General features: G+C 43.4%; 3 protein-coding genes and 1 pseudogene across 3 annotated transcripts; 2 read left to right on the forward strand and 2 right to left on the reverse strand.

Annotated features, from left to right (window-relative positions):
* Nucleotides 1-2,656: 2,656 nt before the first annotated feature.
* LOC118498458 (synaptonemal complex protein 3-like) lies at nt 2,657-16,601 on the reverse strand. The gene is made up of 9 exons (XM_036016560.1): nt 16,527-16,601; nt 12,615-12,790; nt 12,074-12,143; nt 11,377-11,411; nt 9,882-9,999; nt 8,679-8,778; nt 6,592-6,690; nt 3,217-3,321; nt 2,657-3,102 (listed from the first exon to the last, which is right to left on the reverse strand). The coding sequence occupies exons 1-9, from the start codon at nt 16,544-16,546 to the stop codon at nt 3,049-3,051; spliced, it is 777 nt and encodes a 258-aa protein (XP_035872453.1). The 5' UTR covers nt 16,547-16,601; the 3' UTR covers nt 2,657-3,048.
* On the forward strand, nt 4,981-5,494 carry LOC114504529 (annotated as a pseudogene).
* Nucleotides 16,602-17,623: 1,022 nt separating the features above from the next.
* LOC114504555 (PWWP domain-containing DNA repair factor 3B-like) lies at nt 17,624-38,824 on the forward strand. The gene is made up of 3 exons (XM_036016346.1): nt 17,624-17,645; nt 21,309-21,361; nt 36,560-38,824. The coding sequence occupies exons 1-3, from the start codon at nt 17,624-17,626 to the stop codon at nt 38,657-38,659; spliced, it is 2,175 nt and encodes a 724-aa protein (XP_035872239.1). The 3' UTR covers nt 38,660-38,824.
* Nucleotides 38,825-39,875: 1,051 nt separating this feature from the next.
* On the reverse strand, nt 39,876-41,189 carry LOC114505241 (POU domain, class 5, transcription factor 1-like). The gene is given in 2 exon segments (XM_028523144.2): nt 39,876-40,792; nt 40,794-41,189. Coding segments are annotated over 2 exon segments (1,080 nt in total). The 3' UTR covers nt 39,876-40,108.
* Nucleotides 41,190-60,623: the final 19,434 nt, after the last annotated feature.

Raw genomic sequence — 60,623 nt, forward strand, 5'->3', positions numbered from 1 at the left:
GAGCGGACACCGTTGTCCACAGTGCATCTTACATATTAGGCAATCATATTGCTGCTAATACTATTCCAATTGTTGTTTTGAAATATTATATACACGCATAAATATAGTGAGAAAGAGCAGGGAATAAGTAAATATGTGAATGCCTTAAACCACGGTGTCTAGTATAAAAGAAAATAGACAGGAATGAGTTCATCGGTCTTAAGTTTGAATGGAAATAGCAGGACCTCATGAAATAGCAGCATAAACTCGAGTATGAACTCAAATATCGGTAATGAGTCTCAGAAAAGTGTGTATTCCAGCTCTGTCCACTGCAAAGGCCTTGAAGCAAGGAACATATCAGTTGTGATAAGTATCCCTAGTGGCCACATTATGGGCTCTAAAACAAACCAGAGCCCCTTGGAGAAATAGATGGTTCCAGATCTGGGGTGCAATATGGCAAAGATGTGTCTGGAACATCTTGTAGTACCCCAAAGCTAGGCTATATGTTGAAGTTATGGACTCAAGAGAGCAGTGTGAAAGGGCTCACAAATGTAGCACAATGAATATTAATGGGATAATGAGCACAAGGATTTGAATTGCCAATGCAGTAACACCCTTGAGTATACTCTCTCTATCTCCCTCCCTTCCCTCTCTAAAAAGAAATAAATAAAATCTTAAAAAAAAAAAAGAGTATACTAAATACTAAAAAAAAAAAAAATCGCAAAAGGGTCCTTGGTCACTGTAAGTGACTGAAAATGGGTCAGCAACCGAGCACCCTGAAAAGGAAAGAATAAAGCATTGATTCTAAGTTTTGTGTCTAAACCACATTTCAGGAAAACGAAGTAGTCCACGGCTATTCTTTATGGAAGAATTCCAAGCAATAAATGTAGAAAAATGTAAAAGTAGAAAAATCACCATTTGCAACACCTAATGAATTAATGAATCCAGGCAACAACCCTCACTGGCGGCTAAAACTATTATGTGAAGACTGATCTGTCTGGTGAACATGCACTATGACTCTCCTGGGACAAGACCTGGGTTACATCTGTTGTGTTATCAGCATTACTAATCCTACATCTTCCTGCACTCCCTCTTCATTTGTAATGAGTGTGGAAGGCTAATAACACCTGAAACAGCTGCTCAGTCTTCACAGCACAATGAAAAAGACACAGAGACATCCGTGTCTCCTGATGGACTATGGATGCAATAAGAAGTATGAAGCAGCACCTATGACATGTTATTGCCGCCAAGTCAAGCCTGAATTGGTGAAGCCTCAGGCTCTATCAGCCCAGAGTCAACACCAGCAACAAGAATGTGTTAAGAAACACAGCAGGGGTGTGATCTGCCAGATCCAGGATTTCTGAAATTCAGTGACACAATGACCTAGTGTCTTCAACAAATCAACGAAAGAGAAAAGGGAAGGGAGAACTGATATGCAGTTTTTAAAAATATATAAAACATGTCAAAGAAACACAGCCTGGACATCTTTCTTGCATTCGGATTTGCATAAAGCTGATAGTGAAAAGGCATTTAAAAATACAGGATACATACATTGCAAAAATGACCTCTGCATCGCTAATATATGGGAATATGAAATGTGCTGCCGCTCTCCTCAGTTGTTAAAATAACGTTTTCCCAGTAAATGGGATTTACTTTAATTTTTTCCTCTTTCTTTTTAATATATTTGTTTCAGGCAGGCTCTCAAAGGAAAGATGATGGGAGGAGTCCCTGTACCAGCTTGGTACCTGGTTGAAGTGTCGCCGGGTGCTTTTGAAGAAAGGCGGCTCACGAGAAGACATGGCACATTGTTGGGGAGGTTTGTCTTTAGTACGCAGTCCTGGCCCAGTCCTTTTCCCCAACGTCTGGCTAACTGTGGACCTCCTCATCTGACCCTCAATCTTGCAGGACCCTCCCACCTCCATCCATCCTCACACAGCTGCTTCCTCCATTTTCTCCCTCCTCCCTTCCCACATTCAGAAAACACACACGCAAACACATTTTCAAACTCGTTGATTTTGTTTTAATCACCACCCTGCCTGTAAATGGTGGAGTATGGATTGGCCTCTAAGCAGTTAAAATAAAACATCAAACATATTTTCAGTAACTAGCAATAAGAGTAAAGCTAACTAATTCCAAATATATTCTGAATTTCATATTCATTAAATCACGTTTCCAAATGAAGATTTTAAATGTTGTCTTACACAAAAAAATGTGCCCACTACAAAAAGTGTAAGAATTAATCAAGCTTCTAGATGAACATACAATGAAATAAATACCCATATACTCACCGAAACTCAAACTTGAAATAATTTTGTGGTTAATTTATCTATAGAGGTAGGTGTTGAAATATTTAAACAATAAGAAGTTAAGTGTATGTATATGTTAATGAAACATTTTTAATCAATGCTAAGGGGAGGGGTCATTTAATAGTAAAACAACAGTATTTAAATGACATGTTGATGTCTTTGGGGAAATGACAGATTCACAAACTCATGTGTCAGCACTGATAGTTATGCCTTTTTCAGTTGTATTAATGCTGTCAGCCATTTTAATTCATTCGAGAATGCAAAGTCAAGTTGTTGTTAGTAACTTTTATAAGGCACTAGCATAGATTTTCTTCTGAAGTCTTATTTTAATGGGCTCTGTAACCTAGTGAGAAAACAAAAGGATACACGTATAAAGAAGATTTTGTATTCTTTATTCTTTTTTCCCATGAGGAAGAACAATGCAACATTCCATACTTGTGCTTTCCACCTTTGGGGATTATTGATACAGACTTGCTGGGGCCAAAACCTAAAATTAAATCGACTTAATGCTAAAGGTTAGTTGACAGTGTTAGGGAGAAAAAGTCTCCATTGCTACCAGAGGGTTGAAAGCTTGATACACATAACTGTGGAATTGCTGCTACCCACATAACTGTTTAGGATTCATTAACAGAAAAATGTTCTCGCACTTAACGGACAAGCTGATGGTAAACAAGATGTACTGATTTCAACTAGAAATGTGTAAACCACTGCAATGTAGCTAATGTTATACTCATATCACATAACTTTGGTTCAAGTTCTTTCTTCATAATAGCAGGCATTGAAGAGACTTTCGAATATTTGCCAGTTCTTGCCGTTGCTGTTTCAGGAAAGGAAATATTATTTAGGCAACTGTTGTATACATTCCAGCAAACAAAATCCCCCAATGCTCACATCCCTCCTCAGTTCTTAATATGAAGTACACACTACTTACAACATCCGCCACGATTTTCCTTCGCAATTTGGCCATTTCTTGTCTAAATTCTTTTCCTTCATTGGTAGCAAGACAGCTCTGATTCTCCTCAAAGGACTGCACATCCTAAAACAAAAGGCCAAGTTCAGGTATGAACCACCACTTTTCATCTCACATTCTAAACATGTGCAATTAAATCTCAAAACAAACAACTCTTGTTTGTTTGTTTTTAGATTTGAAGAGTGAGTTGATTAATTTATTTATTTAGAGAGAGGGGGAGGGAGGGAGAAAGAGAGGGAGATGTGCCAGAGATACATCGATAGGTTGCCTCTCGCACACCCCCAACCGGTAGCCTGGCCCACAACCCAGGCACGTACCCTGACCGGGAATCCAACCAGCGATCTTTTGGTTTGCAGGCCGGCGCTCGGTCCACTGAGCCACACCAGCCAGGGCAACTAACAACTCTTAATATTCACAGGATGCTCATTATTTATTCCAAATAAAAATACTATAACAAATGCATGTAGATCAAAATAGCCACTTAATTTTTTTTTTAATTTCATAGTTACCATTGGAGAAGTGCAATGGTAGTGCATTTTATTGGAAACAATGGGATAATGAACAGTTAAAGTCAAAGTGGGGCAATGAAAGGCAAAAAAAAAAGAAAAAAGAAAAAAGAAAAAACAACGAGACAAAGACTGATAGTCCCACATCATGAAATACCCTAATTTGAAAAGTTCCTAATAAGCTTTCTAAACACTAGGTAACAATGTTCTCCTAAGTGGCTGATAATCAATATAACACGGTTCCATTGGAGAGAATAAAACGATCTGTAATAGCACCTCTGAAAGTTATGAAAAAGAAACATCTTCTAAATCTTTCCTCTTCATTTAACAAATAGTCATCTAGTGCATCCTATACAAAAAGTACTCTGTTAAGTGCTGTGGGGGAACTTAAAGGAATACACTATCTCTTCCTTATTCCAGTGAGCATAAAAAACACGTAAATAAAAATAATAAAAATAACACCAAAAATTAAAATTGTGTTTAAGTAACAATTAAGGCAACCACATCTTACTGTGACTATGTAGTGAAAAACAAGATTGATTATTATATAGTTGGCATGAGAATGAGATTTCAGGAAGTAAAGGAAAGAAGGAATTAAAAGTGTTCGAGGGAAGCCCTGGCCGGCATGGCTCAGTTGGTTGGAGCATTGTCCCGTAGACCAAAGGGTCGTGGATTTGATTCTCAGTCAGGGCACATACCCAGGTTGTGGGTTTGATCCTCATTCAAGGCACCTACAAGAACGCAACCAATGGATATTCTCTTACTCTCTCTCACATCGATGTTTCCTTCTCATCCTCTGTCTTTCTCTCCATCTCCCCCTTCCTCTCTCTTCTAAAGCAATGAAAAAAATAATCTCCTCGGGTGAGGATAAAAAAAAAAACATTCTTGGGGAGGAGTATAAGCAAGGGAAGTAATGGTGAGTTATTTCAGAGAAAACATCTAATCCGGAGGGGTGGGAGAAAAGAAAGAATGTAAGTATGAAATTACAAAGGGAGTCTTGTTATGGGGCAGATGATGAATACCTGAGAATTTAAAATGGGAAGCTAATGACGGGTTTTCAGGATGGAAGACATACGTTTTGGAGGATGACGTTGCAGAACTGCGAAGAATGGACTGGAGAAGACAGAAATCAAGGTAGGAATTTAACAGTACAAGCCAGGAATGATGAGGTCCTGAACTCGGGCAGCAGCAGTGGGAATTTAAAGAAAGAAATTAAAGTACAATTGCAGCGACATCTCCTCAGGCAGCAGTGACAGCAGCCACTCCTTGAGTTTCGCTATGCTGCGTAAGGATGACAAGAAGAAGAAAGATACTGGAAAGTTGGCCAAGAAAGACAAAGACTCAGTGAACAAATCTGGGGGCCAGGCCAAAAAGAAGCGGCCTGAAGCCAAAGTTCAGGACAAGCTCAATAACCTAGTTTTGTTTGGCCTAGTCTAGGTTATTGTTACATGTGACAAACTCTGGAAGGAACTTCCCAACTAAAAGCTTATCACCCCAGCTTGTTGTCTCTGAGCAACTGAAGCTCCACAGTTCCATGGCCAGGGCAGCCCTTCACGGGCTCCTTGGTGAAGGACTTACTCAGCTAGTTTCAGAGCACAGAGCTCAAGGAATTTACACCAGAAATAGCGAAGGTGCAGATGCCCCAGCTGTTGGTGAAGATGCGTGAACAACAGGTCCCACTGGCTATACATTTTGAAAAATAAAACTTTATTAAATCAGTAAAAAAAAAAAAAGGTACAATCACAGAGGTAAAGATTTCAGGGCCTAGTAGTAACTGGATAGGAAGGATGAGGGACTCTGGAAGAGTCAGAGACAACACTAAAGTTCCACCTCCGAGTGCTGACACTTAGTGATAATCTGTAGAAGAAGTCTCCCTTAGCACTCTATCCAATCTTCACACCAATTAATAACTGGTTCCCAGGGAACATTAGAGCAACGTGTTGTCTACCTGGAAATACTTGCAAGATAGCTGTTTCACAGATATACTTCTAAAGCACTAAGAGAATATTTATTTTAAAACCCCTTACCACTTTACTTAAACCATCTCAAGTAGTTTAGAAGACTGACATAGTAACATGTATGTGAACAAGTTTAATATAAAGAACATCCCATCCAAAAAAGAAGGGGGTATATCCAGGATTCTAAATAACTACGTATCTGTATAAAGCAGAGGATAATGTCATGAGGACAATCTGCTCCTGTGAGAATGAGACAGTAAATGATTCTCAATTCCTAAACTCTTTGCCCTCCTGCGGCTTTTTCATACTGTCATGCATCCAGGCCTTCTCCTGTGATTGGAAGTTTGCATGTAAAGCCATTCTTAGTCACGATAGGAATTCTAACAGCAAATCTGCCATAAGACACTCATATAGTGTACTTGAAAATAAAAGAGGTATTCAGTCATTACAATTGCTACTTCCTATTTTACATAGACCGGTGAGGCAACAGAAGTGAAAGGCATTGGAACCTAATCATAGACTTTTTATGATCCACAATATAGCCATCGCTAATCTCCTGAAGAAATGACCACTGAATACAAAATTATGATTAAAGCATCACCTGAAATCACAGTGTCTCTATTTCTAGGCAATATTCCCATTTTATCACTTCTTGTTTAATAATATCACAAACCTCTTAATAAATCCTACAGAGAAAAATAAAGTTAGCACTCACGTTAAACCGAGAACAGTAAATCCAAATGGAAAATAGCTAAGAATTTAAAATGCATAACCAAAATTTTGTTCCCATAAATTACGAAACAATTTAACTGCTACTTAAAAACAGACATTATGTTTTATGAGAATGTATTGTGTTACCAAATCCAACAGACCTTTAAGAACTGGTCATATACGTTTTTAATTTTTCTCAGTCTCTGGCTCTGAACAGTCCTAGCTTTTTGAAAAAGATCTCGTTGCTTGTGGAACAAAATCTGCAAGTGGAAAAGAAAAAAAGCTGAGGTAAAATGTGGTTAATGTAATAGCTAGCAAAACATAATTCTGCATTCAGTTAAAAGGATTGTTCTTTTAAGTCAGCACTTTCAACAGATTCTGTGTTACCTTTTCTAACACAGTCCAGACATTTGTGCTCACCAGTAAAATACAAAAAACACAATAATAGTATACATCAGTCCTCGAGAAGAAAATTTCCCTCCTTACCCATATTCAAAACACACGTCTTACCAGGACATAGTCATGTCCTGGTAAGGACATACATAGTTATTAAATAATTATACATAGTTATGTATAGTTATTAAATAATTATACATAGTTATTAAATACAATAATTCCTGGTAGCTTCAAAGTCCTCTTATGGCCCTTACAATCAACTCTTCAGCAAAACTAAGTGAAAACTATGCAACGGTCTCACTTAGAATTTAGGTGGAAAAAATTCTTTCCTAACAATATTCAAAGCATATAATAATTATTGGTCATTCAACATCCACACAGATGACTCTTCCAATAACGCAGAACTTTGAGTTCTTTGACCTAATCTCCAGAAACAATTTTGTCTTCTTCCCTAGTTTGGCCATTCACTGACATGTCTGTACCCTAGACTCTGTCATCCCCAACAACTGTAATACCTACATAGTGTGAAGGAGAGCAGCCTTACATAGGAACTGTGTGTCAGGTCATGTCCGGAAAAAATTTAAATGAACTTATTATATATAGGACCTCATTTATCCTCAAAACAAACCTATGATGTAGGGACTCTTATTATGCCCCTTCATAGACGAGGACACTGAGACACGAAGATACGTAATCTGCCCGTGGCGCCACAGCTAGTCACTAATTAGTCAGCCAATCAGAATTGGATCCCAAACATTATTATGGTTCCACGGCCCAGGGTCTTGACCGCTCTATACTATATGCTTTTTCGCTATTTCCTCCAACATTCACCCTCTACTTCCCTATGTTTCTTGCTCATTCCCTTTCCCACTACAGCTCTGTACTTATCAAGAACTAACACCGATTGAATCCAACTCTTTTCAGTGCCTCCTATTGCATCCTATGTCTTCACTTTCCTCCTTCCCGGCTAAATTCCATGGTCGACCATAAACCTACACCCTTGCATGTATTCCTTGTCCCCTTCTCACTCTGTCCATGTGCGTGTATAAACCCCACCCTGAAAAATTCAACCCTCCAGCTGCTCTGCCCCAGCACTGCACGCTAGTCTCAGGATGGACTCGAATCATGATGACACTAGCCCAAGTTGGGCCCATAATGAGGCTTGGCGATGATATTTCCCAAGTCCATTCACTGGCCCCCTCCTAGGAAACATTTCCACTTCTTGTCCTCTGCCCTCAAAAAGCAACACTTCCTCCACTATCCTTCCTCCTCAGTGTGATCAGGTGAGCCCATTAAGAGCGACCCATGCCCCGACCACAGTGACTGGTTCAGGAATGAGCAAACGATCCAAACTGGGTGAGTGATACTCCTCTGGAGGACTTTCTTGCCAAAGATCGTGTCAGTCCACTGGGGCCAGTAACCTGCTGGTGAATCTAGGATTGGAAGTCGAGATTCTGACCCCATGGGGAGAGCCTGAAAGGAGCTGGAGACAGAGCCCACATGACACTGCCCGAGCAACCTTTTCCCAGACACATCCAGATATACCTGGAGCTGAACTCACCTTGCCTTCTTGAAATAACACAAGGCATTTATCTCTTGCACTTTGGCAAATTTCTGTTACTTGGAACTGCAAGAATCTCAACCAAGAGAGGAAATAAAGACCAAGGCCTTTTGAGGGCATGGTGGATGCCTGCACTGCTCTGATTTTCTGTGATCAGGGCCCAACCACATAGCCAGCAATGGGAACAGGACCCTGGCTCAAGTCTACGGGTCTAAGACATGGCCAGGCTCTCTACTGCTGCTTGAGACTTGCTTACAACAAGCTAATTATAAAGCTAAGCCTGATACCGACAATCAGTTTTTCTTCTTCTTTCTTGGTTTTCTGCACATCTCTATTCCACTCCCAAAACAAAGTCAGAAACTGCTCGTAATATCCATGATAAAACTTCAGCCTGTAAAACATAATAATGAGCACTGTCATACTTCATATCGCTAAAAAAGAAGTAAATGCATTCAAAACAAAGGTGATTTGACAAAAATTATACCATACAGGGAGAAGGGAGTAAGAGGAGCCGGAATCTTCTGATGGGAAACAGGAAAATGAAATGCATGATTTACTGCCCTTCGAAGACTATCTGTCCCTAACTGGCTAAGAGGGAAGCTATCTCACATGCCTTTGCTCTTGAAAATGAAGGAAGATTTATTTGTCTTATAAGTTTTCCAGGAAACTGCACTGTTATCTACAAGGGGTTTGGACAGTTTTGTCTTACTAAATAACAGATAGGTTGTGCTATGATAAATAGACTCATTGCAGATGTTATATTCATTTGTCATATAACACTTCCAAACTGGAACATTTCACTTTTTTACCCACTTTGGCACAATAAAGATTTTTGTACACGTGGAGAATAAACCCATCTCAGGTGAATTATTTGCTATATATGATTATTTTTTTTCCCTTCAGTGAACATAGTTAAATAGCGTGATACATTTATCTTTTATGCAGTTAGCACATTCCTGGAATGACTATATATATATATTTTTTTTTCTTTAATAGCAAAAAGACATGATTGTAATGTGAAAGGGGAAAAAGGTCATCTTTTGGGGGGAAAAATCTATTTATTTATTTTTTAGAGAGAAGGGAAGGGAGGGAGAAAGAGAGGGAGAGAAATATTGATTGGTTGCCTCTTGTACATGCCCCGACCGGACCGGACCCGCAACCCAGGCACGTGCCCTGACCAGGAATCCAACTGGCGACCTTTTGGTTTGGGGGAGGACACCCAACCAACAGAGCCACACCAGTCAGGGTGGGAAAAAGGTCATCTTTATTGACCTCTAGATGATACATCTCAAATTCAATTAAGGTGTGTGTGTCTATAGGAATAATGGATTTCTTTTTTGCTTTGAGAAAAAATCGAGCCAAATATATTTTTCAACAGAGACTGCAATGAATAAAAACAATAGAATAAAAACAATAGTATTATTAAGCAATTTGTACCCACGAATACCAAGAAGTGATACAAAGGTTCTGCCTCTGAAAAACCAACATCCTTACCTTTGCTCTTGCTGTTTTTTCACAGCATTCCCAATTTTCTGGTTAATGGCTCTGAGGGCAGCATTGGTTTCTGTTACGAACTGTTTTCTCTTTGAACGAAGAACCTTTTTCAAGTCTCCTGCATTAAACATATATATTTATTTATTTATTAACACGTAATGTTGAAATTATTTTTCCTGCTTGTTCAAGACAGTATGAGCAACAAGATTATTTGCTTCCTTTTTTGCGCTGGGCAAACTTTCCATTACCGGTACCCCAGTTCTAAATTCTATCGCTGTGTAAGCTTTTGTTAGGGTGCCGAAAGACCCAAGGAGCAAAAGTTTCTATTTACCAAAATGCATAAAAAGGGTCTCAAAGACAGCCTTTTATCTCCTCCGGAGGGAACTGCTATAAAGGCTAATTCTTGATACATTCATAACATAGCGCCCAACTCAAAGGGCCCTCTTAGATGGACACTGTTAGATCTTGTTATATAAAATGCACAAAATTACTCCATTTAAAAAGTCTCCAGAAGAGATCAAAATAATTTTTAAATCTGAGAAAATTATTTTTAAAGGTATTCAGAGAAGCTTTTAAATATATTTGACTTAAAGGGGAGGACCATGCCTAGTTTGAGGAAATCAGTAAGTTATCCAAGAACACATTCTAAACATCTGCATGAAGGTTTCATGTAGTTTTCATAAAAAAAAAAAGTGCTCCATTGTGTAAAATTTTTAAGACCTGAAATAATGCTTTCATACGCACATGATTTTATGTTATGGATCTACCATCAATAATTGTTTTCAGTAATCGGAAAGGAGCTACAAGATTACACAAGTAATTTATACACTCAGATTACCATGTATAACTATCAATTTATGAGACAGCTCACCAAACAAGCACCTCGGCACCACCAAATAGAGCAAAGATTTAAAAAAAAAAAATACCTGCTTGCAGGAAAGATCCACATAGAGGACTCAAAAATTAATTCGGACTCTTCATTAAGAGTCTTGTCCTGTAAGCCAGTTGACATAACTGATATCTGACAGAACAATTTAAAACTTTTATGTTTATGGTTCTGATCATACGTCGCTAGCATGCTAGCAAATGTGTCCACTTCAGGGTTTATTCATGTAAATAGAACAATAAAGACCTGTTCTACAGGCTTCAACTTAAACTTCTGCATGGTATATCACTTACTGTGCCACACCAAGTGGAATAGAAATTATTTCACACAAATTCTTCCAAAATCACACAGCTCATCAAATGTACCCATGTAAAACATAAAAGCATCACTCTTACCTCACCACTGGTAGCATAGCACGATTCTCTCCACATCCACAATAAAAAGGGAAACTAAGGAAATCCATGAAGCCAAATCACACTAAATACTTATTGTACCTAAGAACAAGGCATTAAATGACAGTCTCGCGGACCACTGACTAACATTTCCCATTGTAAATGGTATACGATTTGAAACAATTTACTTTCATTACACTATCTCCTCTTATCATACCTTGAAATCTTTCCAGCATACTCCGTAATTCATTCCTGTAAAGAGATTACATTAAGTTTTAGTGATGGGTACCTAAAATGCCATGCTTGTTTTGGAGATAAAAATGCAATTTTTTTTCTTTTTCGGCATCCCCAATTTTCTAGTTAATGACTTTGAGGGCAGCACTGATTTCTGTTACGAATTGTTTTCTCTTTGAACGAAGAACCTTTTTCAAGTCTCCTGCATTAAACATATATATTTATTAACACGTAATGTTGAAATTATTTTTCCTGCTTGTTCAAGACAGTATGAGCAACAAGGTTATTTGCTTCCTTTTTTGCGCTGGGCAAACTTTCCATTACCGGTACCCCAGTTCTAAATTCTATCGCTGTGTAAGCTTTTGTTAGGGTGCCGAAAGACCCAAGGAGCAAAAGTTTCTATTTACCAAAATGCATAAAAAGGGTCTCAAAGACAGCCTTTTATCTCCTCCGGAGGGAACTGCTATAAAGGCTAATTCTTGATACATTCATAACATAGCGCCCAACTCAAAGGACCCTCTTAGATGGACACTGTTAGATCTTGTTATACAAAACACACCGAATTACTCTGTTTAAAAGTCTCCAAAATGCCAGGCCAAGTGTTTCACATACAATTCTTGTTACCTGAGCAGACCTTGGTTTTTCTATGGGGCGAGCAAAAATGTCTGTAAACACATTACCCCATTCCTCTCCCAAAGAATCCTGGATCAAGACTGTCTTCTCCATCATTGTCAATTACTTGACTGCTTTCTGCATCGAAACAGAAAATGGGGAAAATCATTAAATCAATTTAGTAATTTCTTTGGGTAAATTGTTCACGGAGAAATCTCTTCACTGTGGAGCATTTTAGGTTTTTTTGCCACCAAAAGTTTTTAAGGCAGGCCTATGAAAGCAACAGTGAGTGTGCAAGTTAGATGGAAATAGGTCAGGGACCAGGACCATGCTATGAAAACACTGTTGCAAGCCTTTCAGGGTTAATGTCAGAGCCAACCCTGTAGCGCACATCAGCTGTTTTGGACAGGAGGAGCTGCTGTGTCAGCTTCTGTCATCCCGCTTGGCGGTATGAGGTTCAAGTGGGCAACCTGCAGGATGTAAAACTGCCTCCCACACACGTGGGTTTTACTGATTACAACGTCAAGGACTCAGAAGCAGGGACCTGGGGGACACATTCCCAGCCCCCCTCCCTGCGCAGTATCTGCAAAGGCTTCAGAGAGACGGTACCTTTGGGAACCTCCGCCGACTCTCTTCTTCCTTGTCTCCCAGAGTCATAGGTTGCCCTAGCCTGATCCTCCAACAGGGCTTTCAACTCTCTCTTCAGGCTCCTCCTCCCAGATGGTACCATCCCAGCATCTTCTGACAGTGACACCTCTCCTGCACCTGGTGCACGACAACGCACTCTAAAGGAACAAGGACACAGTCAGTGCACGATGCCGAGCAAGAGACCTCCGCGCAGACCAGAGTGTGCGCGTGTCAGTGTGCCTCTTGTCCGACCAGGAGGGAACAGAGCAGGTGGGGACACCCGACCCTCCCCACCCAGGGCTGTGATGGGGAGGGCTGGCATGTGCCCTGGGACATCTGACGTCAGCCCCCTCTGCCAGACTCTTCCCCTATGCCGGGACAGCGGCCATCTCTACCCCTCGGTCCTCACGGGGCAAAGTGCTGGTCGAGGGGCTTGGCCCTGGGCGCAACGAAATTGTCCCTCCCCATGGACAGAGAATAAGCCTTTCTACACCTGTCCTGGGGCAGTCACTTGTCATGGAAAGCCCACCTTCTGAACCCTAGGACCACCTCCGAGGACACAACTATCCTGCCAGGCAGAGGGCCCTGAGGGACGGATTTGGATTCCCACGGCCCCTGTGCACACGCTGGGACCCTCCCAGGACCTGGAGATCCTCACACCTTCTCCTTGTCCTGCCGACCCTGCCCTCAGGGATCTGTCCTTCTGCTCCACCCTGCCAGCCACAGGAGACCCTCGGCAACATCACCTATCACCCAGCACCTGGTTTCTGACCTGTGGATTCTGGTCCCTGAGAGAACATCACTTCAGAGGTTAGCCTCCTTGCCACAGCCCAGACCTCTGGCGTCCCCTGGAAGAAGACCCTGAGAACTTAGCCTCATTGTCCCAGTTCTGGCCACAGGGGTCCCCGAAACAAGGCCCCCAGAGGGTAACCTCATCGCCCGTGCCCAGGCATCTGCCATGCCCACGAACAACCCCCCAGAGCTTAACCTTATTGCTGTAGCCCCGACCTCTGTGTCCCAGGAACAAGCCCCCCAGAGTTTAGCTTCATTGCCCCGGCCCAGGCCTCTGCTATCTCCTGAACCACCCCCAGACCTCAGCCTCATCACCTCAGCCCATCCTTTTGTGTCCCCAGAATGAGACCCTCAGAGGTTAGCCTCATTACCCCTGCCCAGGGCTCTGGGTTCCCCAGGAACAGCCTCCCAGATGCTAACCTCATCACCCCTGCCCTGGCCTCTGGCATCCCAGGAACAAGTCCCCCAGATGTTAGCCTCATAGCCCTGACTCAGGACTCTGACGTGCCCCAGAACAGCCCTCCAGAGATTAGCCTCATCACCCAGGCCCAGACTATTGGCTTCCCCCTAATAATGCGCCCAGAAGTTAACCTCATTTCCCCAGCCCACGCCTCTGGCATCCCAGGAACAAGCCCACCAGAGGTTACCCTCATCGCCCTGGTTCAGACCTCTGGTGTCCCCTGAAACAAGCTCCCTGGGGTTAGTCTCATCATCGTGTCTCAGGCTGCTTGAGCCCCCTGGAACAAGCCCACCAGAGGTTAGCCTCATCATCCCCGGGCCTAGCCTCTGGTGACCCAGGAACAAGTCCACCTGACGTTAGCCTCATCCCCTGGGCCAGAACTCTGCCATGCCCCAGAACAGAACTCAGAGATTAGCCTCAATGCCCTGGCCCAGGCCTATGGCGTCCATGGTACAAGTGCCCCAGAGATTAGCCACATCGTCCCAACTCAGGCCCCTGGTGTCACTGGGAACAGTCCCCCAGAGGTTAGCCACGCTGCCCCTGTACAGGCCTCTACTATGCCTTGGAAGAGCCCCCCAGAGTTTAGCCTCATAACCCTTACCAGGCCTCTGGCATCCTCAGAAACAGCCCCCCAGAGTTTAGCCTCATCACCCCGGCCCAGGCCTCAAGGATCCCTGGAAAAAGTCCCCCACCCCCAGTATTTAGCCTCATCGCCTCGGACCAGAACTCTGGCATCCCCGGGAACAGTCCCCTGAGACGTTACCATGGTCCTGGCCCAGGCCTATGGAGTCTCAGGAACGGGCCCCCCATAGGTTAGACTCATCACCCCAGATCAGGCCTTTGGTGCTTCCGGAACAAACAAAATACAAGCTAACCTCATCACCCCAGACTAGGCCTTTGGCATCCCCAGAACAAGCCCCCAGGAACTTAGCCTCATCACCCTGACCAGACCTCTGGCATTCCCGGGAATAGCCCCCAGAGTTTAGCCCCACTGCCCTGGCCAAGGGCTCTGGCATTCACAGGAAGAGCCCTCCAGAATTTATCCTCATTCCTCAAAGTCAGGCGTCAGGCGCCCCGGGAACAAGCTCCCTCATCCTCCAGGCATTCCCAGGAACAGACCCTCCCCCCCCCCCACCCCCCTCGAGATCAGCCTCATCACGACAGTCCAGGCCTCTTGCGTCCCAAGGAACAAGCCTCCCACCAGTTAGTCTCATCGCCCTGGCCCTAGTCTGTGGTGTCCCCAGTATAAGTCCCCCAGAGGTCAGCCTCATTGTCCCGGCCCAGGACTATGGAGTTTTGGGAACAAGCCTCCCACAGGTTAGACTCATCACCCAAGACCAGGCCTTTGGCGTCCACGGAACAAGCCTCCAAGAAGTTAGCTTCACCGCCCTGGACCAGACCTCTGGCTTCCCTGGGACCAACCACCAGAGGTTACCATCACCCTGGCCCAGGCCTCTGGCATCGCTGGAAACAACCCACCAGGGGTTAGCCCCATTGTCCCGGCCCAGGCCTCTAATGTCCCCCAAAATAAGATCCCCAGAGGGTATCCTCATTGCTCTAGACCAGGTCTCTGGCATCCCCAGAAACAGCCCCCCAGAGGTTAGCCTCATCACGCAACCCAGGACTCCTGCTTCCCCTGGAACAAGACCCCAGAGGTTTGCCTCTTTGACCCAGCCCATGCCTCTGGCCTCCCCCAAAGGAAATATCCCCCAAAGGGTTAGACTCATCAACGCGGTCCAGGCCTCCAGCATCACCCGGAATGGGCCCCCCCTCCACCCTGGGATTGGCCTCATCGCCATGGCTCAGGAAGCTGGTGTGCCTGGGAACAGCCCCCTGGAGATTACCCTCATCACCCCAGCCCAGGCCTCTGGCATCCCCGGAACAAACCTCCAGAGGTTAGCCACATTGCGCAGGTCCAGGCCTCCTGCGACCCAGGGAAAAGGCCCCCCAAAAGTTTGCCTCACCGCCCCAGCCCAGGACTCGGGCCTCCCAGGAAGAAGTCCCCCAGATTTTGCCTCATCTCCCCTGTCCAGACTTCTGGTGTCCCCAGGAACACCACCCACAGGTTAGCCGCATCTTCCCAGCCCCAACCTCCGGCTTCTCCGGGAACAGGCCCCAAGAGGTTGCCCTAAATGCCGTGGTCCATGGAACAAGCCCCCCAGAGGCCAGCCCTCTGCTATCCCCAGGAACAGCCCCCGGGAAATTAGCCCCCACCCCACGGCCCAAGCTTCTGGCGTCCCAAGAACAAGCCCCATCCCACCCCGGGCCCGGCCCAGGCCCCCCGCGGGAACATCACCTCAAATTTAGCCTCATAGCCCTGGTCCCTTGCTTCTGGCACCTGGGAGAACATCGTCTCACAATTGAGACCCATCACCAGGGCTCGGCCTCCGACCTATGCCGAGCCCCGCTCGGAAATACTACCTCACAGGTAGCGGTCGTCGCCCGCGCCCCCCCCGCCCCCCCTCCCCCGCCACGTCTCTCCCCCATTCCCTTTTTCCCTCGAGTCTGAAGAGAACCAGATGGCTGCGCGGCGTCGACAGGCCCGTCTCCCCACTCGCCCGTCCTTCCTGGGAGTCCCTCCGTGAGTCCCCCAACCCACGCACGAGGTCCCTCTGTCTCTCCGTTCCTCTCCCCACGCATACCGTGACCACCCCTCCGCCATCTCCACGAAGGTTCTCTCAGCGCTTTTGGATGGCGGGTAGCCTGTGTGGGAGTGTCACTGATTGGCTGGCACAGTGCGCATGCGGGAGGCGGGGCCTCCGCCGACCCACGCACCCGGAAGGTCTGACCTCGAGCTGCTGGAGCCAGGCTTGGGGACTTCTTGTGCCTCCATCCAAGGACCTGTCACAGGTCTTTTTCCTGGCAAGTCGCAAAAGGATACGGGAGTGTGAAACAACTGCTCAAGCCTCCACCTTCCTGGTGAAGGAGAATTTACCAATTCCTAGTCAGTCTACCTCCTGGTGTCCTTGCCGCCCACCACCTTCTCCTTGCAGAGGAATAGCCCTTCCTCTGAGCGTTCTGTGTAAATCACCCCTTTCCTTTTGCTAGGTGTTAAAAAGTGAAAAACATGTGTATGTGTCCTTAAACGTCGCTGCTGACTATTGTGTCTGGGTATTACAAGAAATTGTATCGCATTATGTGTGGTATTCTGCCACCTCCTTTTTTACTCAACATTGTGTCACCGAAAGTACTTACATTATTACATGTAGCCATCCTGCTATCTCAGTTCATTTATCCATTTTCTAGTCTATGGACATCTCGATCCATACTTTCCACTTGACAGCCTTTACAAGCAGTGATGCTAGGGAATAGGCTAATGCCCGTCACAGGTGCTATACATTTTGCAGAGTTTCGAGGAGTGAGATTGCTGGCTCATAGGCTAGGTAGGAATTGTTTCCAGCTGATGACTCCACCCACAGTTTGAGCTCTGATTGGGCCCATATACCCGCCCAAACAAGGGATAATCAGATTTCTTAACCTTTCCATTTTGGTGAGTGTTAAATTACATTTGGGCGGGGTCTTCTTTTGTGCTTCTCCGATCACTAGTAAGACAGGTCTTTCGAAGAAACTCCTTGTCAGCCATTGTAATCTGCTTTTCCGTTACAGGTCCTGACTTTTTTTCAATCGCATAAGGATGCATCTCTTGCCGTTTGGTGGAAGCGCTTCATCTATCCCAGATATCAATCATCATGATTGATGATTGGTGGAAGCACTTCATCTATCCCACATATCAATCATCATGACCGTGTTTGCGTTTAACGGTAATCAAAAATAAATAATGCCAATTTTACCATTTTTTTAGGTGTACAGTTCAGTGAGTAGCATTGAGTGCATCCTCATTGTTGTACAACCATCACCGCCATCCACCTTCGGAAATGTCTCATCTTTCCAAACTGAAACTCGGTACGCACTAAACACTTACTCCCTGCTCCTTCCTCCTCCCAAACCCTGGCACTCGCCCTTTCACTCTTGGTCTCTATGAATTTGACTACTTCTGGGTACCTCATATCTACACCATTTGTGCTCTTGTGACTAGCAAAATGAATCTTGTAGCGTGTGTCAGAACTTCGTTCCCGTTTAAGGGCAAATAATAATCCATTAGAATGAAATATCGCCATTCGTGACAACATGGATGGGCCTAGAGGGGATTATGCTAAGTGTTAAAAGTCAGACAGAGAAAGACACATACCATATGATTTCACTTGTATATGGAATCTAAAGATTGGACAAAGTAAATGAACAAACAAAACAGAAACAGAGTCATAGACACAGAGAACAAACTGATGGTTGCCAGATGAGAAGGGGGTTGGGGCACCAGGTGAGAAAGGTGAAAGGATTAAGAAGTACAGATTGGTGATTACAAAATAGTCACAGGGATGCAACGTACAACACAGGGAATGCAGTCAATATTATACTACCTATGTATGGTCCCAGGTGGCTATTAGAATTATCAGGCAGATCGCCTGGCACATTATATATGTCTATTCACTATGCTGTACACCTGAAACTAATATAAAATAAGGTTGAATGTCAACTGTAGTTGAAAAAGAATCCGTTGTAGGTATATACCAGCATTTTTTCTGTTCCTTTGGTGATGGACCCTTAGACTGCTTCCACCCTTTATCTGTTGTGAATAATGCTGTGTGAATATGGATGCACAAATGTCCATTTGACTGTCCTTTCACTTATTTCGGGTATATACCCAAAAGTGGAGTTACTGGGTCATAGGTTAAGTGTCCTTTTTTTTTTTTTTTTTGAGTAACTGCATGCTGTTTTCCATAACGACTGCACCACTTAACACTCCCACCAGTGATGCACAAAGGTCCCAATTTCTCCACATCCATGCCAACACTCGTTAATCTGTGTTTTCTTAAATAGCAGGCACCTGAATGAGTGTGAAGTGATATCTCATTGTGGTTTTGATGTGCATTCCCTTAATGTTTAGTCATGTTGAGCATCTTTTCATGTGCTTATCGGCCATTTGTTCACTTTCTTTGGAAAAATGTCAATTCAAGTTCTTTGCCAGTTTTCTGATCAGGTATTTTTGTTGTTATTGTTGTTGTTGTTGTCCTGGTGGTGGTGGTGGCGGCGGTGATTGAGTTGTAGGAGCTCTTTATATGTCCAGGATTTTCATCTTTCATCACATATATTATTTGAAATTATTTTCTTCCATTCCATGAGTTGTCTGTTCTCTTTGTTGATCATGTCCTTTGAGGCACCATAGTTTTACATGTTGATGTAGTCCCAGTCAACTATTTTTTTTTCTTTCTTGACTCCTGGGACTTTTAAAAATAAAATTACCTTAGCCCTCAGGCCATAAAAGTTTTCCCCTTAACACTGAAAAGGTTTTACATGGTTTTAAGGTGCTGTTTTGCATTTTTAAGGTTTTGCTCATGTAGAATGGATTTTTGTGCTTGCTGTCAGATAGAGATCCCATTGCCTTTTTCTTCCTGTGGAAAGCTAATTGTACCGTCCTCGCTTATTCAGTGGTGTACACTTTCCCCACCGTCAGCTCTGCCAAGTTCCTGTATGTCCCCGATTCTCCTCTAGTCGGTTCCACCAGTCAGCTTACTTATCCTGTGCCCAAACGACAGCTTGTAATAGAATGAAGATTCCAAGTCAGATAGAAGTTTGAATCCTCGGCTGTTAGCCTAGTCTATGATGCCTAAGGTCCTTCAGTGAGTCCTCAGAGCCTCCACAAGTGTCTACACTACCTACGAGGCCCTTGAGCATCTTACTTTGTTCCACTCCCCTTTTATCCTCTCCATCCTGAGCTTCCTGCAGTTTCCTCAAGCACAGCATTGCTGTTTTGTGCCTCTGGGCCTTTGGACAAGCTCAGCTGACTTCTGACTTCTCTGTGGAGTCTTGCTTTGCACCCCTTCCTTTGCTTCCCACTGTGACTTGTGCAGCCTCTCTCCTCTCACTGCCCTGTAATCCAATCGTTCAGTGTGCTAATGAGACTGTAGTATTTTGCCGCACTTTGACCATGCTGGAAACCCAAATAATTCCACCAGGCAGTTTCAGAATTTATCATTCAAATTGATCACTGCTTATCCATAAATAAAAAAAAACACACTTCCATAAGCATTATTGCCCTTTCAAAGTCTGAAAACCCATGATTCATACACTTATCTTAATAATCCTCTGGGGGAGGGATTCACATAACACCACTATGTAGTTTAAGAGACCAGGGATCAAAGAGTACAACTCGTAACCCATGTTCACAGAGCTTCACTGTAGAGCTAGGCTCAGACCTGTGGTATTTTGATCCACTGCTCTCCACAGGCCCCCACCTGTCACTTTTCTGTCTTACTTTGCTGCTCTGGAAATAAGCTGTGTCTGCAGCCATGAATCATGGTCTTTAGCAGAGCTTGCATCTTCCAGTAATGTAGTAAATGGTTTCCAGAGTGTGACTGTAGACATGGAAGTCCTTTATAAAGTTGCCATTTTCTATGGAAATTTCAAAACAAATTAATCAAAGGAGGTACTGTCTTTGACGTTTCGGGGTGCACCTTAAAAGTTGTGAAACGATAGACCCGTGGAAGAGTTCATGCGGACCAGGCCAGATGGAATAAAAAGAAAGGCCGCCCTGGACAGAGCATGGGTCAGTAGTTCAACAACCCGAACGTTGTGTGCACCGAATTTTCAGGAGCATTCTGATTCTTTAAGACTGCCAGGAGGGCGGGGTAGAAAGCTCCCTCCCACGAGGGACTTGGATAATTTATAAAGGTAATGTAAGGTAGGAGCTGTGGCAGGTCCTGATTCTACAGAACCAGTCTATCCTCCATTCTTTTCTCCTTACTACCAGAACCTTGCCGCTGTTTGGAGCAAGAAATGGGAACGTGACTTGGTTCAGCGCCCCGGGCTGGCCATGACACATGTCCCAGGTGACGCTGGTGGCATTTCTAGGAGGCCTTCATGAATTGGACAGATGCAGCTGGCTTCTTCCTTTGCTCTTTCCCTTTTGTCCTGCCAGGAATACAGATGCAGTGCTTATGACCTTGGAGACAGAAGCCACGTTGGAGGATGGAGGGGCGAGAAGGGAGAAGAACATGGTTCCTTGAGCTGCAGTACCAGCCCTGAATTGTCTATCCTTATTGCATGGCAACTGGAATAAATGAACCCCTATTTGCCTAAGCCACTATTTGAAATGCAGTCAAATGCAGTTCGTGATGATAGAGCAGTACACAACTAAAATTTATTTTTACCCAACTTGCCCTAGTTATGGTAGACAGTTACCATTGTAACATTTAAACCCAAACATGTAGAATGACTCAAAAGTAGTTCATTTATTTCTCCTGTGACTTTACTGGGCAAGCAAAAAGGTCCTCCTGGTGGGCTTTATCCATGCACTTCTATAAGGGACCCAGGCTGTTGGGTACTCTGCCGCCTTTACCAGGTGGCTCCTGCCCATTGCCCCATAGGTGGCCTCCTTTTCAGTTTGCTTAAAGGGGACAAGCACACGGCCGTGCACCAGGTACGAGGTTCTTGTGAGCTAGGCCTGGCAGGGGCACACTTCATTTCTGCTGTCATGCCATTGCCAAGATCTCAGTCACGTGGTCACACCCAACAGCTAGGGAAGCTGGAAATGGACACTGAGATGGGGGCCCAGGAGGAAGAGGAGAAGGAGGATTTTAGGTGGACAGCTAGGAGGCCCTACAATCTGTGCCTTTCCAAAAATAACATAAAACCTTGACTACACTGGGCTGTGTTAGAAGGAAACTCACAAAAATACTCTAGGCTGGAGAATAAAAAAGCATGAACTTCAAATGCAGCATGGAATTGAACGAGGCTTCACCCCTTATGAACTCTGAGATATTGAGCTAACTTCTTAGCTTCTCTAAATCTCAGTGACTTTCTCTAACTCTCAAAGGCATGATAATAATAGTATTTGTCTCATAGAATTTGGATGAGATTAACTGAAATAATGTGTAAGAGCTCTTATAGGCATTCAGTAATATAAAACAAGTGCTCAAATATTAATAATAGCACAATTGTATTATTGCCTATAACATAGTCATATAGTATAATTATGATTGTGTCATATAATTCTGTGTTGCCATTATTATGACCACTTTTTCAGCCACTGGTATACAATTTCCTGAATATCAAACATGGAATGAGAACTAGCGCCTACGCTGTATTTCAAAGCATAAAGAATGGCTCTTTCAGTCTTTAGGACTCAATATAACATTTTATTAATAAATGTGGATTTTGGACAGAGAGTATAACATTTATTTCAAAAGAAGAATTATTTAGATTATATCAAACATCACAGGGCATTCTCATTCATTAAGGCAACATTTCTCCAGGAAAAGTCAAAAAAGATGACAGATTCTTGAAGAGATGAAAAACACTGTGTGAAGTCTGTTTGAGCGCTCCCTCTTTTTTTCCTTTCCACACCCCCCCCCCATCTTCCTGAGGCTTTAAGAAGTGGCTGTTCTCCTGCTATCCTCTTTTATTCTGACAACTTCTCATTGCCATTGCTAGCTCTTTCTCCTCAAATGTGCCCTCGCCTCATGGCATTTTTCAGGACTCCGTTTTACTCGGTTCTTTCCTCAATTTATATGCCCTCCTCCTAAGCATTCCCATATAGGCCTATGGTGTCAATTACCATTTACATCAGTTTCTCAAAGTGTGGTGCATGGGACCACCTACATCAGACTCACGGGAAGGTGGGGTGTTAAAATCCAGGTTCTTTGGCCCTATCCCAGGCCTACCCAATCGACTCTGTAGGTGGGCACTGGGAATCTGCATTTTAAATCAATCCTCCAGGTTGCTCCCAGCCCCACTGAAGTTGTTCCACTGTATGCCTCCGGGAGGGCCTGGCTGACCTTAACAGTGGCAGCTCAACATCTCCATCTGGTGGTTTCCTCACATCATTGCTTTAGCTTTGCCAATGCAGTGCATCCATGCTGGTTCTCAAGGCTATGAAACATCTTGAAAACAAGAGACATGTGGGAACAAAGGACACTGATAGAGTATCTGCTCCGTGAATAATCAACCCTGAGTTATAGAACCTTTGACTTTTCTAACTACGCTAAACGTGTCTGTATCGAACTTTTAAGGGGAAATCAAATTGATGCCTTTTAATTCTCATCCAACTACATGAAAACACAGGTATTGGATGACACCTATCTATAGAGGCTTACAAGAGGACTTAGTGAATTTTCAACTTATCCTTCCAAAGTTAGCTAATAGAGAGCACTCCACTTTCCAAAAGTAATTTAATATGGAGAACTCTTAGTTAACTTGCCTTCTACTGTCAAGTCTTTGTTCTGCTTATAAAAGTACTGAATATCCCCTGTGGAGTAATTTTTATGAAATATAAAATTTATGAAGGAAATGAAGTTCATGCTTCATCCCACTACACAGACTTACCATACAATTTTAAAGTAGGGGGATCTTAGTTACTTTCACCCTTCCTTCCTCTCTCTCTCTTTCCCCTACGTTGTTTTTATCAAATAGTTTTGTTGTTGTTGTTGTTGTTGTTTTGTACCTGCCTGAATCTGTGGCCAGCTCTGGGACATTTTTTTCTGTTCTGAATCACAAGTTTTACGTCTTCCATCTAAGATTTGGAAACAAAGTTTCAATATTTTATTGAGTCTGATCACACTTTCATGTTGCCTCCATCGTCGAGTAATCTTAACCCTAAACCAATGGTTTATGTTTGGCTTTTCATTCTCTTCCTTATGACGCTCTGCACTTCAGTGGCTCTTGGAAGCACACCAGTGAATTGGGTGAAGGATGATTGATGATGACCATTGGATGGGGGTAAGAACAGTCTCTTCAACAAGTGCCTCCGGGACAACTGTATCCAAACACAAATGAATGAAGGTGAACACTTAAAGTATGCCATACACAAAGAGTCACTCATTCAAAACGGACCCAAAACCTAAATAGCAGAGCTAACAGTATAAAAACTCTTGGAAGAAAGCATACGAGTTACCCTTCATGACCTTGGATTTGGCCATGATTTCTTAAATGTTAGACCCAAAGCAGAAGCAACACAGAAGAAAATAGATAATGAACATGATTTCACATTAAAAGACCCTATCAAGAGAGAAAAAACGGTATCCTACAGAATGGGACGAAACATTAGCAAATCGTACATCTAGTGAGAGTCTAGTATCCAGGAGATACAAGAGCCCTTACAACACCGAACAAATGACAGTAAGACCAGCAGTACAAACCGGTAAATGACCTGAATGGACATTTCCCAAAGAAGATACACAAATGGCCAAGAGCCACATGATGCTATGCTCAACATCACTAGTCATGGGGAAATGCAAATCAAAACTATAATAATAGCTGCGACACCCAAAATAATGTCTGCAACTTAGAATAAAGGAAGATAACGAGCCTTGTGGGGAAAGCGGAGTAAACAAAAGCTTTATACATTGCTGGGGGTACTTTTAAATGGTACAGTGGCTGTTGAAAATGGTTTGGTGTTTCCTCCAGAGCTTAAACATATAATAAGCACATGATTCAGTTAATTCCACGCTTATGGATACACACCTCCACCTCCCCCCCCCCCCAAATAAAAACAAGTATTAAAAAACACACAAAAGTAGCAAGATTCAAAACAGCCAAAGGTGGAAGCAACCCAAGTGCCCATGGACTGACAAATGGATAAACACAATGCGATCTGCCCACGCAATGGGATATTATACAGCCACAAGAAGTATTGAAAGTGTGGTTTTGATTAAAAAGTGGGCAAAGGCCCTGAATAGACACTTTTCCAAAGAGGACACCAAGACAGCCAGTAGACATGAAAAGATGCTCGATGTCACACATCATCATCAGAGAATTGCAAATTCAAACCACAATGGGATACCGCCTCACACTTGTCAGAACGGCTATCATCGATAAATCCACAAATAGCAAGTGTTGGGAAGAATGTGGAGAAATGGGGACCCTCGTGCATTGTAGGTGGGAATGCAGACTGGTGGAGCCACTGTGAAAAACAGTATGGAGTTTTCTTTAAAAATTAGAAACAAAACTGCCTTATGACCCAGCAATTCCACTTCTGGCAATATATCCAAAGGAACCAGAAACAGTAATTCAGAAGAATATATGCAACCACTATGTTTGTTGCAGCGTTACAATAGCCAAGATTTGGAAGCAGCCCAAGTGTCCACCAGTAGAGGAGTGGCTAGAAGCCTGTGGTGTGTTTACACAGTGGAGTACTACTCAGCCATGAGAAAGAAGGAAATGTTACCTTTTGCAACAGCCTGGATGGGCCATGAGAGTATTATGCCAAGTGAAATAAGCCAGTCAGAGAAAGACAAATACCACACGACCTCACTTACATGTGGAATCTAACGAACAAAATAAACTAACAAACAAAACAGAAGCAGACTCATAGATACAGAAAACAGACCGACAGCTGTCAGAAGGGAGGTGGGCTGGGTGAAAAAAGTGCAAGGGTTAAGCAAAATACACACACACACACACACACACACACACACAAAAGCAAAACAAAACAAAACAAAAAACCCTTGTAGACACAGAAAACGGTATGGTGATTATCAGAGGGAAAGAGGAGTTGAGGGAAGTTGAAGAGTGTTAAGGGAAGATAAATGGTGAGAGAAGGAGACTTGACTTTGGGTGGTGAACACAGAGTACAATATACAGATGATATATTATGGAACTGCACATCTGAAATCTATATAATTTTATTAACCAATGCCACTCCTACCAATTCAATAATTTTTTTTTTAATTGTGAAAAGCGTGGCTTTGTTCTACTGTGTGAAAAGTCTATTTAATGTCTACGCGAGTAAGAAAGGTCTGGATGTTCCTACCTGCTTCTTCATCCCACCTCTTATCACCTGTCATTTTGTTGGAAGGGAACCAAGCAGTCCAGATTCATTGATACAGAGTAGGGAAAGTGAGATCTCACTGGTTTCCCAACATGTTCTCAGAGAGCACCCCCCAGAGTTCCCGGGATGACCACTGGGCTGCTGAGGCCCAGTATTCTTTGATGATGTTTAAGCAAGCCTTTGAGAGCAGAGACACTTTTAATCAATTTGACAAAATTATAAGCTAGGGAACAGAGATGTTAGGTCACAGTATGAAAGTCACGCAGCCGAGGAGAAGCAGAGCTGAGACTGAAACCCACATCCGTCTTTCAGAAAATCTCTCTGATTTAAAAACATTGACTGTGAATGCACCCCACTATTTGCCCTCCCCCCAAACTGGACAGGCTAGATGGTAGGTCTTGACATCTCTGTCCCTTTCCCCCACACTAACAACCTGGTGAAAGCCTACAGTTACAGGAAAGTGCAGCCTGGCCTTCTCTTACAGGTTGCACGTGGAGTAGGATGGCTTTGTCTTGCTCGAGAGACTCGGGTCCAGGGCTGTGCTGCGTCTGTCTGGAGCCATCATCCCACGAGGGCTGATCTGTGACATCGGTTGCCAACTCGGCATCCAGTGGACCCCATGTTGGTGGCTTGAAATTGACCATGGTGGGAGAGTTTGCATTATGGAAATAAGAAAACCCTAGAAATCCGACCTGTACTCTCCCCTCCCAAGGGCCTGTTTCCAAGCACATCACTGCCCAGTACTGACCACAGAAGGTTCCCTGGAGCTCATTCCCGGGAGGAAGAGCTGCGTCACAGGGCAGCTCTGCCCCCTACTGCAAATGACTCTGAGAAAGGAAGTGTGTGCCCTCTGCCCTGACGATAAGAGCCTGTCTCTGAACATAGTGTCCATTGACAGTGTGGTTACAGCAGTACACACTGAGCACGGATTCCACACGGGAGAGGTTCGTCTCAACCTCCGATCATCCTAGGTCAAGGGCTCTTTGGTGAGTTGTCTCTCTTCTCAGGAGCCATGTTGTCCTGGCAACCCTACCGATACACATTTGTCCGAGGTTAGACCCAGGGTCCTTTCGTCCTGCCACAAGACCCTGGGTCCCTGATTTGCCTTCCTCTGACATCCAGGTACTTCATGCCTTCAGGACTTCTCCTCTCTGCGTTATTTTATGTTTTATTTTATTGTGTTTTCAAATCCTCACCTGAGGGTATGTTTTTGTATTGATTTTAGAGAGAGAGGAAGGGAGAGAGGGGAACATTGATGTGAGAGAGAAATATGGATCTGCCTCCTCCCAAACACCAGGGATCGGACCCCCAACCCAGGTATGTGTCCTGACTGGGAATCAAACGCACAAACTTTTGGTGCACAGGACAACATTCCAACCAACGGAGCCACACTGGCCAGGGTCCTTCAGGTCATTTAAAATTGACCGAGTTTTCTTGGATCTCACCTGCACAAATGTACCCTGCCTCACCTGTCCTGGAAGGTTGAAAGGAGGTCCTTAACAAGACCTGGAACCTAATTGTGTGTCTGTGTGCACACACGCACGTGGGGTGTGTGTGATTGTGTGTGTGTGTGTGTGTGTGTGTGTGTGTCTCAAGGGAGGACAGAAGCTGTTACCATTTCACTTCCTTTTCTCCAACACCCGTTTGTAAAAACTTCCCTGCCCCCCAATGCTTATTCCATGAGAACATCAGGTATGGTCTCTATATTCATTTATTAATTTATTTATTTATTCGTTCGTTCGTTCATTCATTGGATTGGTTGGGGTGTAACTGACTGAGAGCAAGATCAATGCTCTGCATCTGAGGATGCATTAGTAGTTCCTGGTTTCCATAGAAAGAGATCATCAGGGAGACCGTTATTGATGACATTCCGTTTCCATGACAACTGGGGTAAGCCATTCTTTTCCGTTGGCAGAAACAGTTAACAAGGATATTTACAGACTGGAGAGATGCAGTAACTGTAGAAACCTCAAGACTAGTCGGTGTCTGCAGTCAATGTGAGTCGTGTGTGTGTGAGTGTGTGTGCTGCCAGTGTGTGGCCTTTAGTTGGACATTAAGAGCTCTAATCCCTCCTGTTTTGTAAGAGAGAATGGCAGCTGCTCTTGTTGTGGGCTAAGGTGATTGAATAACCTGTCACACCCCATCCCCATTTCAGTGTCCTAGGTGACATCTGTTGCACAAGAGCATTGTCACCTGAGTTCTTGAAAGCAGAGATCCCCGAGTATCTCTCATTTTATACCTCTGCTTACTTGCAATGGTTGTCGCATGAACCGTTAAAGATGTAAGCTTATTCATTTACACCTGCTTAGAGTAGGAGGCTACTATGTGTATGATATGGGACAGAAGATTTGAAGTCTGCAAATGACACGGATAGGTAGGATTGGGAGATCTAAAGTAACTTTGAGTAACCCGGGGGATGATGTTTGTGCTCACCCTGAGTGGCTGACACACACAAACTAAGAAACATGTTCTCTACAAGTCCAATGTCCTGGTATCACACCATTAATTACAGTTAGGTAAATAGAGTTCAAATCAGTAAATGCCTCCTTCTTTACTATCTAAGCATAAGTGTAAGCTCCTTCTTGAAGGCTCTGTGTTTTTTGGTTATGTGTTTGAAAGTGAATGTTGCTGATGTCACAGTCTGTATCTGTTTATTCATGTTTCTAAAGAAAAACACAGCATTTATAGTATGTACCATTGCATTCTTTATCAGGGACACGCCTTCGGAAGAAGCAGGTTCTAGGTGAAGGTTACCCAGGCCTTTCGGCTCAGTCCCATACACTGCTGTATGGTCCTGTAACCGAGCCCTGCCAATTCCATTTCCCCTCGACCTTCTGACTTCCTGTGAGGCTTGGCCAGTGGGGGCTCCGGAGGGCCACAGGAGGTCTGGGTGTGACACAAGTGGCTGTATCTTCCTCTCCATTCCTGCTCCTCTCAGGGCCACCCCAATACTGGCCCTTCATATGACAGGGACAGGGGCGTGTGATTCCAGTAGGGACCAGTACCAGCAGGCTGGTGAGTGGCCTCCTAAGACATTGGGGTCCCAGGTCAAGGGCGAGGGTGGCCCCTCTCAGATCCTGGTGCTGTGGCTGGAGCACATCACTTTTCCCCAGCATCACTGGGAGGGGTCTCCGGTTTCCTGCATCCTTCCCCCAACCTCCTTGAGAAACCACGTAGAGCTGCGCAGCCCCCTTTCCTTCCAAGTCTGAGCCCAAGCTCTGAGGTGTGCTCCTCCAAGGTCATGAGTTCTCAGAACCACCATCTCTTCCCTTGGTTTCACCGGAGCTACAGGTGCCCACTCTGCCTACCATGGCATCCTTCTTAGTGTCTCATCACTCCCTCCTTGTTTTTCTTGGACTCCAAATCATTCTATCAAGCTCTGCCTAATTAAAATAATAAGTAGACCCTGCCTAATAATCAGGTTGACTTTTCTCTCTTTGCTTTTAAGGTCTTGCATCTTGCTTTGGTTCCTAGAAGTGTTGCTATGAAGAGTCTATATGTGTTTGTATGTGTGCTTGCGTAACTGTGTGTGTGCACGCATGTGTGTGTGAATCAGTCAAATTTGTGGTTGGGTACATGAAATATACCACATGAAATGATCCTTTATCTTGGAAAATTGCTGGTAATTGTTCCTTCGCACATCCTAAAACCCCCTCTCCCCCGCTCCCCCCGCTTGAACTGCTATAATTGAATATCTCTTATGTGGTGAGGTGCATACATTTTTAGTTTTAATAATTAATTTGTATACTTACAATTTCTGTTTATTTCTTTTATGTTTTAAGTATATTTTATTGATTACGCTATTACAGTTGTCCCAATCTTTTCTCCCCTTTACCCCCCTGCACCCCACACCCCCCACCCTCCAGCATTGCCACCCCCACCCCCCCACCCCGCCTTAGTTCATGCCCACAGGTTGCACATATACATTCTTTGGCTTCTCCTTTCCTATACTATTCTTAACCTGCCCCTGTCTATTTTATGCCTACCAATTATGCTTCTTATTCCCTGTACCTTATCCCCCATTCCCTCATCCCTCTCCATGTGATCTCCATTTCTGTGATTCTGTTCCTGTTCTAGTTGTTCGCTTACATTTTGTTTTTTAGGTTCAGTTGTTGATAGTTATGAGTGTGTGGTCATTTTATTGTTCATGGCTTTTTATCTTCTTCTATTTCTTAGATAAGTCCCTTTAACTTTCCTGTAATAAGGGCTTGTTGATGATGAACTCCTTGAAGTTGACCTTGTCTGGGAAGCCCTTTATCTGCACTTCCATTCTAAAGGATAGCTTTGCTGGATAGAGTCATCTTGGATGTAGGTCCTTGCCTCTCCTGCCTTTTAATACTTCTTTCCAGCCCTTTCTTGCCTGCAAGGTTCCTTTTGAGAAATCAGCTGATAGTCTTATGGGAACTCCTTTGTAGGTAACTGTCTCCTTTTCCCTTGTGGCTTTGAAGATTCTCTCCTTATCTTTAATCTTGGGTAACATAATGATGATGTGCTTTGGTGTGCTGCTCCTTGGGTACAATTTATTTGGGACTCTCTGGGCTTCCTGGACTTCCTGGGAGTCTATTTCCTTCACCAGACTGGGGAAGGTTTCCTTCGTTATTTGTTCAAATAAGTTGTCCATTTCTTGCTCTTTCCCTTCTCCTTCTGGTACCTCTGTGATTCAGATATTGGAGTGCTTAAAGTTGCCCCATAGGTTCCTAAGCCTCTCCTCATTTTTTTTTTTGAATTCTTGTTTCTTCATTCTGTTTATTTCTCCCTTTTGCCCCAAATCATTGATTTCGGCCCCGTTTTCCTACCCTTCACTTTTGGTTCCCTGTATATTTTGCTGTATTTCACTTTGCATGGCCTTCATTTCTTCCTTCATTTTGCGACCGAGCTCAATCAATTCTGTGAGCATCCTGATTACCAGTGCTTCGAACTCTTCATCAGATAGGTTGTCTATCTCCTCCTCACTTAGCTCTTTTTCTGGAGTTTTGATCTTTTCCTTCATTTGGGCCATATTTCTTTGTCTCAACGCACCAGTCTGGATGAATGGCTATCAGAGTTCCATGCAGATTGCTATTCTGGCAGCTCTGGTTGTTCATTGTTTTTAAATTGGTTGTTATCCTTTTGGTGGTGCGAGGAAGCAAGGCATTTCTACCTACGCCTCCATCTTGGCCAGAACCCCTGAGGTACATACATTTTAATAATGACTATTTCCTGCCCCGGCCAGGTAGTTCAGTTGATTAGGGCATTGTCCCAATATGCCAAGGTTGGGGGTCTGATCCCCAGTCAGGGCACGTACAAGAAGCAACCAATGAATGCATAAGTATGATGGACAACAAATCTATCTCTCTGTCTGTCTGCCTGTTGTGCTCTCTCTCTCTCTCTCTCTCTCTCTCTCTCTCTCTCTTTCTCCCTCTCTCTCTCTCTCTCTCTCTCTCTCTCTCTCTTTCTCCCTCTCTCTCTCTTTCACCATGTCTCTCAAAATCGATAAAAATATTTCAACAAATAATGCATGCTTCCTGTGATCATAATATACACCTCAAACTATTTCAAGCATTTCATATATATTCTGATTGCATTGTGTACAATCATATGTTGCCATTTTGCTACACTTGCTTTCTTTTTTGTTCATTTATGTCCAATATTTCATTTCCTATCCCCCTGGAATCTCTATAAAGTACTATTTTTGTACATATGTACATGTAAATGTGTCCTCCCTGTAATACTTTACAACATGATTTGAAAAATAATGTCTACCTTCACCACCCACTTCCATCCTGTTGCTCTTCTCTTTTTGATGGAACCACCTCATGACATTTCTATTAACCAGTCTAGACTTTTTCTTTTTGCATTTGCCCATCCTTCATATCCTAAGATAAAGTGGACAGCAACACTCTCCACAGGAATGTGTGCTTTATGTAAAGCACATAACTTATACTTAATTGGTCTGTACTCAGAGTTTTGTCTGATTTCTTTCAATGTCAGTACATGAAGGTCTGCGTCAGCCTTCATGCCGAATACATAATATAGCCTCGTTGGCTTAGACAAGTCTTAGAAAGACTTGGTAGTCTTTTTCCATGGCTAGCAAGCACCTGGCATGTGACCAACGTTGCTGTGATGAGCTACAATGCAATGACTTATCCTGTGACCAAGGGCACCTTTTTGTCCTTGTGCACAACACAGGGAAATCACTAGGTTCTGAAATATACACCTCGTTCGACCTCCTGATGCTGGTGATTATGGAGGTCTCAGCTGCAATGAAGAGGAGGCTGTCCCTGACTTCTTAACCCTAACGCCGTGTGTGAATTCAGTCGTGTTATAGAAGATATTGAAGGTCTCCCTGCAGCAGGTAATAGGGACTGCAGGGTTACCAGAGCATCTTTGAAATTAAGTTGGTCTACTGGATGGGAGGGACCAGCAGAGTTTGCCAAACAAATGGGAGAGAATTCACTCTCATCTTACAATAAGGTGCTGACGAGAAACTTTGATCTTTGTGTCGTTCTTTGCTCAAGGGGTCACACTTCTCCTTCTCTGAGCAGATGGCTCTAGGAGATGAGTTCCTGCTTGTTCATTAAGGAGAAATTGGGAGGCAGAGCTTGGTAATGGGTTGGTGTATGTATCTTAGAGCCAGAGCTGATTATTTGCAGGTGAGAAAGGAATCTAATTCTTTTTTATTCCTTTGAGAAAACTGAGGGCAGCTTGTGTGTTTTTTTTTCAGTTTGTAATATTTGTCATTTAAATTGTATGTATACCAGCAACCCAGATCTCCATGTAGGCACGCCATATATGCATTTATGAAACTAGTGAACAGCATAAGAAAAAAATGTTCCAAGATATCAAACCTCACACAATCATTCCAGAAAGAGAAGATAAGCCCAGTGAAATCTTTATTATTATTATTTTATTTATTATTATTATTATTATTTCTTATAGTCAACTGTGTATCTTTATCTCAGAATAAAATTTTAGTTAAAAGAATATATAAGACAATGGTTAAAGAATTCAAACAATGCAGCTTAGACAGTCCATGGAAATTTAATTTCTCTTCTGACTCTTAACCCTTTTTTCTGCTTGTCCACATTTAAATTTCTTAGGAAAATATCTGCACTATGACTGCATGTGAAGTTTAAAAAAGAACTGTGTGTGAAAGTTAATGCTGAAATCATCTGGCAATGGGGAGGTGCAAAAAGAGGCAAGAATGTAATTTCTTCATAACGAAAAGTTTACAAAGTGTGCCTCTATCATAACAGAGGGAACTGCCAACTCATGCTTCTATGGAAATACATGTTTGGGGAACAGTTAAAATCACAAAACCTACAGTTTCAAAGAAGCTCCACGAAACAGCTAGTAATTGTAGGGAGGGGGAGTTGGGGTGAAGATGAAAGAACTTCTGCCTCTGGGGGTGGGTGCTGGGGGCTCTCTCAAGAGAAGTACCCTCATTTGGAGATGACACCTTCAGAGCATTGTTCTCTTTCCTTTTTTCTTCAGAAGTGATTACAGCCCTCACTGGGAAAAGGTGTGAGAGAATAGAGCTTCCAAATAATTCTTCCAAAAATCATGGCTGTTGATTGGGGAAATGAAAGCTCTATGCCATCACCTTCTTTGTTTGCTCAAGCAAAGAGCAGATGGAACAGAACAAAAGTTGTACCAGGACCTGAAAAACCAAAGCTAGTCCATTTGAGGATTTTATTTCCCAATGGCCTGAAATTGACTATGAAGTTAGAGGTTATGGAGTTACTATTTACCATGCCCCCTGCTGTATCCTTCTGTGTTTTCTCTCTCTTCAGGCATGTTTCATTTGATTGTAAACTAAAACATTGGAAGCGTTTTCATACCCAAGCCCTCTGAGAATTTGGGGTTACTTTAAATGTCAGTTTGGTGGTGTTCGATGTTCTGGTTTTAACGCATTGTACACATTGTGCCTGGTGTGCCCAAGAGGATCAATATTTACATACTATTCTATATGTTGTCCATCTGTCTATCTTTCTGTCTGTCTATCTTTCTGTCTGTCTGTCTAGCTAGCTAGCTAGCTATCACATATCTATCCACCTATCCATACACATCTTTAGAGAGAGAATAGAGAGTTGTACTCCTATTAGTACAAAATAGGAAAAGAAAATCACCTGCAACATTATGCAGCAACCCTTACTGGAAGGCATTTGGACCATGGACCAAAGCATACGATGATAGGTGAACAATTTACTGTTTTCCTTCCACAACCTTCCCTTGTGATTGTCTCACTTAAGGGAGTATTATTTTAGTAATTGGAGAAAGAACTGAAGTTGATATTTTGGTTGTCTCTTGAAAGTGGTCCACTACAGTGTTTGATACTTGAGAGGATGTGCACAAATGTGAATGTGAGAGAATATTCAAAGCGTTTGTACAAATTTAGAGAAAACCGTTTTCCATGTTATAGAATATTTGTATAACCAGAATGAAAAGCCTAGAGTCCGTGCTGAATATACGTGTGGTAAGCATCCCTAGGTGTTAGATTAGATTGCTGATGCTTAGTAGTTTTCCTACTTTCGAATTTGAAACATCATTTTAGATTTTCCATGTGTGTTCTTAAAATAAGGAACTCAGCAGAGCTGAGGATAACATCTATACTAGAAGCAGAAACGTGCATGCGTGTGTGGAGGCAGAGAACGTGGACTGTACGCATCAATATCAGGCATCTGTGTGTCTAATGTCATTCCATGTGCTTGTGTGTGTGCGCGCACACGTGCCTTGGGGTGTCAGTTGTTCTCTGGTTGGAGTTGAGGAGATTCAAGCACTCCTGTTTTGTGTGATGGGCCGGCAGGTCTTGCTGCAGAGAGGCTGCAGTGACTGAGTTGCCTGTTTTTCCTTCCCCCTTTGGTTCTGTGCTCTGAGCAAGTACATTGAGTTCTCTAAGACAGAGAACCTGATGCCTGCATGATCATTCACCCTAGTCCAAGAGAAAGGTGGCACAGGTCATGTCCATATTATGCACATTTAGACATGGTATTGCTCATATTATGAGTATGTGTGAACAAAGTTGTACCTGCGGGCCCTTCCTGCAGGAATAATATTTTCTGTTCTGAAGAACATCATTTGAGACTGATAATGGATGAGCTAAAAGCTCTAAGTGAGTTACAGTGCATATCTGTACAATGTATACAGAAAAGTAGAACCCATGAACAGGGCATTTCTGGGCAGGAAGAGGAGGATTGCGAGAATGATGGCATCTGCATTCCACACAGCCAAATGTCTGAAATTTACTTTACGTTTTTTTAAATTTTGGAAGACCCACACTGTCAAGAGATTCACAAGAATGGTGTAAAAATGGGCATTCACATGAAACGGTGACTAACAATGCTCCCGAGTGAAGAAATGCAATCCTAGGTCATATGTGCAGGTCTGTGCATATGGATGCATAGGAAATGTGTGGGAAGCCCATTCCCCATCATATTGAGAGCCAGCGTCTATAATGTGTCATCTCCTGATATATCACTCTACACATCTTATATTCTCGATGAGCCCATTTAATGTTTCCTTAGATGGACAAAGCAACACACACGAACATCACAGACCCCATGTTTGTGTCACACACACATGCATGCACACACACACGCTGCCACTCTGAAAGAATCTGTGTGTCCAAGAAAGAAGAGGACTATCATGAAAGTGGCAGTTCTGACTGCTTTCGAATACGAGGGACCAGCATCACTCTAAGCAGCTTAAGGTGCAAATATTTTCAAATGCAAAAGGAGGAAGAAAAGAAGCATGACATCTACATTATAAATGAGATTTAACTAACATTTCTGTTTAAGAATGGCATGCATTCCAGAGTTGGGGAAAAGGAAAATGATGACTCAACCCCCATTTAATTGGCTTAATTTCCTGTCTCTTTTGGATTTTCTAGATTAACATAGAGGCCCATAGGTCCTGGGTATCGACATTTGGTGTCATTCTATCCCTGGAAGAACAGTGTACTTCAGAAACCCAGAGAAGGGTCAAGGGTGTGCCCGACAAGCAGTTGGAGTTTACGGATCAACTGACCCTGCTCACAGAACCCCCCCTTACCACAGTCCACCTGGCATTCGGTGAGACTTTCCCATTTCACTACCCATTTCACCTGCCATCATTTATTTCATGTTGACATCTGGGGTGTGTTTGATTTTGCTCCTCACTCTACAGCCACTACTTCACACTGATTTGGTACTTGGAGGTGGAGCAGGGTGGAGGGGGAGCCATTTAGACCAGCATGCAGAAATGAAGAGGTACGTGTCCCAGCCCATGGCCTGTGCCTGCAGCAGTCCTTATGAAGGGGAATACCTCTAACAACCACATGAGCTTCGTGGACCTCTGGATTTTAAGCTCACACTCTTGAACATGATACTGTGCTGACACCCACTGTCTGTAGGCCAGAGGTCCTCTCTGGCTTCCTTGGGTGTAAAGGGTGGTGCTAGCACACCAGAAAAGAAACACTGAACCTAGGATGAGCCCCAAGGAGCACAAAAGGCTCAGGATGTTCAATAACACAAATGAGATCCCGGACATGGCACGCACCTCTCACACAGGTGCTCCTTATTATGCAGTAGTAGCAAACAGGACACAAAGTTGGGTTCAGAGGGCTGTAAAGCTCTTCTGTTACCTTCAATATTTTTTCCTAAATAGCTGCCTTGTATCCTGCCCTGCCCCCCCACTCCAGTCTGTTACACAAAAGGAACTCTTTCTGATACTCTTCTTCTTTTCCTTTTCCATATTCTAGTATTCTCCAGTTTAGTCTGTCAAAACACAAGCTCCAGCATTTCTGGGAGATTCAGGTGGAGAAGAACAGGCCACACAAGCCATAAATCCTCTCCAACCCTAGGCACAAAGACGTGGTGAAGAACATTGCCTTAGGGGGAACCTGCTGTAGCTGTGGGTGTGGCAGGCAGACCCCTCCACCTCTGTCCAGTCATTACCTCTCAACACCCAAGTCCAGTCATAATGGACTCCGAGTATGTCTTATGCAATTGGAAAGGCCACTTTTGGCCAGCAAGGGTTTTGTCCAGATCTGGAACCTCACCAAAAAATAAGAGGAAAAAGGCATGTTCTCTACAAGTTGAAATACTCTCAATAGGCAAAAAAGTTAAAGTGAACAGCAGAGAAGTAAAGGCCCTAAATGAGTCTCAAATTGAGTCCATTTCCTCCTCGATCATGGCCCGATCAAAGGCCAGCCTCCCAGCAGGACAGCGAGTGGCCTACAGAAGCGCTCTTACACTGGCACTGGAGATCCTGAAAGAGAGAGCAAACTTGGGCCCATCAAGAGCATCAGATGACCCAGAGATGACTACGATGTCTCAAAAGGGACCACAAAAGCGATCTCATAAAAGGTACCGGAAGCCCCATGGGAACTCACCGGGATGTCTTAGCAAAAGGAAAGCCCCCAAATCACTGTCAGGCCATTCAGAGGGTGAGGACACCCCTGATAGTGACAGACCACAGGCACACACAGCTGCTGCTCCTGTTCCGAGGCAAACGCAAACAAAGTCCTCAGAGAGCTCCAGCCTGTGCTCAAACTTCCCATTGTTTTCAGAAGATGACCATGAGAAAGAGGGCAAGGAAAAGACGGACACCTCAAAAGTTACATCCTGGCATTCTACATTCAAGGATAACGATGCAGGTGCAAAAAATGGAGGTGTCCTCCCATCTCTGTCACCCGGTTCCATCGTCACTGCGCCCAAGGCTCTGAAAAGAAAGGCACCACACAGCACCTGCCCAAAGGCCCTGGCTGTCTCCTCTGAGTCCTCTGCCTTCTCTGGGAATGTTGAGGACTCTGGAGAGGGTGCCTGGAAGCCAGGCTCCACAGGTGCGACAGCATCCTCCAGTGCCCCTAACCTGAGGCTGCGGCGTTCACGCCGTTTGGCGAGCAAACCAAGGAAGCGGTGGGCACCAGAGTTTAAGAAAAGACAGCCAAAACCTCAACCTTTAGTTGACTCAAAGGCTGTTAACCCCACCACCGCTATGAAGAAGGATGTCGCCAAGGATATGGGACAAGCGATAAGCATGGCTTTCCCACAGGAGCCACGTCCCATTGAAAGAGGAATGGTGGTCTGGTTTAAATTTCAAAATCACCCATTTTGGCCAGCAGTGGTGAAGAGTGTCAGCCACACAGAGCAGACCGCAAGGGTGCTTTTGATTGATGCAAACATGCTCCCTGAACGGAGCGGCATTCGCGTGCCTCTTCGGAGATTAAAGCATCTGGATTGCGAACAGAAAGAGAAACTAATGAAGAGAGCCAGGAAAGTGTACGAGCAGAGTGTGAACTGGTGCTTCTCCCTGATTTCCCACTACAGAGAAGGGCTGGGTCGTGGGTCTTTTGTGGGTTCTTTCTTGGACTACTATGCTGCCGATATCAGCTACCCAATTAGGAAAGCCATCCAAGAAGGGGATCTGGAGATTGATTTCCCAAAGGTGAATTATGCTGACCTGGAAGATTCTGAGGAGGAGAGCTCTGTGGGTGGGAAGAGGCCCTGCAAGAAAATTCTCCCTGACCGGAAGAAGGCTGCTCGGGACCGAGACAACCAGAAGCTCGTGGACTTCATTGTGAAAAGAAAGGGGGCCGACTCCCATCTTCTGGACATCGTCAAAGGTAGGAAGCAGTCCAGGTGGCTGGTGTCATTTCTGAATTCAAGCAGGTATGTGATCTGTGTTGAGACATACCTGGAGGATGACGATCAGTTGGATGCCGTGGTAAGGCACCTACAGGAGATCTACAAGCAAATAGACAAGAATGCGCTGACTCTGACAAGAGATGACAAAGTGAGTTTTGTTCTGGAAGTCCTTCTGCCAGAAGCCATCATTTGTTCGATTGCTGCACTTGATGGGTTAGATTACAAGAAGGCAGAAGAAAAGTACCTGCAAGGGCCACCTGTGCATTACCGGGAAAAAGAACTGTTTGATAAAAATATCTTAAAGAAAATAAGAAAGAGACCGGCCATCAGGAGCAAGGCTAAATAACTTTCCCCCTGCACCCACTCCTTAGGGGAGAGACCTCTCATTTGGATCATTAGTAAGAAACGCTGCCTACACATGCTGAGTTTGTTTTGGATCCATCTGTGGCATTTGTGGGTGGCATGGCCATCATCATTTCTTGTTCACAAACTCTTCACAAACTACTTTCTTCAAATATTGCCAACAGTTGCACTTCCCTCTGCTTGCTCAGATGTGTGACTGTCCGGGCATTTTTATAAAACTGCTTTTGACTGTATATAGTTCATATTTTAATGTAAGGTGCACACTCTGGCATTCCATGAAAGAGCCCTGGTAACAGGCATTAAGTACCAATCACTTTTAAAATCTGAGATGTATTTTACAGAGACATCACATGGGTTGCTCATTCTATTTGTTTTACGTGCATATAAACGATTGAAGTCCCTCCTAAGATAATTCCTGAGTAGGCCCTGCTATGCTTATGCTTATTCCTTTGGAGGGGGAATCCCTGAGAGGTGAAACCAATGACAGAGGCCTTTTGTATATATCCTCACTACCGTCTGGTGGTTCTTGGAAAAGCCATCTGAAGCCCAGGCCAAATGAGTGGATCATCTGCATGTAGCCCACCTGTGGGTGAATGAGATCTCTGCGTGCAGTAAACACTTGGTCAGCCTGTGCAACGTTGTTAACTGTTTGTTTCCATGAGGTTCCATTTATAGGGGCAGCACCTCTTCAATGACCAAACAGTTTCCTAAAACAGACAGGCTGGTCGGCTGTTTCCCCACTAGCAGCAACTGAATCCTCTACACCCAGCTGTCTCTCCCCACGTGGAAGACAACTGGAGTCATCGTATACACAACCCTGCTGCTCTAGACCTAGGAGTCCAGGCTGCCTGCAAGGAGCCCAGCTTGTTAGCATAAATTAGAGGAAATCGAGCACTTTGTTCTGGAACTGTGTCCCCTGAAAAGCAGTCACTTGTCTCAAACCAAGCAAGCTTTATCATTTGACTCATTCATCAACTGGCTCTGACAGGTTCCAATGGGGTAAAATGCAGAGTGAGACGTTGCTCCAGGCTGCTTGGGGACTAAGTGGGCACGGATCTGGGAACTGGAACAGGGTTTCAGAAAAGTCTCTGTTGGGCTAAATGTACCCGTTGTTGGGATACGATGGAACATATGTAAATAAAAGGTCAATTCTGTAGCCCAAGCACTGTCATCTGCACTTGGAACAACATTTTTTATTTTGCTACTGTGTCCCAGGCTTCTTCCTTTAAGATCACATTGATAAGTGATGTGGGGATTAAAGTCAAGAGCATCACTGAACTTCACCTTCCCTCCAACCAGGTCCCCAAATGCCCTGCCCCCACACCCTCTGTGTTCCCAGCTCCCTTGGGAAGGAAGAGCTGAATCCCAAGGGCCTGGAAGAACTCTCAGGGTTCTTTCCCGTGCTCTCCCCCATCCTGGGAAGTCAGGCACCTCAGTTTGAATGCATGGGAGAGCCCAGAGTGGTGACAGACACAGGGGGAAAGGCGTCACCCTCAGGGAAAGGGACTGAGGAGTACAGCCTAGTGAAGTCAGGGCCCACATAGCCTGGGGTACCAAAATGGGGCCCTGGGGCCAGAGGAGAGGAGGCTGGTCCCCCTGAGAGAGGAAGCCTGGAAGCCTCCAAATCTGCCAATTGAGAATAGTCACTGCTTGATCGTTTGCCCTTCTGGCGATGGTTGCAGAACCACACTCGGACCATGTCCTTCTCCAGCCCGAGCTGCTGGGCGATGTGGCTGATCTGCTGCAGGGTGGGCTTTGGGCACTGCAGGAACATGTTCTCCACGTTGCCCCTTACTCGGTTCTTGATACTCCTTCGCTTTCTCTTCCGAGCCTGCACAAGGGCCTCTGCATTGCACATCTCCTGCAGATCCTCATTGTTGTCAGCTCCCTCCACTCACTTCTGCAGCAGGGGCTGCAGCTTACATGTGTTCTTCACACTGAGCTGCAGAGCCTCAAAGCAGCAGACAATTGTTTGGCTGGACACCTTCCCAAAGAGAACACCCACAGGGAGCCCCTCATCGGCCTGGGTATCTCCCAGGGTGATCCTCCTGTGCTTCAGGAGCTTGGCCAATTGCTCGAGGTCTTTCTGCAGAGCTCTCATGTCCTCATTCACCTCTGCCCTGGGGGTTGGCTCTCCAGCTTCTCCTTGCCCCAGGTTGGGCAGCACAGGCCTTGGGAGAGGCCCCCTCAGAGTTGCTCACCACCCCGGCTCCTGCCTTGACCTCGGGCTGGGGGTTCCACAGGCTGCCTTGGGATGCCAGCCCCACTTCAGCCTGCGGACCACAGCAGGCCATCCCCCGACAGAACTCATTCAGTGGGGGGCATGGGGAACGCCTCCCAACATCTCCGCCCCAGGGCCAAGGTCCCAGCCCCATTCTCAACCCACCAGGAGGTCCTTGGAAGCTCATCCAGGTCTGAGGGTCAACTGAGCCTGGTTTCAGCCCTCCTGGCCCATCACCTCCACCACCTGGTGGGGGCGAGAAGGCAAAGTCAGAAGCCAGGTGTCCTGCCATGGTAAGGATGGCACCCTAAGCTGGGAGCCTGGTGAAAGCAGCAGATTTTTTTTTGAAAAAAAAAATTAGAAAATCTGTTTAACTTCTAAAAATCTATTGTGAAAAAACTACAGTAAAACTTTAACATGAACTTCAATGCATTTTTATTCTTAGGGGATGTCAAGTGTCATTCATGGATCCATGTTATGTGTTTGCATGGTGACATAATCTTTTCAGGGGGTAAAATTCACAAAAGTGAGCTGTCCCGACTCACCACAAAACCACTGTATCTTTTACCGAGAGCTTCCACTTCACCCTGCTCCAGAATGTACAACTGCATAGTTGGAATATCTAAAACACACACATATGTATGTATATGTAATGTGAATACATTTTGGAATTTTGGTGTTTCAGCTGTCACCTTTTAAAGGTCATTATGAATTTTCTCCTCATTCTAAATAAATATTCCCTTTCATGCTCATTTTTATAACTTTAGAAGCGGGCCTTCCAGATTGCAGAAGCTTCAGGCCCAACAGAATGCTTCTGGACTCTGCCTAAGAAACACCAAGACTGATGGGGCATGCTGCCTGGGCCAATCTGCATGACACCCTCACGGTCATGGGAAGTACTTGGAAACACACCACTTCTATGTTCTATGTGCACCTTGTACCCTGGAACAACACATTTTAGTTCTGCTAAAACATCATCTCTCTCTCAGTCAAATGTATCACTGAACTTCAGCTTACTCAAGGAGCCATATCTATCTCTACATGCTAATCTCTTTTTCTGCACTTCACACATTCATTCACTCACTCACTCACTCACTCCCAGTTCACAGTGTTGTGAGCCAGTAGAGCAAGTTGGTGTGGTTTAGGATACATTTCAGGTGCCACACAAAGGAGATCACAACCTTGCACTCCAGGTGACAGTCTAATTTCTAAGGTGATTGGGGTGTACTACTTTGTCTTCTTAGTGAGAAATATTTATCAGAGTCATGGACTTATGGCCTGTTTTTGACATCAGAATCCCGGGTTTCCCCACACTTGTGAAATCAGGGGTGTCTGTTGGCTTGGGGAGAGGGGAGAGGACCTGGTCACATAGAGAAAGCATGCACAGCATCTATATGTCTCCAAACCCATGTGTGGATCTCACAAAGAAATAGTGGAACCCCGAGACCTGGTAAGGTGATGAGCATGAGAGTATCAAATACTCAGAACCCGCTGAACCCTCACCTGGGCATTAGGAACCCACTAACCCTTGGGCATATAGGCCATAAGCAGGGAAGAGGAGCATTGTTCCACCCTCTTTGACTCTGGTTGAACCAGACCCAAAATGTCACATCTTGCCTCATGTACTTTTAAGCAGGAATCAGGACAAGAACCATTTCCTAGAAGAAAGTGACCAGAATGCAAAAGGGGCACCAACTAGAGTCACAAAACAAAGCCAGGGGCGGATGGGATGTCTACCGTGGAGAGAAGATGCCAGGTGGCGGTGGCTCAAAAGAGGAGAGCTGGACTTTGGCTTCCAACTCTTGCAGAATGGCTGGCCCTCCCATCGCCCACTGCTATAATGTGGGACCAAGGAGCTGAAGTGACTGTTTTCCCCATTGGAGTCAGCAGCCCGGATTGCACCAGCACCCAGGTGGGCCCTGCCATTGCTGTGACCCTCTCTCTGAGAAGGGCCTGGAATGTGCAGGGCAGGCATGTGAGAAAGGGGCTCTGCAGGACCAGGGAACCCTGAAGTCTGTATGGAGGTTCTTCATGAGTCTCTGGACTAAGGCAATGCTGCACATGAAAGGGGGCAGCAGCCACTAGGCGGAGAAGCCATGGCTGCTGCAGGGTTGAGAGCAGAACAGAAATACCCAGGGCACAGCAGCGATGGAAGATCTGCCTGGACCCCTTGTCAAACCCAGACATCCAAGCAAGACGCCAGAAAGGTCACACATGAGGAGTGGGGACCACACCCAGGAGACACACACAGAATCACTGTGAGCCACCCAGGATGGAGGGCTGCCCTGGGGTCGAGATGGTGCTGAAGGAAGGGCAGGCCGGCCAGTTGCCCCGTGCCCCCAGCAGACCCTTTCCCTGGTGGCAGTGGGCTGGAGCACGCATGCATTCTTTAGTGTTCCCACATCCCCTGGGTCTGACTGACAAGGAGACTGCCCAGGTTGGAAGTTCTAGTTCCAAGGTTGGGTCCTGATCTTCCCAGACAGAGGCTGTGCTTGGACAGAAGGCTGCAGGGGAGTGGCTGCAGAAGCAACCTAGCCATATGGGGAAGGGCCCCTGAGAGGGACAAGAGATACACATGCCTCTCCCTCCCTCTCCGCCCACAACTCCGCCAGGCAAATCCCCTGGCTTAGCAGAAGCATGGGTAGAGTGGCTCAAATGGCCTCTGGGAGGTTCTGCAAGGGACAAGAGTGGGATCAGGTGGGGCAAGAACCAAGCCACACTGGGTAGGGGCAAGGACCAACCCCTGGTACCTGGGGGGTGGAGGGGAAGCCCCCAGATCTCAGGGCCCTGGATTCTGACTGTGGGAAAGTGCCTGCTGATACAGGTCTCTAGGTGCCCCCAAAGAGGGGGGATGCCTAGGGGCAGTGGAGTTGCCGAGGTAAGAAGGACCTGAAGGGAGAGCAGGCGAGAGGGAGAGAGCAACTGAGAGGCCAGCAAGCATCATCCTGCCCTTCCTGCAGGTGACTCGGGGCCCCAGCAGACCTAGTGATGAAACTGTCTTCCACCTCTGTAGGACATGCCTGCTCAGAGGAGGAGCCAAGGACACATCGGGGGTCCTTGCTTTCATTGTTTGCCAGCAAGGGCTCCAGGGCCAGGGCATTCCCCTCTAGGAGGAATACACATGCACATGCCCAAGTTCACCGGCTCCCATACACATTCCATGCTGTCATTTCCCTGTTTATCCAGTCAGATGCTGTGGTCCAGGTGTATAACTGCTCCCTTGCTGACACCCTTAGTTTTTTTGTCTCTCTCTGTCCCTCTGTGTCCATGCTTATCTACAGCCCCATGGCTCTCTGAACCCCAGGAAAAGCCTACTTCCCAGCTTCACTTGACCAGTAGAATGTCGTCAGGGTGCTGATAGGCTTAACCATGATGGCCACTTGCCTGGTACTATACTCCTAGTCCCTCTCTCTAAATTATACTTTCACGCCTCCTCTTGTCAAACTTCCAACCTTACAGTTGATGACCTTGTCCCATACTTCACTGAGAAGACAGATACAATCAGCTAAGAATCATGTCATTTTCCTATCATTAAATCTACCCACTGCCTGTGTCTGTGTCCCTATCCTCAGCCTTGGCCTGGTGACCATGGATGAACTGCCTCAGGCCCTACCTAAGGCTGACTTCCATCCCTTCCTTCTTCCTACAGACACATGGTCATGCCCCTGTCCCCTTCCTTTCTCTGCACCATCACCTCTCTTTTTATCAAATCTCTCCCATCATAAACATACATGCCTTTTATCTCACATTAGAAGGCTGTCTTTTGTCTCCACTGCTCCCTCTAGTGACAGCCCTATTTCTCTGAATCTGTTCTCAGCAAAAGTCTTTGGTAAAGTAATCTGCACAATTTTCTGTTCCTCCTCCCCTCACTACACATTTGAACTCTTGAGAGTGGTGGAGAGGATGAAGACAGCCTTAGGCTCACAAAGTCCTAGGCCTTTAGAGTGGGTAGGATGCAGTAATATTCCTTCATTGTACAGATGGGGAAACTGAGACTGAAGAAAAAATGGATGCCATTGCATATACAGAACTGAAACATGTTCATTTTTCTAGTTCTCAAATATCTCAGGCTGCCTTCAATTATTAAAATGAGTTCTTTTGTGGTCCTTATGGTTTTTGTTCCACAAGTAATAATATGAAATATTATATGTAAAAGAATTCAAGCAGTCCCAATTTACATGGAGTAAAATATAAAAAATATACCATGACCTTATTGCAGTCCCACACATTGTATTCCTCTCCCCAGTGGTACCCACTGTCAATGTTCATGACAAAAAGTGTCACACTCCATTGAGCTGCTTCTGGATAGGTTGCTGCACTTTCTCAGACTCTCATCTGACCTGGAGGTGAACTTGTTTTAGGCCAGTCAGTAATGAACTTAAAAGAGGTTAAGATTCACTTGGGGAATGTACTAAAGACCACTAAATTGTACACTTTATAAGCATGTATCTTATAGTATGTGATTTTTATTTCAATTTAAACAAAATAACCTATAAATATCTCCAATAAAGCAATAGAAAGCAAAGCAAAACAAAACAAAACAAAACAAAAACAAAACCATTTTGTTGTAAGGTGGTGTGATTAATGGTGTTTTTTAATTCGTTCAAAGTGATATTTAATATTATTTTATCTTTTAATGGCAACACTTTCATTACATCCCACTTCTAATGTGAAAAAATATTCTCTTGGGGTTCTACAAGGCATGCCACCCTGAAGACTATGTCTCAGCAGGATAAGAACACCTACTGGAAACTATGCTCTGTGCTTCATACTGGTGATAGACACACTCAAGTAAAGGTCACGACAAGCATCAGGAATGTCATCATGGACTGACTCATTCAGATGCCAGTGGAAGAGTCAGGGGTCACACCTCCTGTCTTACCTAGGAGAATTTCTCCAGCTCCTGCTGATGAGGTATAGGCACAAAAGCCTATGGATGTAGTGACTTCCCAGCATGCCCATGGCACCAACTCCATGGGCAGAGCCTTCTTTGTGCACAGCCTAGGCAGCCCCTATCAGCTTGAGAGCTACTTCTACCAGACCTACCACTGGCTTCCTTTAATTGCTCATGGAAGGGTCTTTGGGGTAGTTTTGTCCCAAGGGATTTGACTATCTATGTCCCGGCAAGACTCCTCAGTTTAGAAATGACCCCTATTCCAGGCTCTATGATCTCTATAGCCCTCTCCCTCTTCTGTCATGGCATCATATCTCTGTAGTAGTCTGAGCTAGGCACCTGGGACTAATTCCCTCACACCTCCTTCTCTCACTCATTCATGCACTTTCACTTTCCAGTGGTCTAAATATACCCACTTCTCTCTATCTCAATGATCACACTGAAAGTCCAATTCATCATCACTATCTCCAGCCTAAACTACTGGCTTTATTCACCTCATTCCTGGTCCTCCAGTGGCCTCTATTTCCCCCTATATTCTTCTTTTCTAAAGCATCAGGGGTGTCCTTTAAAAAGTCAGTGTGAGCCTATTATATCCCTTTCTGAAAATATACCAGGCAGGGACTTTCTATCACTCTGGAAATAATTCCCAAGAGCTCATCTGACTTCATCTTGTAGTGATCCCCTTACTCACTCTACTCCAGCCACTCAGACCTTGTAGTTCTGGGGAAGCATCATGCTCTGGGAGTGTTCTTCCTCTTCAGATGGCCAACACCTCACCACCCCTCAGGTTTCCATCTAATACCACTGCCTCAGCAGATATGGTAGGAACAGTTATTTGTTCACAAGTCTCCTTACCTCCCTGCCCTTGCCATGCACGATTCACTGTAGGTGGAACATACTTCCATGTCCACTGCCTTTGGACTTTGGTCCATGACTTGCATTGGCCAAAAAAATGTGAATGGACATGAGGTACACGATGTCCAGCCAGAGACTTTGTATGCTTGCAGAGTTTGGCTTACCCTCTCTTGTTCTGGCTCTGAACCATCTGGAGACCTTGCTTCATTTAGTAGACTCTGCTTCTTCCGTCTGGATACCAAAAGGAGAAGACACAAGGAACAGATCTGAAACCATCTCCACAACCTCACACACAGCCACCAAAAGAGACCTAAAGGCCCATACATGAGAAATAGATATTGTAAACTACTGACATGTGAGGACTACTTTTTATTGGCACTATTGCAGCATATCCAAATGCCTTGGGGGAAAAGCATTTACTCCAAGATGTACTGAAAGTCTAGGTGCATGAACAGTGAGACATCCAGCTCCATTTACCACCCAGCTCCTATACCACTAGCAACCAGATGAATATCTCCCAAGCAAAAGATGAAAAAAACAATTCTCCGTGGAGGAGGAAAGAAAAAAAACTAGCTTAAAAGACTTGCACACACTAGTAATGAGGAAATCCACTATTTAAAAAAGCCAGTCCACCTCCTTGTCACCCTATAATCATGTCCTCCAGTGCAGCTTCCAATCAGTTCCAATTTGTTTTTAAGGGTCTCATTCTTTTTCTTTAATAAAAAATGTGTCAAGATATTCACTTTGAAGTGATAAGAGAATGTCCATCAAAAGAGGCCTTCTTGCCTGTGCAGAAGCAGGCTGTAGTATATGGCTTGGGGCCAGAGCAGCACCTCAGTGGAGAACTTCTGCATTGCTCCATGGCATTGCTATAGTTAGCCTGGCTAACTCACAGTGGTCTCAACCACTCTGTCCTCACCTGAGTTTCTACTACATTCATTCTCCACATAGTAGTCAAGGCGTCATTCTAAAATGTCCATCTGATTATGTCACTGCTTTGCTCAGGAGCCTTCAGTAGGTATGACCCTTAGTTCATGGCTGACGAGGCCCCTGCCTAGTCATCCTAGTGCAGCTCACACTTGTCTCCCTTTTACTGGTTCCACCCCAGGCAAGGTACTTGGGCCTTTCTGTTTCTTGAAAATTCACCCATGTTGCTCCTTTCACTTGCCCAGACTTGCTTTTTCACAAACTGGGGCTCAAACTGGGGCTCCTTCTCATCCTTCCCTCATTTTCTAAAAGTAGTTTTTTAAAACAGCCCGTGTACAGTAAGCACCCCCCCAAAAGCTTACTTTTCACCTTTTTGTCTTAACGTTGTGATTTATAATTGTGTAGATATTTTTCCTTCTTTGAATTATTATCTGTTCCCTCAATAGTCTGTAAGACCTCACTATGGCATTTGTAGCAGAATCCCCAGCATCTGGTGTGAAGCCTGGTCCAGAGGAGGCCTTCCAGAAACAGCTCAGAATGGAAGGGGAAGGTAATGTCAGTAATAAGGTGGAAACCACTTAATGTAAGTGCTCACCGGGGGCATATCTCCTCACGTGTGTGTGTGTGTGTGTGTGTGTGTGTGTGTGTGAGAGAGAGAGAGAGAGAGAGAGAGAGACCAGGGGGCGGGATTTATGTAGAAATAAAATGATTATTTCTTTGCACTACTGCCAAGTCCTCTGTCTTCCCTGTGGAGTGTCCTTTTCACCTGGCCCCACTGCTAGCATTGAATCACTTGGCACTGGAGAGAAGGGAGAAAACTGGATCCTGTGTACAGAGCAAGGGTCCTGAGGAAAGCAGTGAGCACAAATGTGCTAGAGTGGAAAAAGTGAAGGAAAAGAAACCTGAGTCTACATGGGCACATGGGGAAGGAGGGAAGACCCTTCCTATGAGCAGAAGAAGCTGCCTTGTGGAAGCCCCTGGGCCCAATCTGCTTCTCTGTGGCCATGCCTGGGAGCAGGTGGGAGCCGAAGACCAGGGCCCACCCTGAAGCCCTTCTGCCACCACCTCTGGGAGCTTGGGCTCCCACAGATGATTCAAGACTGAGGCAAAGGAGAGGAGCTGAGAACTTGTGGCCACTGTATCCCCATGCATGGGCAGTCACCATGATCCTGTGGCATATGCCTATCCAGTGTCTTTCTTGGAGGCTTTAAAAACACATCCACGTGGGTGAGTTTCTTGTCCAATGGCAGAAGTAACACATGCTCACCACTGGGGGAGTGCTAATCTCCATGCCCCATGTGCTGTGGGTCCTTCCTTCAGCTATATTTCCCAGGGCTGTCATGGCTGACAATCTGCCCATGTCCCTAGCTGTGTTTCTTGGACTGTCCCTGCTAAGCATATGGCTCAAGTGTCCTTCATCTGTGTTTCCAGATCCCAGGTTGTGTAGTCTGCCAACCTGGCCTGGAATTCCAGTGCCTCCGTTGAGGAGCTATAGGACTTTGGGCAAGTCCCTGAACCTTCCTGTGCCCACTGGCCTCATCTGCAGCAGGGAGGTCATAACTGTGTCCACTCCCTCCCAGGGCTCCTCTGAGCATTCTTGGGAGAGGTGTAGGCCCAGTTGCTCAGTCTCCAGTGTCTGGCACTTAATAATATTCATGTTACTTTTAGCTGTTTGTTCATAGTTAAGGTTATGCTATATAAATATATGTGTGTACCATTTCAAGTTTTGTGTTTTCCTTTAGTGTAATATTAACTATATACCCCTGTTCCTTAACTGTTTATTTTTGCATGATTGGTATATTGTGTCACATGCTATAATCTAGCTCAATTTAATGCTTTTGGAATGTTTTGATTTAGTATCTTTTTCCATGAATATTTATTTGTACTTCAGATTATTTGTTAGAAATATCACTGGAGGGTCAAAGAATATGAACATTTTTGAGTGTTGATACATTTTGTCTAGCAGGCCCTTTGGTAAGAAACACCAATTTGCTTTCTTAATGCCAGCAAATAAAAATACCCACTTGTTTTCACTCAAATAATCATTTTAATTACTCTCTTACAAATGCCAAAGTTATTCTCTCTTTATTTGTATTTCTTTGATAACTAATTGCAGTAGGATTTAATACTTAATGGCTACTTATATTTTTTCTTTAGTGAACTGCCTGTATCTATTGATTACCCAGTTACCTGTGGGAGACTCACAATTTTTATTCTCAAGTTTAAGACCAATTCATATATTAACCTTGTGTCCATTGTATTTGTTGCAGATGTTTTAGGTATCTACCTGCCACTTATGTTTTAGTTGTGCTTATGATGCTTTATGTAAAGATTGTTTAAATTTTTATATTAAGATTGTTCTCTGTAATTTATTTTATTGCCTTTAAGCTCAGAATATTCTTTCTTATCCAGAAAGGATATAAGTATTCACTAATATTTTCGTCTAATATTTTTATTTACATTTGCCTTTAATCCTTTTGATATGCATTTCAGAGTGGCATGTACTCAGGTTTTACAGTGGTTATTTTTTCCCCCTCCTGATAGCTAAATGTTCTGATACCATCTTTTAATCATCCTTGCATCATGATGATTGCTATTTCCTTTGTTTATATTGTAGATATGTGTGTGTGTGTATCCCACATCAGTCTTTTAAAAAAGATTTTATTTATTTATTTTTAGATAGAGGGGAAGGGAGGGAGAAAGAGAGGGAAACATCAATGTGTGGTTTCCTCTTGCATGCCCTGTACTTGGGACCTGGCCCACAACCCAGGCACGTGCCCTGACTGGAAATCGAACTGGCGACCCTCTGGTTCGCAGGCCGCCACTCAATCCACTGAGCCACACCATCCAGGGCCCACATTAGTCTTTTTTTTCATCCGTTCACTGCTCTGATGCCACAGTGACTTGGTTACTCTATTTAATATAGAGCAGTGATTTTTAACACCAGAAAATAGATTATATTTTTTTGCCGATCTGACAAAAAATAGATATAATTTTGATTCATTCACACTGGATGGCTATTGTAGTCCTTTTCTACTGGACAATATAAGGGAAAAGAGGTCAGTTACCCTGACTAAATAGTCAGATATTGCGTATTTTAAAAATTGTTGTGGCACACCAGTTGAAAATCACTTGTCTAGAGTTTAATGTTATAGCACTGGTATAAATGTGAACCATGGGCAGAAGTATATGAAAAACAATTTTAAATATCAAGTTTGTTGTGAAGATAACCTAAGTTTACATCATGTTACTACCTAAGTTCTAGCTTGCTTCAGTGAATAGAGTTAAGTTTTGTATCATATTTTGTCAAGGAAACTTAACCTCAGCAAGAAGGTGTGAACTCCCTTCCCCCACTGTACAACTTTGAGGGCCATTGCTCCCAGTATTTACTGTGTAAGCTGTTCCACTGATGACAATATTTGATTACTACAAAGTCAATCATTAAGAGGCCTATGTCTCTTCTAAAATAAACCAAGTGAATAACAGCTGTGTGACAGGAACAGCCAATGAAGGGAAAGGAACCAAGGAGCACTTGGAAGAGGCCAAGAAATAGGCAAAGTTACATTCAGTGTAGTGAACACAACAAAATGAGAGTTTTCAGGAAAATCTGCACTGTCCAACATGGCTGAGAGGCAATTGAGAACAAGGTTGAGGGCCAGCCGATGGAGACCTTCTTCAGGGGCGGGGTCACATGCTGAATTTACATTAGAGGAATTTCTCAAATTCAGGAGATGTACTTCATATTATTAGGTAGAAGAAGAAAGAGGAATGAGCATGAAGTTCTGGTTCTGGTGGGAGGTAGAGCAGGCATTACTTCAGGAGGAAGAGATGAAACTGAGGAAGGAAGATAATACAATAATTCTGGAGCAAGAGTCTAGGTAAGAATTAAGGAAGGGTTCCAGAGTACACTTCAAAGAAGAAATGAGAAGGAGTAGGAGAGCTTAGAGGAGCGATTTTTAAGGGCCTGTTTAAGGGCCTGTGGTCCTCCAGGGCCCTTGTCATTAAAACAGGACCCTGGTGGGGATAAAACAAGAAATAGCCAATAAATACTTGAAGAAAGTTCAAAATTAAGACTGTCTTCTCCTTTTCAAAATTTCAGGGATTTTTAAAAACAGTACATGCTGGCAGAGTATGGTGACATGTATTCTGCTGCACACTGCTACAAGAATGTAAACTAGAAAGGATTTTGGTAAGTAATTCATATCATAAATCAAGCTCCTCGATATCCAAGTCCATGACCAGAACCTATTTATAGGTATAATGTTTAACTATATATACTTATATGTGCACATGCAAAAATAGTAGAAGGAAATACACCAAAACATTAATAGTGCTTTTCTCTAATAAGTAACTTCATTTGTCTCTTTGTACTTTTCTGCCTTCTAATTTCTCCCTACAACCAACACATTACATTTTTATGATGAAAACAAACTGGTCAACAGAAACATTATTTACAAATTAGGAATGTGTGTGTGTGTGTGGTGGGGGGAAATCCTAGTTTCCTACAGTCCTGAGACTTAGGACTGCACACACAGACAAAATCGAGCTCCTATGCAAAATTTCCCTCTGCCTTAAATAGGAAACCAGAGGAGGCCTTTGTTCCCAGAATGAGTGGACTGATGTCAGCCTTGAACAATGTGGAGGAGAAAGAGATGTGGAAACAGGAATCACATATTAGCTGTGGAATGGTCTCTCATGCACATGAAGAGGCGTATATCCTGCCAAATGAACACAGGTCACTCCCACAGCTTAATACAACTGAGATGATGGGGGAGAAGAAGTACCACTGGCTACTCACAGAAGGTGACTAGCTAGAGCATGGCATACCTGTGTCTACCACCTGTGTGAACTTGCAGGGGAAACTTGTTGGCTTAGATGCACCTGTGAGCCTCTGGAGCCAAACTGCACAGGTTTGATTCCTGGCTTAAGCACATACTTGATGTGTGAACTTGCACAGGGCCTCAGTTTTTTCATCAATGGAATGAAGATGATGTACCTGCCACCTAAAGGCTTTTTGGAAGATGAACTGAGCTATATTTGAAAAGTACATATAAGTTTGCATGCCTGTCCCACCTGTCCCACTACAAAGTGTACACAAGTGTCTGGTCTTGTTATTCTTTGTTCCTATTCCCTGCATGCTGATCTGGGATGACCCACAATACAAACAGTGAATGCTAAGGGGGTTCTTTCTGAAATGGAGGAAACATTCAATCCATCAGGGAGGCTCAGAAGTAGAAGCAATAAATTAGAGCCTTGGGTAAAAATGAAGTTAAATGGAACCCCCACCCCAATGTCATCAATCTTCCTCACAAGCCTGTTGTTAAGGGAATTGTTAAGAAAATGTTAATAGATTTTCGAAGACCAACTTAACTTTATTTTGCATTTAGTTAAAAATGACCTAGAAGTATTCTGAGTTAAAAAAAAAAGTATGCTAGAGGTGCTGCATTTCACTATCTGCCCCACAATCCCACTCCAAGTAATTTGTCCATAGGAGATAGACTGATAAGTTTACAAAGATGTAGTACAAGATTGCTTAATTTTGGTGTTGCTTAGAATAATAAAACCTGGAAATAACCTAAGTAACTATCAATAGTGGGTTGGGTTGAATAGATTACGGTGTGCTGATAAAGCAGAATGCTATGCAGCCATTAAAGAGGATGAATATTTGTCTGCACCTATGTATTCACTGACATGGAAAGCTGTCCACAATACACTACTGAGGGCAAAATGGCAGGTAAAGGATCACAGCATGTACCTTAAAGCATCCATATGTCCACACATAACTGTGCAGAGACATGCTGGGAAGAAAGCTCATATAAAGGTGGACAGTTGTCTCTGGGAGGTAGGATTTTAAGACATTTGGGTTTTCTTTTTTATGTCTCTCTAAATTTTTAAATTTCTACAATGAACACATACTACTTTTGTAATAAAGCAAATCTGATTGGGTAAAAATACCTACTTGTTAAATGAATGAATGTCTTTTAAAAATACTACAAACACAACAAAGAGTTTCCTATGTTGCCCTCATCCTGCCTTTTTATTTGGAATTAAGCTGCCATTATAAAACATGCTATTCTTTTGACTGGAATGTAAATGTTTTGGGAAGGAGAATACGGTTGGAAACACCTTACACAAAATTGTGAATGCAGAATGTGGGTAGGTACCAGAGGCCAGCAAAAAACCCACATAACATTTAGAATTCTTAAAATGTTCAATTTTCTCCTCAGAACTGGAATTGTAAGCACCAGTTCAAACCAGGGCCTCTAAATGGTCAGTTTCTACTTTCTATAGATGGACCTGGTATGAGTGCCTTTCATGAGGAACACAAAATAAATAGAAAACTGCTCTCACTAAATTGAAAGAGATCATGCACTTCCTTGCTAACAAGAAAGACATAGACTTACCTGGTTTTCACTCACTCACCTGGACCGGAGCCTCATGGCATTTCTCTTTCCAGCATCCACAGTTCCTCTGCTGGCTCTAAATGGGAGATCATGCCTGAGTTGGAAATTGGAATCTCTGCTTTTTGAAAAGGAAAGGGGACTTAGCTATTTGTGCTGGGGATACAACGGTATCCCAGAATTCCAGTCCAATCACTTGGCCTTCAGGGGGAAAGGGTATTCTAGGAGACCCCACAGAATGGTACCAGGAATATCTCCACAGGGCCCAATGTGGTTTCCAAGAAGGACAGGAAGAGAGGAAGGGGAGTGGGCATGGGAGCAGGAGTGGGAAACTCTCTCAGCTATAAGAAACAACTGGTTTTACCCTCCCAGGTAGAATGGGAATCTTCAGTCATCTCCAGTAAAGCCTGACAGGAAAACTCCTGGCCTAGAAAATCAAGGGACAGAGAGACCAAAGCCTCTAAAGCAACATAAGTAAGTTTATCAACAGCTCCAGTTGTCACTGGGCTTTAAAAACTATGAAAAATTATTAAAGAGGAAATAAAAATAGAAACAAATCTGACCCCTGGCCCTCCTGCCTGAGTTCAGGAATGCTGTCCTTACCCATGGAAATCAGGATCTGGTATTTCATCAGCATCCCTTCCTTACCTACATTTCTCTGAGCAGGATGCAGCTACTTCTTGTCCTCCTGGAAGAAGTCTGAGGGAATATCTGTGAATATCACAGACTCCCAAAAGACCTAAACCATTCCTACTTACCCCGAGCCTCTTCAGGGAAGGCTGGAATTGGCACCGTTGTAGGAAGAGAAGATGGACAAGAAGCGGTCCAATGGTGTTCACAGCTGCCACTGTTCCAAGTTCGATGTATACTGAGCACCTAGTATGTATCTACCTCAATGCTTTACTCTGTGGGAGCTACAACAAGGAGTGGATACATCTCTGCTCTTGGGAAGAAAGTCCTTTTATTACAAAGAAAATAGTTTACTTAAAGCATATTCCAATGAGCTCCTATATGCTGGGCATGGTGGGAATGGCACCTTCTCTCAGAGGCAAGGAACTGGCTTGATTTGCTCTTTAGTATGTGCAGAGCACTCCCCAATCTAATCCCCTCCAGCCCAAGCTCTCTGCCTGCTTTATAAATGTTTGCCAGGTGAATGATCAAAACTACTTGATAATGAAAACCCTGACTACAAAGTCAAATGATTAGTCTTACTCTAGGGAGCATATGGCCTGCTGGAACAACAAAGAAGGGAGAGAAGTAGAGGTGGGGGTCGGGGTGGGAATGCTGGATGAATGAGAGTGGCTTTAAAGGAGACAGGCGTTCTTTTAAATAGCATGCAACTTGAATGGAATGCTTCATACCTTTGGCCCATAGCACCAGTAGTCTCTACAGCAGGGATTCAAGCCCTTTCAACTGAAATAGGATGCTTTGCAGGAATGCATCCCTACTGCCATGGCCTTCTGCTGGATTACTGCAAATAGTCTCATAACTGGTCTTCCACCTCTAATCTCATGCTCTATCATCCCATTGTCTACACCAGGGTGGCAGTTCTGAAATCAAAACCTAAGCATAGCAAGTTTCTTTTTAAAATCCTCTGTAAGCACTCCTTCTAAGATGAAATCACATCCCTTGAAGTGATATTCTAGACCTTTCCCAGTCTGGACCCAATCTACCTGTCTGGACTCATCTCCTCCTAGTCCTGCCCACAGAAACCTCATGATGCAAGAAGACTGTCCATTTCAGTGCTCCCTGGATACATTATCTGATCCTAACAATACACCTACCATCTCCTTGGATATTTAAAACATAATTACATGCATACGTAATAAAGGGGATATGATAATGAAAGGATATGCAAATGGAAAGACTAGAAAGAAATACACAAATCTGAAATTATTCTTGTTGAGTAATAGAGTTATGTAAAGTTTATTTTTCTCCTACAAGAAGAAATATGTTAGTGTTGCTATAAAATTTTTAATAAATAAGAAAAGCAAGCAATAATGTTCCAAATGATAGCAAGAGTTTAAAATGTAAAGAATCTGCTTTTGGGACAATTATTTAAGTGGAAGAGCAGAGTGGGCTACATTTACCACAGACGTTGTCATGGCAGAGAAGAGACTTGAGTAAATGGTAGGAAGGAATGGCCTGAACTATGACACAACAGCTACAAAGAGCAGGAAGTGTGCTCCAGACAGCCAGCCAAGACTGTTGCCTATAAAAAGAGAGTCAGGGACCAGAATGGTCTGGCTCTGAGAGTATGGGTAAACGGAAGACAGACAACTCTGAGACAACAGAAATCTGACCCTATTTGGTGCCTGGAACTTCCACCTATGTGGCTGATACTTGAGAACATAGTAGTTCTGCTGTATAGTTACCATGGCCATATTCTTGGAGGTGGGGAAGTGGTGAGTTCTCAAGGAGCCTATTATTCCTTTGGGAATAGAAGTTTCTGAGGATGAGGGAAGGCAAGAAGAAAAATAATATTTGTCGATTGTCTATACATGCTAGGCACTGTGGTTGGAAGTTTACATATAGAAGGCCGTGAAACAAATATTCATAACCACCCTGTAAAGCACATATCTCTTACTATGCCTTTTCACAAGTGAAATACATTCAGAGTGGTTCTATAACTTGCCTAGCATCCAGCTTGTAAGTAGCAGAGCTGACAAGTACCTGTGTATACTTATGAGCATCCTGAAAAATATAGACAAATGAAAGGTGGTTACATTGGACAGTGAGATCATGGGTCCTTTCATGATGACTTCTGTTAATTTTTTAAAATAGTGTTAAATAGTATTGAAACTATTTCTTTTGACTATACATTAAAAAGGAGTTGAAAGGAATTGGTTTGATAAATTCCTAGCTGCCCCTAGACCCACTAATGTGTTCTAAAAGCCAGTTTGACAAAGAGTGAGGATTAAGTCTCAAAAGGTGATTGCTTTTTATAATTTGTAAGTAATTTTTAAAAAGACAAAATAATAATAGCAAGATTTTAAAATACAATATAGAAAGATCTTGAAATACCAAAAAACCAATCATTAAACTCTGTATGCCTTTTTTTTTTTTTTTTACAAACAAGGGAATGAAAATATATGGACAATTCCCTGAGGAGCAGCCAAAGGCCAGAGATCTTGGATCAGACCACCAAGCCACTGCAGTTGATGTCCCTGCCAAACAGCAGGAGAGATTCTGGATGTTGGTATTCCTAGACAAAAGAGAGTGTTCAAAGTGGAACTTCTGGAGGAGTTCCCTTTGCCAGAGGCTCACTGTTAAGTCCCACCATTTCTACACAGTATAACAGGGCAGACCAGCAAACAGACCAGGGTTTGGCAAGCCCACCACCACACAGGCAAACAGAGCAGCTCTCAGTCTCTGTGCCCCTAAAAGCCAATAAGAAGAGCCAAACAAAGCAGTCCCCAAGAGGAAAGACAGACTGGTGCTGCAAGGTTGATATCAAATTATCACATCACAATCCAAATTCAGTCAGTACCACAATTTTATATAATGGTGACAATAAATGCTAAAGAGATTTATGCTCTGATCCACTCTCACATCTGTGAAAGAAAGAGCTGATCCCTTTAAGCTGCTTCTCTCAGGTGTATAAATCATGTTTAATAAATAAGCCTTTGATGAATTAATCTATGACAAAGAAGGTGAGAATATACAATGAGGAAAGCACAATCTCTTCAATAAATGGTGTTGAGAAACCAGATATTCACATGCAAAAGAATGAAATTGGTCCACTCTTTTACAACATATACAAAAATAAACTCAAAATGGATTAAAGTCTTAAATGTAAGACCTAAAATCATAAAACTCCTAGAAGAAAACATAGGCAGTAAACTCTTTGACATTCCTCTTAGCAATATTATTTTGGCTATGTCTCCTCAGGCAAGAGCAATGAAAGAAAAATAAACAAGTAGTACTAATATCAAACTAAAAAGCTTTTGCAAAGTGAAGGAAATCATCAACAAAATGAAAAGACACCTTATGGAATGGGAGAAGATATTTCCAAATGATATATTTGATAAGGGGTTAATATACAAAATACATAAGAAAATCATACAACTTAACACCAAATGATGATGATGATGATGATGATGATGATATGATGATGATGATGATAACAACAACAACAACAACAATAATAATAATAATCCATTTTTAAAAATGGGCAGAAGACCTGAATAGACATTTCTCCAAAAAGGACATACAGCCCTTGCCATTGTGGCTCCATCTGTTGGAACATCCTCCTGTACACCAAAAGGTTGGGGGGTTGATTCCTGGTCAGTGTACATACCTAGGTTGTGGGTTTAATGCCAAGTTGGGGCACATATGGTAGACAACCTATTGATGTTTCTTTCTCTTTGTCCCTTCTTCTCTCTCTAAAATCAATAAACATATTTTTAAAAATTAAAAAAGAGGACATACAGATGGCCAATAGACATATGAAGAGAAGCTTAACACCACTAATTGTCAGGAAAATGCAAATTATAACCACAATGAGATATCATCACCTCACATCCATCAGAATGGCTATCATAAATAAATCAACAAGCAACAAGTGTTGGTTAGGATGTGGAGAAAAGGGAACCCTCAGGCAGTATTGGTGGGATTGTAAATTGGTACAACCACTACAAAAAACCATATGGCAGTTCCTCAAAAAATTAAAAATAAAGTTGGCATACAACCCAGCAATCCCACTTCTGGATATTTCTCTTAAGAAATAGAACACATGGATTTGAAAACATGTGTGCATCCCTATGTTTATTGCAGCATAACTTACAATAGCCATAATATAGGAGCAACCTAGGTGTCAATTGATCAATGAATGGATAAAGAAGTGGTACATATATAATGGAATATTACTCAACAATAAAAAAGAATGAAATCTTGCCATTTTGCAACATGGATGGACCTAGATGGTATTATGCTAAGTAAAATAAGTTGGACAGAGAAAGACAAACACTATATATTTTAATTTATATACAGAATCTAAAACACAAAACAAAACAGAAACAAACTCAGATACAGAGAACAAACTGATGGTTGCCAGAACGATGGAAGTAGAGGGATGGGCAGAAAAGGTGAAGGATATTACGAAGTACAGATGGTTACTAGACTTACTGTGGTAATCACCTCATGAGATATATAAATGTTGAACCACTATATTGTACACCTGAAACTAAGGTAATATTGTCTGTCAACTATAATTTTTAAAATGTTAGAAAAGCACTAACTGTTAAGTGATTCTTGAGAATTTATGTTTTTGTATATATTTTCCTAAATTATTTTTCAAAGGAAATCCTATAAAAGATTGTCATGCTAAAAACAAGCCTCATTAGAAAAATCAAAAATACTAAGTCAGAGGGTCTATAGTCTTCTAAGCTTCAAAGAAATTCAAAAAGAACAAAAAGAGTTATCTTCAAAGAAATTATCCTTTAACTAAGAAGTAACAAATTTCTTAAAATTAAAGATTTTAATTATCTGATAATAATTGAGCTACTAAACTGCAAAAGAAAAACTTAAGAAGATACATTCAGGCATTAAACATGTATGATTTTGTCAAGGCACAAAAATCATTGACTTAGAAAAAAATTCTTCATTCTATACTAGATTCCAACCCAAGTACATCACCTATTTAGTTGTCCTTTTCTTAAAATAGAAAAGGAAGGAAAACACAAATAAATGAAATCAGAATAAATATAATATCTCAATAAAAAAGCAATTTTTTTTAGAAAAGCATAAATTTGCTAGGACACCAAAAGCAAAAATGTAATCAAGAAATATGTGAATATCTCTAATGGAGATTTTCAAATTAAAAGGCTTTCCTACTGTCACTTATAGTCAAATATGATTGTCAACTAAATTATAGAAATTAAATTAAATGATAGACTTATTCCAAAGAAAAACTAACACATGATTAAATCTGCAAGGAATACAAATAAATACAGGAAACTTAAAAACTGAATTTTTAAAACAACTTTGACATGAAGGTTTCTATTGCTTTTATTAAAAATGCTTTTGAACCAAACATGCCATATTCATTTAAAGTACATGTTGTAATTTTCTTTTTTATGTAGCCACAATCAAAATCAGTTTATCTACTACACATCATACTATGCCCTCCAAAAATAAAAGATGGTATATGTTTTTTTCCCTCAATATCCTTGTTCACATTTATTATTGTCTTTTTTATTATGGCCATTCTAGTGGGTGTTACATGTTATCTCATTGTCAATTTGATTTACATTTCCTAATTACTAGTGATGTTGAACATCTTTTCATGCCCTTATTGGCCTTTTTAATATCTTCTTTGAGGAAATATCCATTTTGATCCTTTACCCATTTTTTTATTGTTCAAGTACAGTTGTCTCCATTTTCCCTCCACCAACCCTGCTGCCCCACCCATCCCTGCTTCCCACCCTTGATCCTACCCACCTTTGGCATTGTCCATGGGTCCTTTATACATGTTCCTTGACAACCCTTACCCTTATTTACACGTTATCCCCTCCTCTTTCCCCTCTGGTTACTGTCAGCTTGTTTTTTATTTCCAAGTCTTTGGTTCTATTTTGCTTGCTTGTTTGTTTTGTTGATTAGGTTCCACTTATTGGTGAGATCATATGGTATTTGTCTTTCACCACCTGGC

The sequence above is a fragment of the Phyllostomus discolor genome, chromosome X, assembly GCF_004126475.2.
Source record: "Phyllostomus discolor isolate MPI-MPIP mPhyDis1 chromosome X, mPhyDis1.pri.v3, whole genome shotgun sequence".
Lineage (NCBI taxonomy): Eukaryota > Metazoa > Chordata > Mammalia > Chiroptera > Phyllostomidae > Phyllostomus > Phyllostomus discolor.

Bases quoted from the DNA above. Each gene is read 5' to 3' on its own strand.
- LOC118498458 (XM_036016560.1), bottom strand. From the start codon at position 16,546: ATGGCGGAGGGGTGGTCACG. The intron at 12,144-12,614 runs GTACCGTCTCTC...GTTTCGATGCAG, and splicing joins GTCGGCGGAGGTTCCCAAAG to AAAGCAGTCAAGTAATTGAC. The intron at 10,000-11,376 runs GTATGATAAGAG...TGTTTAATGCAG, and splicing joins TATGCTGGAAAGATTTCAAG to GAGACTTGAAAAAGGTTCTT.
- LOC114504555 (XM_036016346.1), top strand. From the start codon at position 17,624: ATGACCGTGTTTGCGTTTAACG. The intron at 17,646-21,308 runs GTAATCAAAAAT...ATTGCCCCATAG, and splicing joins GACCGTGTTTGCGTTTAACG to GTGGCCTCCTTTTCAGTTTG. The intron at 21,362-36,559 runs GTACGAGGTTCT...ACATTGCCTTAG, and splicing joins AGCACACGGCCGTGCACCAG to GGGGAACCTGCTGTAGCTGT.